Here is a 72,089-nt window from a genome sequence, read left to right as displayed (position 1 = left end):
CAGACACCGGGTAGACATAGAAGCAGGGCAGGAACCAGATCATAAAGAAGGTAGGGACTTGTCAGACTCATGTAGTCCAAACAAGAAGCACACCCAGAAGTACCAGCTGTAACTTTATTGTAAAGTGACAATAATATAATCTTGCAGGTCTGAAAGTGCATCACTCCCCCCCCCTTTTTTTTCTTTACAGTCCAAGAAACTAGAGCAGTGGTGGTGAACCTATGGCACGCATGCCAGAGGCGGCACTCAGAGCCCTTTCTGTTGGCACGCACACTGCCACCACCACCAGCAGGTCCATCAGGCCGCCGCCACCACCCAGAGCAGAAGCCCCACACAGCACAAAGGAAAGGACTAGCAAGCTTGAGTAGAGGTAATAGAGCAGAGGTCACCAACCATTGTCGATTGATGGACTGGAAGAAAAGGGAGGGGGAAGCATTTTACATGCATGCGTGCACGCACAGGGCCACGAGCATGCATGTGCTGCAAATAGGGTGGGGCTAGTGTCTGCATGATACTCACTAGCCCTACCCCATTCTTGCATGGTGCAGTGCCTTGTATCTGTACCCCGCAGCACGGCGGAGGCCGTTTTTGCGCCTTGCAGCATGGTGACCCATTTTTGTGCCCCTGGTTTTTGCATACCAGAGGCAGCATTCAGAGGCTCCTCCCTGCCCCCCCCCAAGGGCACCACAATGCTGATGCACCCCTGGCACTTTGCAATAAATAAGTGGGTTTGGGGTTGCAGTTTGGGCACTGAGTCTCTAAAAGATTCACCATCACTGAACTAGAGAGAGTTCCTTCTGAAACATTTGCCACAGCCGTGTTCCTTTTGTGGATTCAACAGATAACTAAAGTTGATTATCAGCAGACAGTCAGAACTTGCAAAGATGAAGTTAGGAAAGCAAAGGCTTAAAACGAACAAAGACTTGCAACTGAAATCATGGATAATAAAAACAGTTTCTTCCAACATATTAACAGCAAGAAAAAAAGTCAAGGAAACTGTCGGTCCTGGATCATGGACTGCATTTTCTATGCGAAGGACTCTTGGCAAGGGATGGGCTGCACCTCATGAAAACAAGGGAAAATGTACTCAGAAAAAGACTGGCCCGATTCATCGGGAGGGCTTTAAACCAAAATCGAGGGGGAAGGGTGACCAATCTCTAGAATCCCTAGAATCCAAAACTAATCACAAATCCCAAGAAAACAAATCAAACAATAAGGTAGGCAATGATGAGAAAAAAGAAAAACTCAAACAACAATCAGGAGATGCAGGAAACATACCCATGGACAGGCATAACAGTCTTAAATGCTTATATACAAATGCTCAAAGCTTGGGGAACAAACAGGGCAAGCTAGAAGCAATAGTACATGAGGGAGGTTATGACATAGTTGGCATTACAGAAACATGGTGGGACAAAACCCATGAATGGAATGGACTGATGGATGGATACAAATTGTTCAAAAGAAACAGTTCTACAAAAAGAGGAGGGGGAGTTGCACTATATGTAAGAGAACACTACATATCTACAGAAATACACATGATCAAAGATAAGATCTCTCCAGAATGTATATGGGTCAATATAAAAAAGAAAAAAAGTGACATTGCCATAGGGGTATATTACAGGCTACCCAACCAATCCAAAGAAACAGATGAACTCTTTGCCAACCAGATAACAAACATATGTAGGAAGCATACCACAATAGTAATGGGAGACTTCAACTATCCAGATATCAATTGAGAGACAAACTCTGCAGTGAGCAGGAGATCAAACAGATTCTTAACCAACCTAGCTGACAACTTTGTTACTCAAAAGGTGGAGGTGGGAACTAGATGTAAAGCTATACTGGACTCAATCCTTACTAATAGAGAAGAAGGGATAGAGGGCATTGAAACTGAGTGAAAGTGACCATATCATACTGGAATTTAACATAATGCAAACACTAGCAATAGAAAACAATCCAAGCAGTGTCTTAAACTTCAAAGAGCTGACTTTAACAAACTCAGACAGAACCTAGGAAAGATCCCCTAGATGAAAATCCTAAAGGGAAAACAACCCAAGAAGTGTGGGAAACTCTGAAAAATGCGATCATAAAAGCCCAAACCAGCACAATACCACTGAAAAGGAAAAACAAGAAATTCAAGAAGAAACCAGAATGGCTGCACAAAGATCTCTCTGACAAACTGAAAGACAAAAAGGACAAATACAAAAAATGGAAAGAGGGGCACATACCTAAGGCTGATTATCAGCAGACAGCCAGAACATGCAAAGATGAAGTCAGGAAAGCAAAGGTTCAGAATGAACAAAGACTTGCAACAGAAATCAAGGATAATAAAAAAAAAGTTTCTTCCAACACATTAACAACAAGAAAAAAGTCAAGGAAACTGTAGGTCCACTAAAGAGAGAAGATGGCAAGGAAATAACAGACAACAGGGAGAAAGCAGAACTGCTTAACTCATACTTTGCATCAGTCTTCACACAAAAAGAAATTATAGCTCAACATACCAAAAAAATCACTGCAAAAGACAAACTAGAAACAAAAATTAAAATAGGCAAGAAAATGGTAAGAGAACACCTATCTGTCCTTGACGAGTATAAATCATCGGGACCCAACAGATTACATCCCAGAGTTCTGAAGGAACTGGCAGGTGTTATCTCAGAAACATTGCACCACATCTTTCATAAATCCTGGAGCACTGGGGAAGTACCTGAGGATTGGAAAAGGGTTGAGGTGGTTCCCATCTTCAAGAAAGGGGGGGAAATGGACCCAGGAAACTACAGACCAATCAGTTTAACATCAATACCTGGGAAGATCCTAGAAAATATAAACAGAAAAAAAACTGCAAACAACTAGAAGCAAACAAGTTTATAACTAGTAGCCAGCATGGGTTCATTAAAAACAGATCATGCCAAACCAATCTTATTTCATTTTTCGATAAAGTGACTAAACTAATAGACCAACGAAATGCTGTGGACGTAGTATACTTAGATTTCAGTAAAGCATTTGATAAAGTAGACCACAACCTACTCCTTGGTAAGCTAGAAAAAGGTGAAATAGACATCACCACCAGATGGATCTGTAACTGGCTGGCAAACTGAACTCAACAAGTAGTCCTCAATGGCACCATATCCACATGGAGAAAAGTAAGCAGTGGGGTACCACAAGGTTCTGTCCTAGGCCCAGTGCTCTTCAATATCTTCATAAATGACTTAGATGAAGGAATTGAAGGGGAACTCATCAAATTTGCAGATGACACCAAACTGACAGGAGTAGCCAACATCTCAGAAGACAAACTCAGGATCCAAAAAGAACTTGACAAACTTGAACAATGGGCCCTATCCAACAAAATGAGTTTCAGTGTGGAGAAAAGCAATTTAGGCAGGAAAAATCAAAGGTACAAGTACAGGTTGGGCGAGACTTGGCTCAAAAACAGTAATTGTGAGAGGGACCTTGGAGTCCTAGTGGACGATCAGTTGACTATGAGCCAGCAATGTGCAGCAGCAACCAAAAAAGCTAATACAATCCTGGGTTGTATAAACAGAGGCATAGAATCACACAAAGTATTAGTATCGCTTTATAAAACCCTAGTAAGACCACACCTGGAATACTGCAGCCAATTTTGGTCACCATATCACAAAAAAGATGTTGAGAGTTTGGAAAAAATTCAGAGAAGAGCAACTAAGATTATCAAAGGCCTGGACACTAAAACATACAAAGAACGGCTGCAGGACTTGGGTTTGGCTAGTCTAAAGAAAAGAAGAAATAGGGGAGACATGACAGCAGTATTCCAGTATTTGAGGGGCTGCCACAAAGAAGAGGGGGCCACATTAGTCACCAAAGCACCAGAGGCCAGGACAAGAAACAATGGTTGAAAACTGATCAAAGAGAGAAGCAACCTGGAATTAAGGAGAAACTTCCTGACAGTGAGGACAATTAACCAGTGGAATAGCTTGCTCCCAGAAATCATGGGTGCTCCATCACTGGAGATTTTTTAAAAGAAGCTAGACAGTCACTTGTCTGAGATGGTATAGGTTCTCCTGCTTGAGTAGGGGGTTGTACTAGAAGGCCTCCAAGGTCTCTTCCAGCTATATTCTATGCAACTGACACTTGTCTGCCTATTGCCTAGTCTGAGGCTGCTCTTCCTGTCTCCCAAGATCATTCTCACATACCATTACAGGATGAATTGCTGAATGGTGTAGGAAAAACATTGACTCTAGAGATAAAAGGATGGTCTTCCATTTCTTTCCAGGCAAAATATGAAGTGTTGGTTACTTCTTTTAACACCCCTAACATACTACTACGTCATGCTACTGGGGAGAGTAGCTTCTTCCATCATATTCTCACTTACCACATCCTCCTCAGGTCCTTGTCAAGAGGCCTAATGGAAGTTTAGGAACAAGCCATTTCTGAAGCCACCCTGAGCATCTGGAAGAGGTGAGGAAATGGAGATAATTATTGATATGTAAAAGGCCATGAAGAATATTTTTTAAATTAGGGTTTTATTATTGTTTTATGTTAACTTTAATTTGAATAGTTGCCCTGCACTAATAAATCCTGGTCAGAGTTATTTTGTTTATATCTTAAATAACCTTTTAAAATGGAACATTTACATTCCCATTTTCCAGTTATGAAAGTGAACAAACCAGCTGGTGAATATCCAAATTCCACCTCTACCAGTTTCTTTTAACTGAGTTTGAATCTGAATCCTACAGGCACACATTGGCTCTCTTCCCGTGATCATCAAACTTGCATGAAAAGGAAGATGCTATGCTGTGCCATGTTGCCTTCATGCCTGAATGGACCACTAGCATCTACAGAGGCAGATATCAAAGGCAAGATGGCAGAAGTGAGAGGCTCTCTCCTTTTGTGCATGCCTACAATACAGGTACAAAAGTAATGGGGCTTGCATCACAAGACTGCTCCTTGCCTTTTTGGATCCCCATTTGGATTCCCCCCAGGGCCATAATGGCTTCTCCCCATTTGAGATCCCTGAAAACAACCCAAGGCAGGGAAGACCTCTTTTCTCCAAACAGCTGTTGATGAACACAACCCCTTCTCCCCCCCCCCTTTAGGAAGAACTGAAACACCATCCAGAGAACAAACTTATATTGGGACAAAAGAAAGCCTCGGCTTCTAAGTCATAATTGGCCCCCAGATTATACTTTCTCCATGCCTGCCTTACCAAATAGTTTTAAAGTAGTTGGAACAACATACCACAAAAAGTCTAAGGTAATTTCCTAATAAACAATTAGGGCTTTTCTCTTTTCTATAATTTCATTTCGGCAAATATTTGCTGAAAAATGTATTTGGCATCTTATATGTTTCTTGTGAAACTTGCTTTGAAATACTCTAGCAGAAGTTCTACTTAGTCTAGATTCTAGACTCTAGAAAGAAACTCGTAGCCATGGTCATTAACACGCTCATACCTATGAATGAGAAGTAACTGAACAGATGTGAACATGACACATCTGTAATTTGTTGCTGGGCTGTAGGCTAACATTTAAACCCTGATTTTATATATGCATCAGCCTGTGAGAGAGGGAGACCATCAAATGTTTAATCATATGTCTGCAATCTGAAATAGAGCACTTCACCAGAAAGATCACATCAGTCTTTGCTGGTTTAATTCAAGTTATGTCTTCTTACAAATGATACTCTTTTAAGAGAATAACAAAACAACAGAGTTGTTCTGGAAGGGAACTTAGAGGTCTTCTAGTCCAACCCCTGCTCATGCAGGAAACCCTATACCATTTCAGACAAGTGGTTGTCCAATCTCTTCTTTAAGTTGGAGCATTCACAGCTTCTGGAGGCAGGTTGTTCCACTGATTAATTGTTCTAACTGTCAGGACATTTCTCCTTAGTTCTAGGTTCTTCTCTTCTTGATTAGTTTCCATCTATTGCTTCTTGTCCTGCCTTCAGGTGCTTTGGAGAATAAGTTGACACATACACCCATTGTCTTTGTGGCAGCCCCTTAAATATTGGAGCACTGCTATATTTATCCCATATCCCTACCTTTCTCCTGGTCTCTTTTCCCTTCCCCCAACCCAGTTTCTTCCAAGAACATACCATGTTTTCAAATTAGTCATTATATTTGTAAAGGAACAGGTTCCATCCAGCTGAAGCTGGTTAAAGAACAACTTTTCAATCAGAGCCATCAGACTTCTGCAGGTTAAGCTGGAAGGAAATGATCCTTGAAAAAAATCATTCTGGGTAAGCTATGAAAACTATGTAGTGCTTTCCAGTTCTCTAAAGAGTGACAATAAGTAGAAATTACTTCTAAATAACCTTGTTCTCCATCTTCAAATGTTCCTACAGAGTGAATTGTTTGCTATGTTTGGACCATACTATCTCCATACACTAAAGTAGCATGAGCCCTTCCATGAAATACCAGTCAATGTGTTAAAACATAATAATTGCTAAGCTTCATTTACTTTTATGACAAGAGATAAAAATTAATTGCTGGGGCTTCCACAGCTGCTGAAATAAAAAGGTGAGTGGAAAGATAGGATTTAACATGGGAAACCTCTGTACATCAAAGCTTGGTGTTCCCGTTGATTTAAATTAGGACCATTTTAAATTGAAGAAGTTACAGGTTGATGTAATTGACATGGCTGAGGAATTCTGGGAGTTGAAGTCCACAAGTCATAAAAGGGCCAAGTGTGAAGACTCCTGATCTAATGGAACAATGTCTAATTGAATAAGGATTAGATTGGAAAGCCTTGGTATGAAATAAGCTGAAGACGAATAGGGAGAGAAATACCAATGGTATATGGGGGAAAAGACTGAGCAGCAAGGAGCTATTTTCAAGCAGGAATAGATTATTTCAGAGTGTGGACAGACAAGCCTATCACATCTGCCAGCATCTCTTTAAACCAAATACTTCTTTTCCTGGATTGTGCAACATCAGCCATGCAAACCCAAGAAAAGATACAGCTTCTGATTTGCTCCTGACCACAAAATGAATATCCCCAGGCTTTTGGGGTCATGGTTTCCACTTCAAATCCAGATTGAATAGGGTATAACCCTATTATAATTGCCAGGGATGGGGGGGTTGTTTCTGTTTTTTTTCTTGTAATGACTATAATACAAATATATGCATAATAGTAATACAAACAGAAGAGAATCCATGAACCTGCTTCAGGTGAGGAGACTTAAATGCAGCAACTATAATAGGATATGGGGAAGTATCAAAAAAGTGAATCCTGAGAAGAATTTAAGACTAGGATTAAAAATAGCCCAGGAAAAGCAGTGTTAGAGAGGGAAGTATACAAAGAAAAAAAATATAGCACCAACAGTAGACAGGTACAAAGTGAAACTGTGATGAGCAAAATGTGCAAAATCTCAGTGCAAATGTATGACTTTTATCAAGCAACAAAAGGCAACCTAAAAAAAAAAATCACCCTCTAACCAAGATATGTCAAAGAACTAGGCAACAAGATAAAAAGTAGCAGCAGTTAGATGTTTCAGAATCATGCTGAAACACTATAAGCCTAAACCTGAGTTCCGGGCCAAAGAAACGAAACACTCAATAGTAGTAACTGTGAGAGGGATCTCGGAGTCCTAGTGGACAATCATTTAAATATGAGCCAGCAGTGTGCTGCAGCTGCCAAAAAGGCCAACACAGTGCTGGGCTGCATTAACAGAGGGATAGAATCAAGATCACGTGAAGTATTAATACCACTTTACAATGCCTTGGTAAGGCCACACTTGGAATACTCCATCCAGTTTTGGCCACCACGATGTAAAAAAAAAGTTGAGATTCTAGAAATTGTACAGAGAAGAGCAACAAAGATAATTAGGGGTCTGGAGGCTAAAGCATATAAGGAAAGGCTGCTGGAATTGGGTATGTCCAGTTTAATAAAGAGAAGGGTGAGGGGGGACATGATAGCAGTGTTCCAATATCTGAAGGGCTGCCACAAAGTAGAGGGAGTCAAGCTATTTACCAAGGTGCCTGAAGGCAGAATAAGAAGCTACGGATGGAAACTAATCAAGGAGAGAAGCAACCAAGAACTAAGGGGAAACTTCCTGACAGAACAATTAACCAGTGGAACAACCTGCCTCCAGAAGTGGTGAATGTTCCAACACTGGAAGTTTTTAAGAAGAGACCGGACAGCCATTTGTCCAAAATGGTATAGGGTTTCCTGCCTGAGAAGGAGGTTGGACTAGATGACCTCCAACTCCCTTCCAACTTTATTATTATTATTATTATTATTATTATCAATCATCGCACAGTCAGCCAGATGTTCAGACTGGATTTGGCATTTTGTCTACCTATCAAATCCTTACCCAGGACCTGGGATAGGCAGATGTGGATGTTTGATGGTATTACAGATATCGTCGCAGGATGGAAGCAGTTCCTAGTAAGGCCGCCTTTTGCAATTGACTAATAGCGAATTTGTCAATGCCAATTGTGTTCAAGTGGTGCTCCAGTTGTTTTGGGATTGCACCCAAGGAGCCTATGACTATTGGTACTACCCTTGCTTGCTTTTGCCACAGTCTTTCTATTTCTATTTGTAGGTCTTTGTATTTTGTTATCTTCTCCAGTTCTTTCTCTTCTATTCTGCTATCTCCAGGCACTGCCACGTCCACTATCCAGACTTTTTTGTCTTTCTTATCGACAATTGTTAAGTCTGGGGGTGTTATGTTGCAGGTGCTTGTCTGTTTGAATTCTGAAGTCCCAGAGCAGTTTAATTTTATCATTTTCTATGACTGTCTCTATTTTATGATCCCACCAGTTTTTGCTTACAGGCAAATGATATTTTTTGCAGATCTTCCAATGCACATTGTTGCTACTTTGTCATGCCGCTGCTTGTAATCAGTCTGTGCAATCTTCTTGCAACAGCTTACCAGGTGGTCCACTGTTTCTTCAGCTTCTTTGCATAGGCGGCACTTACTGTCTGTTGCTGTCTTCTCAATTTTGACTTTATATGCATTTGTCCTTAAGGCTTGGTCTTGTGCAGCCAGGATTAGTCCCTCGGTCTCTTTCTTCAATTTTCCTGCTCTTAGCCATTGCCAGGTCTTGTTATTATCTGCTTTCCCAGCTATTTTTTTAATGTATTGGCCATGTAGTGCTTTGTCTTCCCATGCCTCTATTCTGTTCTTCATTTGGTCTTTCTTGTAGGCCAGTTTGGTCTCTCCAGTAGTCAGTAAGCCTTCCTGATATACTAATTTCAGTGCATCTTCATCATTGTTCTTCAGATATTCCTCCAAAGCCATTTTTTCTTCTTCAACCATCTGATGTACTTGTAGCATTCCACGCCCACCTATTTGCCTTGGTAGATAAAGTCTATCAATGTCACTGCGTGGATGAAGGGCATGATTCATTGTCATTATTTTTCTGGTCTGCCTATCCATTGCTTTTAGTTCTGCTTGAGTCCAGTCCACTATTCCAGCTGTGTACCTAATGACTGGGATTGCCCAGGTGTTGATTGCCTTTATGGTATTTCCTCCATTGAGTTTGGACTTTAAGATCTTCTTCACTCTCTTGATGTATTCACCTCTAATCTTTTTCTTGACTTCAGTGTGCTTGATGTTGTCAGCTTGAAGGATACCCAAGTATTTGTAGTACTCTTCCTCATCCAGACTCTTAATGTTATTTTCGTGGGGCATCTTGATTCCTTCAGTTTTCATTATTTTTCCTTGTTTGATAGTAAGTGTGGCACATTTGTCCAAGCCAAACTCCATTACAATATCTTGGCTATATATATGGACAGTGTTGAGCAGCGATTCTATTTCAGATGATGTTTTTCCATACAGCTTCAGATCATCCATATAAAGGAGGTGGGATAGTCTGGCAGATGTTTTTGATGTTTGATAGCCATGTCCTGAGTTATTCAGTATTGTTGACAGAGGAAACAGTGCAATAACAAATAGTAATGGTGATAATGAATCTCCTTGAAATATTCTTCTCTTGATATTAACCTCTCCCAGCCTCTCACCATTGATCTGCAACTGTGTCTTCCATTGTGCCATCGATCTTTGCACAAATTTTCTGATGTTTCTACTGACTCCTGTTATTTCTAGGCACTTGATTATCCAATCATGTGGCAGAGAGTCAAATGCCTTTTTGTAGTCAATCCATGCCACATTCAGGTTGGTCTTCCTTCTCTTGCAGTTTTCCAAGATCATTTTGTCTATTAGGAGTTGATCTTTTGTTCCTCTGCTATTGGGGCGGTTTCCTTTCTGCTCAGGTGGAAAGAGATTGTTTTCAACTAGATGCTGTTGTACTGCATCAGCTATCACACCAGTTAGTAATTTGAAAGTTGTTGGTAAGCAGGTGATTGGCCTGTAGTTACCTGGTGTTGCCCCTTTTGCTGGATTTTTCATTATTAGGTAGGTTTTCCCAGTTGTTAGCCACTTTTCAATTTCTCCTCCTTGTGGTATGTTGTTGAACTGTTTGGCAATGAGTGGGTATATAACAGTTAGATGTTTCAACCAAAACCCATGCAGTTCATCTTGTCACCTGGTGCTGACCAATTTTTGATTTTCTTTGCTCTTTTTTCTACCATTTTTGTTGTTATTACTAGTTCTTTCATTTCAACTTCTGTTTTATTTGCATCCACCTCTTTTAACCAAGCTGCATCCTTGTTGTATTTCTTTGGGTTCTCCCATATCTGCTTCCAGAATTGCACTGTTTCTTCCTTGTCAGGTACTGACTGATTCCTTGCAGTTTCTCCATTGATGGATTGGTAGAAACGTTTCTGATTGGATTGAAATTGGAAGTTCTGCCTATAGTTTGCAATTCGAGCTTCATATCTACTGATTTTCCTGGCTATAGCTGTTATTTGTTGCTTTATTATTTCCAGTGCTTCCTTGATCTTCCTTGTTTCTAAGTGGTATTTCTTGATTAGGTATTCTTTGGTCTTCTTGTTCTTCAGCTTCTTTTCTTTCATCTGTTCTAGCTTGCTTGCATGTGATCTTAACTTGCTGATCTTATTTTCTAGTCTAACCTTCCATTTTTCTGGTGCACTGTTTGTTTGTTTTTCTTCTTTGTTGATTTTGCATCCCAGGTATTCTGTTATAACTGCAGCTGTGCTGTACATTAGTTGGTTTGTTTCTTGCAGTGAATTGGTGCTTATACTTGATATTGCAGTATTTGCATCTTTTAATGCTTGTGCTAGCTGTTTCTTTGGAACAAGCTTCAATGCAGGTAGCCTTATTCTGTTGTTTTTGTGCTGTTCTAGATGCTCAGTTATTCTTTGTTTCAATTCTTTTATTTCTTTAGTCAGAGGGTTTTGTTCTTCCTGAGATAGAGGTGCCTGGTTTCCAAATGAGAACAGTTGTATATCTCTGCTAGATTCCTTCACTGCCAACTCCCCCTGGTTTGCCTCTACATTCTGAATTACTTCTGGTAAGGCTTTGATTTCTTTGCCCTGGGTAAACCTTTGCAGTTCGTCCAATTCTGTTTCTGTGAATATTTTATTTCGTGTTATAAATCGGCGTTGATCTGCTAGTCTCTGTTCTGTTATTTCTGATTCTGGATGTTGTTCTTTCCAGAACTTGGTGCATTCGTTTTAGATATCCTCTTCTTGTTGGACTTGATCTGTAGTAACAGATCATTATTTCTTTGTTTTCAATCACTGTGTATCTGCGACGGGTAAACATCTTTTCTTCCAGTAGTTCTGCAGCTGCTGGCCCTGGTTGCTCAGCCAACAGTCCTGAGTCCTGTAACCCATTTTTCACCAGATATCCAGGAACTCCGATATCTAGCGCGGACCTTGTTAACCCGGGCGACGTCCAAGCCGGTATGACATTCTGCAATTTACATCTCACCATATTTTTTATGGGGGAGACACTCTTTGTCTGACTCCTCTGATGAGACCTGTCCGGTATGGTGGTGGTGGTTATTATTATTATTATTATTATTATTATTATTATTATTATTATTACTTCCCTAGCAAGAGTTCTGTAAACCTGTCCCTGAGCCAAGAAAGCATATGTTGCCCCAATTCATTTAATTTCTCCTAAAAAGTCTTTGTGGCTCATAATCTGAAGGCTCAGAGCATCCTTCCTACCAAGAATGATGTCTAGATCTATGTCTGTCTGTCTATCTGTCTCTATGAAGTTTAGAACTGATAGCTCTGAGGACCATATTGATCCCTAACAGCTCAATCACTTTAGTATTCATACATGACTTCTTTTTGAGAATGAACAAATGATCACCAGGAATGCAAAGAAATTGAACTACTATATTCTTTGCAGTGCAGAAAATCCTGCACATTTTTTGGGGGGGAGGGGGCAGTTAAGCTTCAAAGTTGCCATTTGCATTTTGGAGAAAGACCGCTCACTTTTCTAGACTGTCAAGTCTCTTTATCTCACCCATAAGCTTGATTCCATCACATGTCTAAAATTGGCATGTAGCTCATGGATGATTAGTGATGCAAGGAATGCAAGCCTAAAGGCTGAAAAAGGATCCCCCCCCCCGCTTCATAACCTTCACAAGCCAGAAGGAGTTTCTAAGGCCTCCTTTACAATCCTCATACCACATCGTTGCTAGAAAAACCTGGCGTCTTGTGCACTTTCCAACAACTGACCAACAATCCACCCCCAGCTCAACCCTCTTGTCTTCTCTCATCTTTGCCTACCCTTCCCAGCTCATAGAGCAAAAGAATCATCCTAGCACTGGGCTACCATCTCAAGTGTCCACAGCACCTGGACACCTCTCATTGTGTTATTGAAGTAAGATTCATCTGCCAGGCTAAAAAGGCTTCTGTCCATTACATTGTGGGGAATTCTTCATCTCAGTTACCAAAATACATTGGGTCTCCCCAGCTTATTCTTCTGATGTGTACTATAGCAGCAGCACATCATGTCCGCTAAATCCAGGTAAATTGCTTTCCCAGTATCTTGTCCTGGTTTCAGTATCTCAATACCTGGCTGGACTTGACTAACTAGAATCCAAGCAGGGTAGAATCTGGCTAGCTTTTTGGGGGGGGGGACAGCTGTTAGCCAGAATGGGAAATTTAAAAAAAATCCCAAAATGTGGCCATTGTAAATCACTTTATAACTCTGCCAAGAAATTGGCATGATTAGTCAACAGGAATTGGGAAAAACCTGAGGGTGCCTTTTACCTACTTAGACCTTGTCCTGAAGGGATCTGTTGAAGGAGTACTATATATTAAGATTCCAATAAAGCTATGAAACAATTCTCCACATGTTGACCTTCTTAAATGAATGTTCTTGCTAAACCCATTGTCAGTGATCATGAAGGAACTATAGCAATAAATGATTTGTCTGGCCCAGCTGGCGGATAGCACTTTCTTGTAGGCAGGCGTGCTTGCTTTTGGACGTTCTTCAGCATCTGATAAGCTAACATTGCAAGTTGCCAAAATATAGTAAAGGGAACACACTTGGAGCCTGGCATCTAGACAAACAACTCATTTCATAACCAGGAAATTATTATAGTTATAGCAGAAAGATAAAACTATTCCTTCTGACTAGCTTGCCTTTCTTGGTTTAGCTGGGACCTGATTTTCTTTATTCAGCCAGTGGGAAGATTTATCAGGTGCCAGGAAAAAAAGAACAATTTATCAATGAAACATTTTAGCCTAGTTGGAATTTTCATATAGCAGGAGCCTGCTTTCACTTTTTTTTTTCAAACGCATTATGCTCTGATGGAGCAAATATAAATATATACTGAAACCAACTATAAAGAAAATCAATTTAGCTGAACAACAAAAATGCCAGGCTTTATATCAGAGACTTAAAAGTATCAATAACTATATCTCTCTAAAAAGTTGAATTATAAATATCCACAATTTCCTATCTAGTGTAAACATTTTATTAATCCAGGGGTGTCAAACTCAATTTCATTGAGGGCCACATCAGCATTGCAGTTGTCCTCAGGGGGCCGGGTAGGTGTGGCCAGGGTGGGTGTGGCCTACTGGGTGGGCATGGCTGGAGTGGGTGTGGCCTACTGGGTGGGCATGGCCAGTTCTACATCGTTCACATCAAGGGTGCCTGTGGGGGTCTGAGCAGGAGTGGGACAGATCTGAGGGTCTCTGGCAGAAGGGGGTGGGACCAGGGCAAACGCCAAGGCATGGTCCACTGGAAGAGCCTGCTGAAACCCCTCTCCCCTGGGGTTATGTGAAGTAGGCGAGGGCCATTTGCTGGCCACTTCCAAGCGATGGTGCATTTCTTCATTCCTCACAAAGGGTGACACCTCCCCAGTGCGCACCCAGGGGGCGGGGCCAATGTGGCAGGGGCTGGTCCCTTGCTGTTTCCAGACGGCCTTGTGGAGCTAAGACTGAATGTATTTCAGCATAGATGGCCACCATAAAATTGTACATTGGCTCCCAGGCGGCCAGAGCCGGGGCCAAGGCAGTGGGGGCCATTACCTCACTGTTTCCAGGATAGCTTCGTGGGCCACATGAAACCACGTCGCGGGCCACATCCGGCCCCCGGGCCTTGTGTTTGACATGTCTGTATTAATCAAACTTCCTTTCTCCTTGTCATTATCTTCCTTCCTTCCTCTTTCCCTCCCCAGAAATCCTGCTGGCTTCCCCATTTACTTTCCTTCTGGGAAGCTTTCAGGGAGAAAGACAATGGGAAAGCTAGCAAGAAGCTACAAACCAAGGCCAGCACTCAGGTAAGTAGCTCCTGCTGGATAGGGTGGAAGGAAGGGGAAGGAAGGGTGTGGATCAGAAGGGTATGTGGAGGGTGGAAGGAGGGGGAAGGAAGGGTGTGGATCAGAAGGGTATGTGGAGATGTGTGAGAGGTGCATCAGAAGTGAGGAGGGGGGAGTGGGTGTGCACAAGAGATGCCATGTAGGTCAGGGAAGGCATGTGAGTGGGTGGCATTGGTTAAGAAGGGTGCATGGAGTGGACGAGAAGTGATGTGAGGGTTGAGTAGGGCAGACAGGGAGGTAGCATAGGTGGTGAGGCCAGTGAGATCATGAGGATATGCAAGAGGTGCCACATGGGTCAGGGAGAACATGCAGGAGGTGACATAGGTTGGGAAGGGTGCCTGGATGTGCTTGAGAGTGTGTGAGAAGCCAGGAATTTCATTCCCTTGAGAGTCATGGATCCTGGATTTTGGATGCACTCTATAAGTTAGCCCATTTGAGGTACCTTGGTTCAAAATTTCTTGCCCTATGATGCACCAGTTCATCCAATTAAAGGTCATGACAACAAGAGTTTTAGTAGTATATAGATTAAGAAGGATTACAAAACATAATATTTTCTAAATCCAAGCATAGTATATCCATGTAGCAGAAAGCCACTCTCTTGGTTATGTATGTCAACACAAGATAGGTTTTTTGTTGGTCTAGGGATCAAATAGGGCAATTCCATGCTGGAAGTGGCCACTGGATTGATCGCAGACTCCACCTTCCCCCCCCCCACTCTTTGTTCTCTGCTCTCCACCCATCCATCTTTTAGGTTATCATATTGATGTATTCTCATTGTGTTCTTTTTCTTTTATTTATTGTTCTATTATTTTACTTCTGTTCTGTGTACTCCCTTTTCATTTCTTCCTTTTTATTGTCATAAGCTACCTAAAGTAGCCCCATGGTGAGATAGGTGGCAAATAAGTTTAACAAACAAACAAACCAACAAACAAATCCTAGTTTAAGCACACTTTGGGATACGACTGGAAGAACTACTGATTTAATTCACCAACTGTATCTTTTAACAAGGTTGGTGCCCCTATGTACCAAAAAGCAGATTTAGTTTTTACATAACTAGCACCTATAACATGACTGTTAATTTATTTTCCACACTGACAATATTCCGATTTTTTGATGATGTTAATATTTGGCTTAATTTAGTACAAAACTCGAATATGTGTTTTGACTGTTTTATTTTTTGTAACTTTAAAACAAATTATTGGATTATGAATACTTGGATAAAGATTTAAAACAATCTAAAGATTAAAAAAAAAAGAACTGAATTGGAGATAACAAATCACTTATAAATACACAGCTCCAAATGTTATAGGCAAGTATAAGGCTGTTTCCCTGAAACACAGTGCAGGAAGTAAAACTTTTCACAAAGATTGCAACTTTGCTTTTCTTGCTCTGCCCCCAATCTTGCTCTGGTGATTCAAGAAAGTTGAGTTTCATGTGACTAAGCACACGACTACCTTGCATCAGAAGCTAGATAATAAAGTTTCCATTAACAGACTTATCTGATCTAATCATGATTTATCATAGACTAACTCTGAAATTGGGTTACTTCCTTTCTAATTTAGCCCAAGACTTGTTCACCTGGCACAATTTACTTTATTTTTTAATACAGTGATGGCAGGATTTTGCCACCTTTCTCATATGGATGAGGGAAGGCAATCCAGCTGTGTTTTTCCAATGTTAGCCATCTCTAAATCCTGACATGCTTAAACAAGAGTCTAAGCCTATCTTAGAACCCAATTCTAAGAAAAAGCTAGAGCAATTTGAATATTATTTCATTTATGTGATATATTTTATAACTTAGCATGTATGCCACTGTCTCCACCTATTTTTCCCCTCAACAAAGACTGAGGGAATGGCTGGCCCAAAATCACCCAGTGCATTTCCATGGTTGACAATGGACTAGGAAACTGGATATCCCTGCTGCCAGTCCAACATCTTAACCTGTACCTGTTTTTTCCTACATAGAAAGAGACACACGTAGGATCATCTCAGAACCACTGTTGTGCACATATTGTACATATTACATCATAGTTGATATCAGTTCTTTTTATCGTTTTCATTAAATACTGTAACTTTTTTAAAAAAAAGATGTAATTTTTTTCTTCCATTTAATCGTATCTGATTCTCAAAGACTTTTTGGACAAGTCCCTGTAGTCTTCTTGGCAAGATTTTTCAGAAGTGGTTTTCCACTGCCTTCTTCCTAGGGCTGAGAAGAAGTGACTGGCCCAAGGTGACCTAGCTGGTTTCCTGCCCAATGCAGGACTGGAACTCACATCCTCCTAATTTTTAACCCAATCCCTTAACCACTATACCGAACTGGCTCTTCTAACTGCATTAAATTTAGTTATTTGTCAGTGCAACATGAGTAAATGGTTGTGAGGCTAGTCACATTGACAACAGGACATGAATGTTCAAGCCTTAATAAACAAATGGCTAAGTTCATCCAACCATAGAGTTGTTTTGCTCTACTTTCTGGTATGGGAAGGCTCTATAGTGATTGGACTATCCCTTCCCCCCAGAGATCATCTACCCTGTTCAATTATTTCAAATTTATTTCTTCTCCCTCACAAAGAATGCCACACTTCCACTCTTGCCTCCCTTCAGATCTGAAAAGAAGAATGGTGTGGAAAACTAAGAATAGTGGAAGGAAATGGTAGCCAGTGTTTCTGACCTACTTTAAAATTCCATGACTGAGCACATCTGCTATACAATAAAGCAGTCATCTGTTCTTTTTCATGGCTTTTGCGCCACTAATGGCATTTATGATCAAAGAATTAAACAATTACAGTTTTCTTTATGTAGGATATATAATAGTTAAACTATCACCTTCTGAATTTAGGCAAGTCAAGCTATTATCACAACTACAATTATAGAGTCAGTAGAAAGGGCTCTGCCCCACTTCACACAAAAAAGTCATGCATTAGATTTTATATATATATATATATATATATATATATATATATATATATATATATATATATATATATATATATGTAACTTTATATGTTTATCAGCAAAGCAGTTAGCAAGCAAATGGAAATAATTTCATGAATACCAATGGTGCTTCCTACAAAGGGCTATGCAAAACTTCCTAAAGTCAGCACAAATTATGTGGTGGGGTGGCTATGTTTCAGGAATCCCTAGGGATTCATGTCACAAAAAATGTCTTCATTGCCATGTCCAAAAATATCCCTTTTCAAACATGAGCTTGTAAAACTAGTAAAAAGAATATGCCAGGCACTCGCCAGGTCAAGACTTGAGGTCAGCTGCATTTAAGAAAGACAGAAAGACAGCTGACATTTTGAGACTGTGGGAACGAAATGTACAGATTAAATAACTTAGTAAGCCAAAAAAAATGTACCTTAGGCAACTTGTGTTCTGTCCTGCTCCACTATCTCAGGTGAACAGTGAATTAAATCAGGCCTTGCTTGCCAAGAAAACAAATGTCTAGTACTGTACATTGTAATTTCCCACTAAGGAGCAGGGCAGAAAGAAGAATGGGAAATTCGTTATATTTCAAGTGGGAACAATTAAAGGGAAAACTTAGATAAAGGAAACTCTTTCAGTGATCTTTCAAATTAGAAGCTACAGAAGATTTGTTTAGAAACAAGTTTTCTGAAAACATTTAGGATATCATTTAAAATAAGGTTATTCATTATTTTACAATTAAGGCACTATGGTCACTGTGCAGTGATGAGAAGTCTTCCATCTGCCTCAATCTATAATAATTGATGCAAATCATTTGTAGAATTTTACTTTTCCCTATCACTTTCATTCTTTTGGGAATGAAAACAGGATAAAGATATATATGGATCTGAAAGAAAGTAAATCAAACATGGAAAATGCAAGTGAGTATATATCTCAGCTATTAAAACTATGGTCCCAAGGATATCTAGGAAGACAGAAAATTATTGTACTAATTGACCTTAAAAAATGTCAATACACGTTTCAGTTACAGCCCTATTGAAATCACTAATTCATATGATTCTGGATTTTGTTTCTAGCACTTAATTTCTTTAGGGCAGAGACCAATTGTGGCTTTGTAGACACAGGCAGTCCTTGATTTACGACCCCGACCAAGCCCAAAGTTTCTGTTACTAAGTGAGATATTTGTTGTGAGTTTTGCCCCATTTTAAGACCTTTCTTGCCATAGTTGTTAAGTCAGTGGTTCTCAACCTTTTTAATGCCGCGACCCCCAATCGGTTGTAAGTCGAGGACTGCTCAACCGGTCGTAAGTCGAGGACTACTCAACTGGTGCAGCACCGTTTGCAGAATGGGACTTTTGGCGGGCTCAGCAGGGCAGAGACAGCCTGGACAATTCCTATTGGCTTTTGAAAGCCAATAGAATTAGACTCTATTCAAGAGAGTCTATTCTATTGGCTTTCAAAAGCCAATAGAATAAAAGGGAGTAGCACAGCTAAGGAAAAGGGGGAAAAATGGCAGACTGCGTTGTTTGGCGACCCCCGTGAAATGGTCGTTCGACCCCAAATGGGGTCCCGACCCACAGGTTGAGAACCACTGTGTTAAGTGAATCACTGCTGTTGATAAGTTAGTAACCCGGTTGTTAAGTGAAATTGGCTTCCCCGTTGACTTGGCTTGACAGAGGGACGCAAAAGTTGATGACATAGCCTCAGGACATTGCAACCATCATAAGTATGCACCAGTTGCCAAGCATTTGAATTTTGATCACCTGACCATGGGGTGTTGCAATGGTCATAAGTGTGAAAAATGGTCATAAGTCACTTTTTTCAGTGCTATTTTTATGGTCACTAAATGAACTGTTGTGAGTTGAGGACTTATCTGCATTGATAAATTACCATTCCCAACATCCTGGAAGTATGGCCTGTGGTGAGGCAGGCTTAGAATATAGTCCAGAAATAACTAAGATGTGATCATTAGCCTATTTCTGACCTAGTGACTACAGATAGCAGAAAACCCAGGCATTCTGTAATCAAGGTGAACTTTGTAAGCTCCCAGAGACCGGTGAGGTCCCATAGATTGGGCCTCCTTCAGGTCCCGTCGGCCAGACAATGTCGGCTGGCGGGCCCTCGGGGAAGGGCCTTTTCTGTGGTGGCTCCGACCTGGTGAATCAACTTCCCCCCGAGGTTCGAACTACTCCCACCCTGCCGGCCTTTAAGAAGGCCGTTAAAACTCTCCTGTTCCGGCAGGCCTGGGGCTGATGTCCCCAGGGGGCCGGGATATGATCGGACTCGCGGTATGACTGTTTTATTTTATTGTTTTATCATTGTTTTAACTTTGTACGCCGCCCTGAGTCCTTTGGGATTGGGCGGCATATAAATATTTGTAAATAAATAAATAAATAAATAATAAAATGCCATCTCAATGATCCGATTAGCATTTTTCAACTTTGATCCCTTCCACATGCGTGGACTGGAATTCCCATAATTCTTAGTTATGGCCATACTGAGTGTGGAATTCCAGAATTTAAAATCCACACATGGATTGCTAAGATTGCCAATTGTTCAAGACTGGAAAATGTGGACTTAGAAAACTGAATTCACCAAATTCTAGAAGTACCATAGTAAATAATAGAGTTTTTCTTAGTTTATCTAATCACTTTCTTTTAAAAGATAGTAGGTCAGGCACCCTTTGGGATGGCATTTTTTTCCAATTATTGTTGCAGTATCACTTTCTTGTTAAGCTACCAAAGGTATATTATAAGGAGACTGAAAGTTCACCAATGATATATTTTCTATAAGATCAAGCGGTTGCAATCATACATACTTTCAGCACAGATATTCTATTTTGCTAAAAGTTTTGTGCTACTTGGTCAATGGTTTCTTGCAAATAAGGACAGCAACATTTTTCTAGAAGGCCACAATTGCTATTAGTAATTCCCTTTCTTTTTTCAGTCTAATGCATCTGTTGTTCATTACATTCTTCTTAAAACAGGCATGTCAAACTCGCAACGTCACGTGACGTCACGCCATTGCCAGCAATGGGGTGGGCGCGGCTCCGATATGATGAAACCGGCCTGCGGGCCGGCAGTTTGACACCTCTGTCTCAAAAGATCCACAGAGAATTCATCAAACAAAACCAAATATTTTTGGTATAATTTCTAAGAGAGTAACATCTTGAAGATAGTTTACTTCAAAAATATTTGTAATTCAAGAACTTGTTTAATTCATTTTATAGCATCCCAGTTCTTTAAAGACCTTCCAATGGTGTCTTGTTCTTTTCTTTATTGAACTTCATCTTAACCCAGGAAGAACTATCACAGCCTCAAGCCATACCATTCATTGTGCTGACATGCAGAAGTTCAGCAGCTGAAATCTATCCACTGTAATTCTGTCAAGAAAAGTTTAGCAATTAAATTTATGTTTCTCAGGTTGTTTTGAAAGCACAGGATTAAATAAATTATGAACCTGATAGATTGAGAGTTCTTTTCATTCCACTTTTGGTTTTCTAATTTATAAATATAATCCACGAATCCATGAGATTAAATTTGAGATTTTTAATACTATGTCCCATCAATTTTCATGAAAACTGAATGTGGGTAAGATGGGTACATCAGAAGAATAAAATTCAATCACCCCCTAAGTAGGGTATTCTCATCATGCTGGTATATATTTGTCCTCAGGCCTCCTCTTTTCTCAGACTGTGGCCATTGCTTAATACTTATCAGGAATTTCTTTAGCCTGACCTGAATTTGACTCTTGTGTGAAACTGAAGAGAGCCAGGAAAAGGGTGAAGGGTTGTGCAAACTCCATCAGACGCTCCACTTCAGGATATTTCATCAGTCCTACTTATTTATTTCCAAAGCATAATTTAAGAGGTCCTGCCATCTATACCTTACATGTAAGCATCCTCTTGTTTTGCATCAGAACTTATTTTTAGCTAGTTGTTTTTCTTAAACGGAGATTGCATGAACTTTTGCCCTTGGTATTGTGAATTATACTGATGCTGCTTGGGTAATACTGAAGAGTAGACAGTGCCTCTCACACACACTCTTTAGCTATGAATAGAAAAGTGGAAGGGAGTAAGTTAGAAAATCACTAGAAGGTGAAGCTTATGGTAGACATTTATTTATTTATAAAAAATATTGACCACCTCAACCTTGAGTGACCATGATAAGCATTCAGGGGAAACAGTAGCTAAAAATTGCTTGTCTGGTGAACTTTAACCTCAAAAACATGAAATATTTTTTGTGATCATTAATGATAAGGTTAAAAGAGCAGTAGTGGTAAATAAGCTATCTTTGCTATCAAGGTTTTCCTCCATTCAAGAATCTTCCTTCATTTCTGAAACGCCTCAATATTTTCAAAACACTATTTTGGTAAACAAAACACAATGTTTTGAGAGGCAGTATAAAAGCATGTAGGTTGTTATGCTGCAGGGGGGAGGAAGAGGACAAGGTATAGGAAGCAGAGTTGTGATAAACTCTTTATATTGTGGTTTAACTGGTGATTTTCTCTCCATATTGAACTCCAAAAAAGTCAGTTACACATATCCACAGAAAAACCCAGCTGTGATTTCTCTCTCCTCCCCCCCCCCACTGAATTTAACAGGAATTCCTAGGTAACCCAGGAGTAGGGTGACTTGGGTAACAGCATACATATGGCAAGAACAAATGTATTGTAATAGGCCTTGTCAAAGTGGAGAATGTTGGACTTGCCTAGACAGCAGGAGTGGGAAATGGATAATCTTAAATGCAATGAGTTCAGCCACTGATACAAAATAAAGGAATGACTGCAAACATAAAGTGGCCCACAAGCCAGCATAATAATATAAACCTTCTTGATAAGATTGTTGTTGTTGTTAATTGCGAAGTCGTGTCTGACCCATCGCGACTCCATGGACAACGTTCCTCCAGGTCTTCCTGTCCTCTACCATCTTCTGGAGTCCATTTAAGTTCACACCTACTGCTTCAGTGACTCCATCCAGCCATCTCATTCTCTGTCGTCCCCTTCTTCTATTGCCCTCAATCTTTCCCAGCATTAGGCCCTTCTCCAGTGAGTCCTTCCTTCTCATTAGGTGGCCAAAGTATTTGAGTTTCAACTTCAGGATCTGGCCTTCTAAAGAGCAGTCGGGGTTGATCTAGGACTGACCGGTTTGAACGCCTTGCAGTCCAAGGGACTCGCAGGAGTCTTCTCCAGCACCATAGTTCAAAGGCCTCAATTCTTTGCCGCTCAGCCTTTCTTATGGTCCAACTTTCACCGCTGTACATTGCAACTGGGAAAACCATGGCCTGGACTATGCGCACTTTTGTTGGCAGGGTGATGTCTCTGCTTTTTAGTATGCTGTCTAGATTTGCCATAGCTTTCCTCCCCAGGAGCAAGCGTCTTTTAATTTCTTGGCTGCAGTCCCCATCTGAGGTGATCTTGGAGCCCAGAAAAATAAAATCTGTCACTACCTCCATTTCTTCCCCATCTATTTGCCAGGAATTGAGAGGGCCGGATGCCATAATTTTGATAAGATACATTTTAAATTTTATGCTGCTAATATTATGCAGTATTGAAATATGTTTGTTCAAATGTTGAAAAACAATTAACAAGTTCTTGACTTCTTTGGTCTTTTGTATGCTTCGATTAGCCCCACTACCACATGCTAGCAATTACTTTTGCTTTTTAAAACATTGTTGCATTGTTCATTCTAGGTTAAAAGCTTTGTTGTTTTATGAAGAAGCAGAAAATCAATTTTCTTTTAAAACATTTTACTTCCTGCAAAGCTTAAAGGCTGATTAACAGAAAATGTTGACCAAGTTGTTATTATTATTTTTTTAAGGAGGAAGAGAAGTACTAGTATTAGTAGTAATTCCATCAGCTAGTGGTAATTTAGTCAGTTTCTGGCTTCTGGTAGTTCTGCAATCTACAAACATGGACATCAAATTTACCTGCTACATCTTACTAGAAATAGAAGGAAAAACGTATTAATTTTCCGGCAAAACACTGGGTTTCAGAACCTATTAGAGCCATTTCTACCCAGTACTAAATAAACAGTGAGACTATTAACAATTAGGGGTTAGCCTTCTTTTTTATTAGAGTAAGAAAATACATTATATACATAGTTTTCTTAATGTAACTTTTTGTCTCAAGAATTAGTTCTCTCCCTTTATCTTTCTTAGAGTGCTCGGATAGGAGACCACCTCGCAGCCCATCCAAACGTTGCTCAACATCGGACCCTGACATCCAACAATTAAACTTCCTCATGCATTTCACATCACATACACAATATTCTTAGCAACCAGCATCATGAGAATCATGCCCAAGCCTAGCACTGAAAATGGGTTTCTAATTATAGAAGAATTTCAGAAATGGGGCAATTCACAATTTGTATATGACAAAACAATTCAACGGGGAAGACACGAGGCATCTCAATTCCCCAGTAGTTGCTGGATCATAATTTCAAGAGATGCAGGGAAGGAACATTTTCCTAATATCTCATAAATCTTAGAGCATTGCCCTTGCTTCTTGGAAAAATATTAAGGGAGGCATATAATCATTGATAGCAAGTTCGTTGTGAAGTGCTTAAGATATCAGGGTTGAAACCAGGAGACCGTGAATTTTAGTCCTGCCTTAGGAACGGAATCAGCTAGGTGACCTTGGGCTACTTTCTCTCAGTCCTAGGAAGGAAGCAATGGCAAACCACTTCTGAAAACCCTTGCCAAGAAAACTGCATGGAGTCTGAATAATTTCAGATCCACACTCCAATTTCCTCAGTTTAGTTAACTCTCCCTGTAAGACTAGGTCAAGTACAATATGATTGCACTTATGCTGGATATCAAAAACCTCTGTTCACAATAGACTGTATTATCAATTTTACTAAAAGTCATGAGTGCCATTTAGCCGCCCCGCTGTTCTTTAATTCATGATCACATAAAATAATTTCATTTTGCTTTGCTGTTTTTGCATTTTTCTTCAGTTGTTCCACAGTAGCAGAATCTGGGAGGACAACAAATTAAGCCACCTCAACAGAACTGTCAGTAGAAATCTACTTGTAATTTATTTTCTCTAGAGTCTCTTGACTGGGAAAGTAATAATTTAAGTGGCAAAAAGTCAGTCTTAAGACACTGAATGTAATGAAATTAAGCAGAAGGAATTAAAATGATAAAAAATACCTGAAGTACATAATATATAAACTTCAAAACCAGAATTGTTTTTTTTACAAACAAGTTTATTTATAGTTTTACCAGGGCACAAAGTTGAATGACAGCAAATATTTTTTTCTGTACAACAGTAGAATGGCCAGTGCAAAATATGTATTTTTAAAAATCTATAAACAAACATTCTGACACTTTCACTCAGAAATGTTATTCTGGGCCTCCATTCTCCCTTCATTTAAATCACAATTAAAATTGTTCTTGTGTTACACAGTAAAAACAAGAAAACTCCCATACCTCTTCTGAAAGACACAAATACCTACTCCAATCATCTGAAGATATTAAATATTTAGCGAGATTAAGATCAACCAGGCTTCACAATAAGACAGAAAATAGGGATAAAACAAAACGCATAAGCACAAATATTCAGCATTCATTTTTTAAAAGTCAAGCATTGATTTAAAGCTGCTTTTCCTGAGAGACTAGCACTATTAAAAGGTATCATGACCACTAACATCCTTTTGGTCACCAAACATTTTCATTACCCAAACATTTTCTCTCAAATCTCAGGGTCAGTACAAGAGAAAAAGGATAAGTAAGGTCTCATAGCTGTTGATACAGCAAGATAATATAATTTTCTGGCAGTAACTTCTCATAATCCTATCCCTTGGTCCCTATCATACCAAAATTTGTTTACAGATTTACATTTTAAATGGAAAGTTGGCATGCTGCTTACCATTTCCAGCAGTTTCTTTATTTCCACAACAAAGTGTATCCAGACCACACAACAGTGGGCATACTGATCACAACAGGTATATATTTGTGAATGGGAGCCTAACACGTTTATTTGTTGAAGGGCTCTCAATCTTCGAAATAGGCCCTCATCTCAGAAAGACATGTCCCCTTTTTGTAGAGCAGGGGTCCCCAATCCCCGGTGCATGGACCGGTACCGGGCCACAGCATGCCAGCAACCAGTCTGCACAAACAAGTAAAGCCCCATCTGTGGGATGCAGGCAGCACACAAAACCACGCACTCTCCCGTCTGTGGAAAAACCTTTCTCCACAGAACCGGTCCCTGGTGCCTGAAAAGCTGGGGACCTCTGTGGTAGAGGTATTTTGAAGCAGTCAGGAATCAGCACTATTTTATAAATCTCAGTCAGCTTCCTTATTGGCTTACAAGAATTAAAACGCAGCACTTAAGGCAGAAAATCATGTTGCTACTGACTCAAATGGTTTACACTTTTTAACCTAAAATAACAAGCTTTCTCCAGACTTTTTTTTTTTAAAAAAAAACAACAACATTTAGCTATAATCTGTTATGAAGGCTGTTCATTTCAGGAAGTAAAAAAGACAATTATCAAGAGCACAGAATTTATAGTACTTCTAGGAAGTGCAACACGCAGTTGACTGTGCTAAAGGCAATTTTGAACCAAAATTGTATTGTGCCATGATATATTTCCATCAAAACTGTTTGGGGAGTATAATAGTTCAATATTTTGCTTTATTTCAAGAGCTTGATGAAAGCAAAACATATATAAATCAAAATTCTGGCCTAAGACGTTATCTCTACATATGAGGATTCTGGCCCTGAGCACTTAACAGATGCCAATCAAATGCCACATGATGCAGCTGCATATAATCTGCCATCTCAACCAATGTTGTCTATCTTTGTGTGCACAATTCCAATCCGGGGTCTATCACACAATCATGGGAGATAGACGTACATTAGCTTTCTTTATATATGTTTCTAATTCAACAGGGATTTTTTGTACAGAAGCTACTTTTGCACACCCACCCATTCAATTTATCAGGGTGCAAGTATCTGTCTTAAATGCATATAAAATGTAATATTAGACATGTTTCCATCCAATTTAATGTGATTTCTATGCAATTCTTTGCAATGTCGAAGAGAAGTGAGAGCAATGTAAGATTTGCCTCTCCCCACTCCAAAGGTTAGAGATGTGAAAGTCCACACTCCTTGTGGAAGGAACTTTAACATATAAAGCATGTACATTCCTGCAGGTTACATTTTCAGATTAGAAAGCATGAAAAAACAGAAGTGGCATATCCACCCATTTTCCTTCTTTAGCAGCAACGTTCTCTTTAAAGCTTTGAGACGAAGGCATGGAATTACCATCAGAGCTATGGAATAACCACAGAAATAAGAGCGTTTTTTCACACGTATTATAAGTCCAAGACACAAAAGCCAGATATTCCTGATTATGCTTATAGCTTTCTACCTATGTAGTGAATTGAGCCATTTTACTTTATTTGAAAAAAAAATGCTTTGTTCTTGAACATATCACTGGCTTAAATGTAAAGCTTAATGTCCAGCCTTGAGTGCGGCTAGGTTTTTGTTTAACAACTATGTACACATGCATTTTTATTGTCTTTCAGAGTCAAATCTCACCCAGTTCCATGAGGGGTATTGTAGTTCTCTTAGCTATAATGGTGGGAAAGCAATCTCCCATTTCCCCACTCAAAAATCAGCCCCTTTTCATGTATGCAATAAACCTGAAGGAAAGTCAAGTTGTATAATGTAAATAAGCCAGCTACTAGTGGCATCATTCAGTTGTAAGTAAGATCTGACCCTATTTGTCCTAGTTTTAGTTTGAACTCTGAAGCTCGTAAAAAGAAATGAATTAAAAGTTTAAAAATGGAAACTGGAGGTATAAAAGATCAGGAAATAAAGGAAAAAGAAAACCTTTGTTAATATGAACAGAGTGCAGAAACTTTTTCTCATGATGAGTTTAGAAGATAGTTTCTTTGCTCTGAAGTAGTGTTATCAACTTTGGCAATTTGAAGGCATGGGAAATTCTGACAGCTGAAGTCCGCACATCTTCAAGTTGCCAAAGCAGTATTAAAAAAATACTGCTTTAAGGGGAAAAGCAGTACAAATCAGTTATAAAAGCCTGCAATTAACTTCCTATAACTGTCTGGAAAGAGAGGAGACAATAAAATAAGCCCAGTTAATTTCAAATTCACATCCAAGATGAATTCCAAAAGTTGGTGGTTTATTGCATCAGCTTATTTCATCTGCTCATTTCAAGACTTTCTTAACAAAGCCCTTGAATCAAACTATCACTAGATCAGTAACAAAGCAAAGACATTATGTGGTCCTCAAGTCTCCAAACACCACACACTTTAATCTCCTTGTTTGGGCATTTGGTTAATAACAGTACTTTATCCAATGGATTTTCTATCTTTATAGACTGAGTTACAGGAAGGAGAATGAGACATCGTGCTGTAAAGCTGTTCCAAGTCCAAATATACAGAGGAGTGGGTCATTTCAGAATAATATGGTAGCCATCGTTACTTTCAGCTGTAAGAAAAGGGTGAAAAAAATCTGTCAGGAACTCATTGCAATATTTATGTTTTTAGTCCTATAAATTTCTACAATTCTGTGGACTGTACTTTCCTCAGATTCTGGTTGTACAATAAGAGACTATAAAAATGCCATTCTGAAAAATCATTTTGAATGTATTAGGAAGGCATATCAGTGTTAAATTATGGAACATTTTTTGCTAGAAAATATAAACGTTTTCAGCGGGAGGCAAAATAACATACAGGTAGGTAGAAGGTGACCTATCTTTTCTCTCATCCAGAGTATCAGTCTTAAAAAAATAAAAGAAAGATCAGCTTAATTTCAAAGGAGACTTCTGCAGTTTCCCTCCCAAAACACCTACCCAATGGTAAGCAGACTTTTTACTGATTTGGGTCCTGGGGTTGCATTTTATCAGATTCCCATTCCAAATCTTCTAACAATTGCCAAGAGGACCTTTTGACCTACTTTAGAGAAGCAACTGGAATAAGGTAATTATTGTTTTTAGAAGAGGGCTCCATAGGTGCCATCTGGCTATCTCTTCATATTTATAGTTGAATGTTAACCAAAGAACTTTTGAAAAATGCTTATAGGTTGCTTCTTGCATCTCTCAGTGTGAGACCCGGAAAAGCTATTACATTATGTCAGGAAATGTATGCAGATATACCTTTCAGTGTAGAGATGATGAAACAAGATTCATCTTGAAAGTTTTGTACCATCTAGATAAAGAGAAAAATGGAAGATGTTTTTATTTCTTTCATGATACATTTTTCTATTAAGCTTTATTAACAAGAAAACACTGATCAGGCATGAGCTACAAACTCCCAATGATCTCTGGATGGCAAAAAGGAGTATATTTTTTATACTACCCAACGTTTTTCCAGATGTCGGTAGCTCTAAATAAGATGCTGTTATTTTTAAAAGAAAATCATGTAGATACTGTCTGTTAGTATTAGCAAATCCAGCTATTAAAGAAGGAGGATTCCCATTCTAATTTGAGAAAAAAGGAGCTAGTTCTAATATATTTGCCAGTAGGTTTCAGAAACAATGGATTTGTGCATTACTTCTGGGGCAAAACCTGAACTTAAATTTAGCAATGTATTTAAATGGAGGAGCCTTATTCTAGATGATATACACATGAAATATTTAAAAATAAATGACTGTGCAAAGTATTCAGAAAAAGTGCTTTGTAGGTCCTGTTAGCGTGAAGAGCATTAGCATGCCTTCAAAGCATTAAAACCATCATGTCTTTTGCAAGGCTGTGCAAGTTCTTCCAAAACTGACTTGGCATGTATTTGTACAGCCACTTTGTTTCTTTCATAGTCTGGGCAAAAATGTCTCTCTATGTATCCACATGGTTATCTTTGCTATAACCCCAGTCGTCTTTAATGCTTTGGAGATGTTTTGTACTACTAATGCACTTTGCAAAGCATCTCTTTTGAATATCAGGCACAACCTTACAAAATAGTTCACCCAACGGACAAGGCTAGAAAGTAGAAATTTCTCAGATTCAATGCATACTTTGAAACCCGTTATTATTTCAGCAATACAGAGTTAGTTACAAGTAGTAGATGGCAATTATTTGGTTTTCCCAGGAAGGTCAACTCTGAGAAGAATTTTCCAATGGGAAATAGCCTCACTTAGGATTCTAGGAGATTTTTCTGGCACAGTTTCCATTATTTGTGAATATTGAGGCTTTGCCTATTTGTCTTTGGTTTCCCCCCACCATTCCTTTTATCATACAAGAAAGTATCCCATGTAGGAGAAAACAAGTTGCCATTTTCATGGTAGGAATCTTTGGGCGCTAAAAACCACATAACATTACTACTACTATTATTACTACTATTTCTGTTACTACCACTATGCATATATACACCCAAACACTATTTTGGAGATACAAAAGGAAGCATATCTGTTTTAGATCTTGAAAGCAAGTGAGGAAAAAAGCTTTCCAATTCAATACACTAACATTGTTTAATGACAGGTGCTCAAGTACTGAAATGCACAAGTTGATTGTAAATGTTTACAGATATCAATACATTTAGCACTTAACCTTTCTAAACATTTGTTCAGATTGATATAATGGGTGACACTAGGATCCATCTCCCTGTTATAATTCTTACATGCATTTAAGGTTTCTTCTCTCCCACTCATTGTCCAAATGTAGAAATATTCACCAAAACTAAAGTCAAGGCTACTCGCAACATGCACAAATCAAGCATGAGGTAGGTACAGCCAACTGCTCCCTTTCCTTTACATCCCTGCTACTGCCCTACCATTAGAACACAAAAATAAGGCAATAGCAGTTGTTAATCAGTAACCTAAATATTTAATGGAAGTCTTTCTACACCAAAGTTAGTCAAGGCCATTCCACTTTCCAAATGCTGCCTTAAAGCATTTCATGACTATTCAAACGTTACAAGTTTCTGAATCATCGGGGTGAAACAGTCGAGCAACTTTCAGAACAAACATTACAGGCTTGATCCATAACCATATGGGAATTTTGTGCTTTGCTATAACTCCAGTCCAGAGGTCAAATACAATGAAACGTCTTAAGTGATTCTGAAGCATGCAGAAGGCTACTCAGAAAAAGCTGTAATATTTGGCAGGTAAATACAGGGTATAATTAAGTGAGATATATTTAGAAGTAGTTAGAAGAAAGATGGTAAATTTCCTCCCCATTTGCCCCAAAGCAAGAAACTTCATAGTTATTAGGGGTGATATCAGTTCCCTTTACCAAAATATCTTCCATTTTTATATATTTCAGTCTTCATATAGTGCTATCTAGGAACATCTGTATCTTTTCCTTTACTCTCTGCCTATCAGAAGACTAATCAAAATGACACAAAGCCATAGATTTTGCAGTTGAAATCACTTTCTAAAATGTAAATTGAGATTGTCTGACTTCCCTCATTTTTACTCAAAACTAACTATATTTAAACCTATTTAGGTAATCCATTCCTGTTTATCTCAAACTTTCATCAGTTAACTGGAGATGGAGGGAGGGGTGACCATCTGCTATTACTCTTAAACAATTGAAAGTCAAAATTTCTTACTAGATAACTACAAATCTTCCCAACTGTTGCTATATTTCTCCATCCATGCCTTAATTATCTTTCAATACTAGCCTTTTGTAGACAAGAGAAAAATTAGGCAATGTTTCAGAATATTGTTTTGTCTGTCTATTTAGTCTGTCTGATCTACCATCTCTGAGTAGTGTACGTCTTCTCCAAGTCTGTAAGCAGGGTTGAAAACAGGTAATATGATAAAAAAAACAGATTGGGAAATAAAAACTAAAATATTAAATAAAGCAAATTACAAAATTATAAAGAAAAAACTAACTGATCTTTCATCTGTTGATTCTATTCCCTTTGGTACCATATAAATTCTACCAGAAATTTCTGATTTTAAATATTTCAAGGATCAAGGCACCTTAAGTTGATGAACATTTTTAAAAAGTAGTAAAGAGTGATTAAGACATTTTAATGTTTTGAAGCTAAGTAATTTGAAAGGAACCTAGTTAGAATGAACAAATAAGTTAATGTTATGCCTTGAACATCAAAATCTAGCATCAGGTGCAAAATATTCTAGTGAAAACTCTTACCTCGTTGCTCACTAACACATGGATCCCTGTAGGTCCCTGCCGATAGATCCGGTTTATCTGCTGTGGGGAAATACTGTACAAGTTTGCAATCTTCTCCATCAACTCCAGGGTTGTTAACTCTTCTAAGAAGATAGCATGGTATACTGCAACAGTATTGGAGAAAGAGCAACTTTCAGGAGTGAACATACTGGCAAGTTGCAGGTGACATGTGATTATGTGAGACCCTCTTTTGTGTTAGTCACTCTCTTTCAGCCCAACCCACCTCACAAGGTTGCTGTTGTAAGGAAAATAAGAGAAGTACTAGGTATGTTCCCCAGCTTGAGTTATTTATAAAAATAATAAAGATAGGATAAAAATAAAAAAAAATAAAAAAAATAATCCTAGCTAATGCAGTTAACTGCTGCAGGCCAACACGTTATTTGCACAAGATCATGCTTTTTGCCTTTCATATTTGCCTTTCAAATTCTGATAAAGCTACTCACTTTAGAACCTAAAGCAATCATTTAAAAATTATGATTCCCATCATTCCATCTTGAAATTTTCCTTATTCAAGAGCTTCTATCTAGGTTATATTTTTTATAAAAGGATTGTATCTGTGCTATGGAATCACATGATTTCAGGAGGGTTCCAGTTCTACATTTGATCCATTCTGGAGAAACTCCACATACGTCCTGAATCTTCTAGAATGCATCCAACAGGATTACTCTGAATCTAATCCATATGCTAGATTTACATGTCTAATAAAACCATTTTAATGATTTCTTAAATTTTGTGAAATGAATAATAAAAGTTTTCAAACTGCTACAGGCCAATACATTATTTGCACAAGATCAGCCTATAAATTATTTATTGTGTCTTGAGGGATATGCTTTTTGCCTTTCATATGATACAAAGCATCTTTCTATATTTCATTCATCCAAAACTTGAGAAAGAGTGTTGAAAAGTTGGTTGACCCACAACTTTTCAAAGGTTTTGCAGGGGGCAGATAAGAACTCTTGTGATGCTGTATGTCTTCCAGGGATAGCTAAAATCCTCTTTTAAAAGTAAGTTTTCCAAGACTACTATGTGATTCAAAAGGTAATTGCAGGGTTACAAATCCATGTCTAACCCTCGGAAAGAGATCCTGTAGATAGGGTCAATTACTGATTCCATTTTCAATTTTGCACCTAAACCATTAGATGCAGTAACTGTTTGCCCTTTGAGTTGAATGTTTAAACCTTAAAACCAACTCATCTACTTTGCAAGGAGACTGGGCCATGAGAAGAATCCTTCTGTTATCAGGAGAAGGAGGGGCCACTGTGGAGACTTATTGTTGTTATAATAGGGGTATAGGAATAGCGGTAAAATCAACCACAATACTTAGTTCAGATCTCATTTTGGTGATTTGCTACATATCGCTTTGGAGGCCATTTAATTCATTTCAGAACTGAATTAACATTATAGACAGAGTTCTCCTAATGAAGACATGAAACCCGCCTGACAAATTTCACATCACTAGGGACCAGTTAGATGTGCTTAGAATTTTTCAGACACTATAGGAACAATGGATCAAAGATGGGGGGGGAAATCCTTTCATTTCTTTTTTTTTTCTTTACAGAATTTGGTCATGGAAAGTGCAATAGGGCACGTGAAGCAAATAGTTAATAAATGAATAATAAAAGTCCTGAAACTGCTCAGATTCTGCCCAAGTGACACTTACTACAAAGATTACCATCTCCATTCTCTCGTTTTTGATGAAGATGAAACCGATTTTGCTCAGGTTCTTGACAGACATAAATGGTCATCTTAGGCCTTACATTCCTAAAGACAAAACAAAATTTTCTTTTCAGTTTTGGCATTGTAAGCAAACGTACAGTTCTCTAACCTTAATCAACAGCTTTAACATGACTATCCAAGGATATGATCAGTATGACTTCTGCTTAAGTAAGGGGTTGGACTAGAAAATCTCCAATGTCCCTTCCAACTCTGTTATTCTGTATTCTGTATCAATAAATCTGTTTCTATATACTGTAATTGAACCGTAAGGTGTTAGCAGAGTCACGAATGAAGGCAAATCTACACATCCCAGGATGATGTTGCAGGATCCAATCTGGGCCAGTCACTGGAAGACCAGAGTTTCTGTCTTCCGAGCTTTCAGATTCATGCTGGAGCCCATCTTCAGGGAACTAGGCTAGAGAGAAGTTCCCTGAAGATGGGCTCCAACAGAAGTCCAAAAGCTTGGAAAACAAAATTTCTGGTCCTGGTGACCAACCCAGATTGGATCTGAGGACATCTGCGATTTTTACAAGCAGCAGTAATAATGACTAATGATGCAGAGTTACAGTATTAAATTTGGGCCTCTGTCTTCCACAATATTCACATATCTCAACTCACTATGACTGGTATAAGAACAAGGATTATAACAAACCTTCCTTTAATGGCATTAAAAAGTCGAATGCCATCAGCTGGGCCACAAATCTGAACAAAGTCTTCTTTGGACATCTTCAGTAAGTCGGCACCTATACATTTCAAGCACAGATGATTTTCTTTTTCCTTCCAAGAACATATATCCAAGAATACAGACCCACCTTTCACAGATGTTTTATGACAGATGCTTGCTGACCATACATGCTAATTAGAAAACAGGGAAGGCAGGGATAGAAAAGGAGGCGTGTTGCACGTAGTCATCAGAAAGCCATTGTATACAAATATGCCTAGTTAAACTATCCTGCAGAAATGTCAACACACGGCCTATGCAAAGTAGAGGTGTACCCCTTTTAAGCATACATTAAATACACATACCTGAGAAACTTGAAAATAGTCTACAGAACTGAGAAAACCTATTTCGATGAAGCCACTGCTGAGCATCTTGAATAGAAGCAGAGGGAAGGAGATGCTACATTGCAAAAAGAATAAGAGGGTCTTGAAATGAACTGTTCATCAGTGTCCTAAAAAAGAAAAGCACCACATTAACACGATCCCAAATACTTACATCATTGCTGGAAGGCAGGACCTCCACCTGATGAGTTGGAGAACTGTTGCTAAAAAAATGTATAGAGTTGAGAAAAAAGAAAGCATTTTTTAAATCTCTCATTTAATAAAGTTGGCCAGTCCCCACCACCCCTTCCACCCTACAGTCTGGTTGATACATTAAAACATTTAAAATGAATCTTATTATTTTTTTCCCCTAAATTTGGGCCATGTATAAATGCAAAGACGCCTGCTCCTTGTTTGAACAAGAGCTGCTCGAGTCTTCTCAAGCATCTTTGCTGGTTAATGACTACAATACAGTTTTAAAATAAAATATCAAACATCTAAACTGTGTCTTGATTTTTAAAAAGAAATTGGCATTACTTGGAGCTAAATCTCATTCAAGTAGTAGAAAAAGCTTTGGCATGAGCTAGGTCTCTTCCCTCAAAGTTTGTCATGTAGCTGGTCCTACAAAGCATAGAACCTTTTTCATAGCAGCCCCTACTCTGTGGAACACCTTTCCCTTGGGATCTGGCAGACTTTCGGGTTTTTTTCCCCACAAACAGCTGGTTCTTCTACAAGCATGGAGATAGGAGGAGATGGGTGTTCATGGTCCATAATTGGTGATATGTCAGAGAATGTCAGGTTTTGTTACTGTTTCTGGGGTTTTAGTATTGTTGAGAGCAATTGCTTATAAGATGGGTGGTCATATTTTAAAAATAAATATATAAATAAAATCATTATTATTGTAGAACACTATTCTAGCAAGGTTTGAAGTGAATCATATTTATTTATGATGACAGGATCTTGAGATCCAGAGGTGGTTTATAATCAGACTGAGGGAAGTCATGTCCAGTTCTTCACTTAGCCTTAAAAATTACTACAGAACTAAGCAAACCAACATCCCTTAGCCCAGAGGTCCCCAACCTTTTGGGCACCAGGGACCGGTTATGTGGAGAGAGGTTTTTCCATGGACCAGAGGGTGCATGGTTTTGTGTGCTGCCTGCACCCCACAGATGGGGCTTTGCTTGTTTGTGCAGCCCAGTTGCTGGCATGCCGCAGCCTGGTACTGATCCACCACGGACTGGGGGTTGGGGACCCCTGCCTTAGCCCAACGCATTTTTTTGTTACCGAGCTAAAATGGAGGGAATAGGTTGCATATTGTATCTTAAGGTCCTTGAAGAAGGAATAGACAGAACAGACAATTAAGACATTATCTTTTCTCCTAGCTAATAGTAGGGAAAAAATTGTCTAAAAACTCTCTTGCGTATATTCTCTTATGTAAATAGCTTTCAAATAAGACAAAGTTGTGCAAGAGTTCAGCTGTAGAGGAATGGATCTTACAATCTCAGTCCATCAACATTAAGCTGGGCCTGAAAGCCAGGTTAAGCTTCCTAATCTTTTACATTCGGAAGTGTTTAGAACACACAATCATAAAATCTCAAAACTGGGATGCCTCTGTCAGCAGAAAAGACAAAAATATTTATCACGTACCCATCTCCAAGGCTGAAACTGTTTGGAGAGCTGTTGTAATTTGGAGATGGAGCGTTGTTCACTTGATAAGGCACATCTGGCCATGGGGAACACTGTGCAAACAAAACCAATGTGTTGAGAAAGAGAATCCAAAAATACAATCTCATTCTAGAGAAAAGAGTAAAGGAAGTAGGAAGGTTGGAGGAGAAGAGGAGAAGTGGGGAGAAAGGGGAGGAGAGTGGTGAAGGAAAGAGAAGAGGAGAGGAAGAAGAGGGAAGTAGGGAAGAGAAGAAAGGGAGAAAGAAGGTAGAGAAGGAGTGTGGGTACAGTGAAAGGGGAAATGGGCGAGCAACACCAAAAGTCATGTGTATGTATTTATTTCATTTTATTAAAAGTATCTTATATATGAATGTTAAAAGAATGTATGTTAACCTCTGATAAATATCACAGTATATGTATGGGGCAGAGTTTGGAAAAATAAAAAATTATTTAAAAAACAAAACAAAAATACAATCTCATTCTATTTTAAAACTAGCTTTTGTTGGATCAATAGCAAAAATATATTTATTATCACCAACATGCATATTCCCAACATCATATATGATCATGTATGCACTACTCAAAAGAATAAGCAGGGAATTAGCCTACAGTTAATTTCCTAGCACTGTAAATTTGTACCTGATGGAACAAATTAAAAGCCCTACTTCAACTGTATATTCAATGGGGAAAAGGGCTGCCAATTTATAAATATAGAATGTAATACATTTCAAGCCCTCTTTACTACATATAACCATGTTATACTTAATATATGCAGAATGGGTCTTACAAGAAAGCTATTACAAGTCTATCCACTCCTTTTTTACACCGAAATAATTCTAAACCTATGCTAAATTATTATATACTGTTGTATAATTGAATTCTTAGCAGAATCTAGTGTTCTAAGAGTAAATGTTTGTGCAGCTGGATGTTCCCTCTTTCTCCTCCAACCCCAATTCCCTACAGCTGTGCTTCTGAAATATGCTTAAGAAATTCCCATATTATCCCTTATCCATACTGTGGACTTGCTAGTAGCTGTAAGGGGTGCCACAGCTGGGACAGTTAAAAGGATTTCACCATTCATTTTCAGTGATACAACAGGCAACCTATGCATTAACTTAAGTTTTCTCTTTACAGTAAATACAAACATTAGTAAATATTTAACTTTTTTGGAACAAGGACTGTATGGCTTCCTACTTTAAGATGCTAAAGGTTATCCTCATCAACAGCAGGCCACCTTAATCTGATAGTCCTTTAAAACTAGGTCACTTTCCATGCAGAGGTCTCATTGTCCTCAACTATTGGGACACATAATGTGCTGGCTAAATGACACAGACAGATATAAAAGGTTCTATGAATGAAACAGCACATTTGTTTCAGCTCTTTTTTAAACATTAACTTTGCCCTACTTTCTCAATATTTGTTTAATCTGGGTCTTGCAGCAGTGTGAACTTTAAGACTAAAATGTCAACATCCAATTAATTCTCAACAGAAGAATGAGACCAAAACTTCCCTGCAGACCGAGAAAATATCTGCATATTGATCTGATTATTATTTTTGTTTGTTTAAATTGCCCAATAATGAAATGAAATGACCTGCACAAATAAAACACAAAATCTAAAATGAATTAGAAGAATTGAAGGAAAAAAATATCTTGAAGGTAGAAGTAAGCAGAGGATAACATAATAAGATCAAAAAAATCATTTTTAAAAATTTAAAAAACTGAGATCATCAGAAGACCTTCACTCTGGACTGAAAGAATATATACATCTGTAAACCTCTCTAGGGAAGTCAGTCTATAATCTGGATGCCCCATTGTTAAGGCTCTGTTTCTACGAGCAATCCCTCTCATTCAGTGGAGGTACTCGTCAAGAGGATTGTGGTTCTTTCTCACATGTTATTTCCCCAGCACAACAGCACAACCATTCTCCTTCTGTACACCCAGCCTGGCATATTGTGAGTATCATTCTGAGGAGGTCTGCAGAATTATACATTTTGAGATTACAATATAATTTTACATGCAGCCTGAGATGCAAAAGAAGTGGTTATTATTTATTATTCCAGTGGCAGGGAATGGGGGTGGGAGTTTGACCTCAATTCATTGCCAAAAGTGGCTTCTTCACTGCATCTAATGATAGGCCAAGCCTGTGGATTTTGGAAAATTACCTCAGTATCCAAGTGGGGACACTTTAAGTAACCTCATTCCAATTGGCTTAGAAAGTTATTATTGGCTACCCTGGTATTTCAGAATCCAGCAGAACATCCTTTTCAGCTCTTTGGAACTTTAGAAAGCATCAATTTTAGGATATATTAGTTTTGAATACAGGTCAAGCAGGTCATACTGAGCACCACCAAATCTAAAAATGCAACAGTGTCCTGTTTTAGACTTTACCCAATGTATCATTTTACTTCAAAATTGAACACTCCACAATATTGCCTTCTATACATATAAAATATGCAGTCTTTTGCAAGTAATAACCATAAAACACTGCAACTCTAGGACAGTGGTACCTCAGTGAGAATGGTTGTATCATAGGAAGGCTGATATTTCTCCCTTTCTTGAGTGGTTTTCTTCTCCATTTTTTCTCTGTCTGTTTTCTGTTTCCTATCTGCTCCTTTAGGCTATAAAAGCACATACAAATTTAGTTTGTCTTAAGCAAAGGACTGTTAAACAGAAAGTGCAGAAGGTTTTATTGATAGATGAAAAAAATGACATTGAGGCATAATTTAATGGACATTCTTCCCTTGCCATGGGGTATAGGATAGAAAATTATTTTTGTAAAACTGGCTTGGGGGATCTGTTCCAGATGTTGTTGAACTCTAAATCTTGCCCAATATGGCTTTGGAGAGAAATGCTGGTAGTACAACAATATATAGAGGGTGCTGCAGTTTTCCCAGCCTTCCTGAAGGATATTTTGCATTAGCAATGGCATCAGAGGATATGACCATGGTGAGCAGGACAAATCCTGCTTTTCTTCTGCAAACCTTAGAGTTTAGCTACTCAACAAACTTAGAAGGCTCACAGACACTAGAAGTATTAAAGTGATTATTCATCAAGTGAATTTCATGGCAGAGAGGATTTTTATTGCAGAACTTCCTTTTATAATTTTAACTTTATTGCATATAAAACAATATCCCAATAAAGTATCAGTATCACACTCTCCATTCCAAAAGTCAAACATATATACGTGTATACAGAGACATACCCGCCTTCATTCAGAGGGATATAATCTATTCTATTAATCATCACTGGCTAATATTCCAATTTGCTTAGTGATAGCTAGAATTCAGTTTTGTTTCTAGTTTTTATTTATTTGTTTTTTATCGAACCTTTATTTTAGCATATGATATTCCGGAAATTGATCCGAAGTGGAATGCAGGAAGGAATAGGCCAAGTCACATGAATCAACAATCTTTATATAAATGCACAAATTATAGTAAATGAACAGAAAGAACAAGGAGTCTAAATGCAAACATGATATAGTCAACATTACAAAATCTGGTAGGATGAAACTCATGAGTGGATTCAGTGATATAACTACTCAAAAGTAATATGCCAGACAAAAGGGGAGGAAGAGTAGCCTCATACATGGGAAGTGCACACATGTGCTGATAGACAGGAATTTTAGCATCAGTCTATTTGGAAGTACTTTGTAAGAATACAAGGAAGGGAAAATAATGAAAATAGTATTATGGTGGTGTGCTATAGACTACCAAGCCAGACAGAAGTGGATAATCATTCTTAGATATCTTACAGAAATTGCAGAGAAAAGAAACATGATAATAATAGAAGACTTTAACCATCTGGAACATCAATGGAAACAAAGAAAGTCAGCACTGCAAGATCTTCAGAGCTGGGTTTGCTGACTTCCATTTTCCAGACAAGGAAAAAAAGAGACGAGCTTTCCTAGATCTCATCCTAAACATTTGAGAGTGTTTCCCGAAAAAGTAAAAGAAATAAGAAAGTGGCCATGCTCAATTTATATAAAAACAGAAACTGAAGCAGTCATTCATTCACCCTAGAGTTCAGGAGAGCCAATTTCCCCAGAATTTGAAAAGTATTAGGTAGGATCCCATGAATAGAGATCCTTATGTCAAATGAAGTGCAAGTTGGGAATAAGATATTGGAAGTACAAATGTACCCCATTCTAATGAGAAAAAAAAAAGGAAAGAGATTAGGAATCAGTTCTGGATGCACAAGGAGCTTTTCAGTGAACTAAGACCTGAAGGGGCCATATAGAGGAAATTGAATAACTGACAAAAGCGGGTTAATGATCACCAAGAGATGTCAAAAATTAATGAAAAATCCAAAATATATGTGGTTATCTGTAATTTTCACAGACCAATCTCTCCCCACCCACAATTGTGCCAATTTAAACTTCATACACCCTTCTTTTTCTGAGAGCCTACAGATCCCCTCATATCTGTCCAACCATCCTCTTTTCAAGAATAATGAAGGGGGGGGGGAGAAGAAATGTTATTTGTAGCATCTCCTTATGGCACCAAATTAATAGAAGAAATTAGCCACATACCTTAAATACTTTGATCTGGCAGCTTGCAGAATGCAAGTGTTCTGTATACTCTCCGTTTTCATTCTGTTTAAATGTATCCATTTGTACTCGGAATGGTACCCCTTTCTCCCCTCCATGTTTCCTTGGAGTAAATTCCGTACTAATACAGTGTACCTAGCCAAAAGAGATGTGCTTAGCGCTCAAGTCCAAATCATGCTGTTTGAAATTTGGGGTGTTTTGTTTTTAATAGAGGTATTTGACAGGTCCCATGTGGGGAACTAATAATGTGATCTACTGGGAAAGGAATCAGTATTACCTAAATGGAGGTACCCACTGAATCCTCGTGGCACAGTGGTTAGAATGCAGTATTGCAGGCAAACTCTGCCCACACCCTGGAGTTTGATCCTGATGGGGCTCAAGGTTGGCTCAGCCTTCCATCCTTCCAATGTCGGTAAAATGAGATCCAGATGGGAGCAATATGCAAATAATACTTTGACATTGTAAACCACCCATTGAGCTGTAAAGCTCAATAGGCAGTATAGAGATGCTAATGCTATTACCCAAATTGCATTCTTCTTTTCATCAGCTCTTCCCTAAAGCAGCTATTTTCTTCCACCAAACATTAAATAATGGAAAAGATAACATTTGTCCTATATTATCTGCCTTTTAATGATTAAAAGTTCACTGGTAGTTTGGACCATACTTCAGTATGGTTAACTGAAGCAGATACTGTTGTGCTCAGATGGTGAAGCCACTTTTAATATTCAGAGATACCTTTAACCCTCAATATTTTTTGTTAAAAAAAAATTTACTCCTCTTCTTGGAGAAAAATGAAAATTATGTAATCTTCAATAATTGGAATATAAAGTGCATAATATTGAACTGATATATATATATATATATATATATATATATATATATATATATATATATATATATATATACACATACACACATATTTTGGATAAAATTAGTGTTATATATATAAACTATGACTGAATGTTGAGATATATTGTTCCAGGCCATTCTCTTGTAGTCTTGTTTCTTTCTTGCCTTATAAAACATTAAAAGTGAAAACAAAATTCAGTTGACTTAATTATGGCACATATGTAGCACATGCTCCTGAGGTTAGGAAGACAGTACATGTAGTCCTCAGCTTACAACAGTTCAGGTAGTGACCTTTCAAAGTTACAGCGGCACTGAAAAAACTGACATGACCATTTTTCATCACATCCCCCGCTCATGTGATCAAAATTCGAACGGTTGATAAGTGACATGTACTTATGATGGCTGCAGTGTCCCAGGGTCATGGGATCACCTTTTGAAAATTAATTTTTAAACATAAGTTAAGGTGATCTGTCCTGCCCATTTAGTAAACATTCTTGTCTTTAAAAGTGTTATTTTATGATCAATTTCATATTTATAGCAGCCATTCTTCAAATTCCAAAATGTGCATACCCTAGAGGTTGAATGTCATTGTTAAATGCACTGTATAATCCTATTTTTACTGTCTTCTCACAATTTATTATCAACATATAAGATTCCAATATCATTTTAAATTATATTATTTCTTTTGCTTTGGTATGATTTCTGGGCAATATAGAAAGGAATACCAATTAAAGTTAAAGGGAGGCTGAAATAAAATTCTCAGATTCTTAATCCCATATATTCTCAACCAAATATATCCCAGAGAACATGAAAGAATAGTACCCCCTAATGATCTGAGGTAAAACATATTCCACTTAGGGGTTATTTTCTTTCCTTACCTGAATAAACGCAGTTGCTCTCTTAGATGGATCCCACAGAAATTCAACTGTATTCAGCTGGGTGGGACTTGCTCTGGGATCTAAGATACCAACTGACAGTGGGATATCTGTAGAAGAAAACCCCTAAAATATTAAAAAAATTAAAAATTGAAGAGAAGAAACATTGCAGTGTAAACACCAGATGCATTTGAAAGACCAGCCTGACACAACTAGTTGCAGAGTAAGAAACCTGGTCTTAGCTTTTCCATCTGAAAGGATTCTTGGAGTTGTAAATTCTGGGAAACTAAAGTTATCCTACCCTATTTAATACCTCTTCTGGCTTTCATAGGTAAAGAGTTTGTTTATATTATCAGCAAAAATAGATATGGTTATGTAAAAGCCACTTTTCTAACAGCTTTTACCTAAAAGGTGAGAAATAAATATATTAATACAAACATACACACACACACACACACACACACACTTCATTGATGTTGGAATGAAATCTAACAAAAGCAAAAGCTTGTTGTTTATTTCAAGACACCAACTATTTTCCAGTTTGTAAATATTGCAACAGGTATAAAGAAGAACCAACTGTTTTCCAAATTCATAAATATTACAACAGGTATATTTGTAATATTTGTTGTGTTTTACAGGCAAATCATACATCCAAGAAAGAAGCAATGGATACCGTAATTAACAGTTCTCACCTATGTCAAGGATGCGGTCTCCAGGGCGACTCCATCTCCAGCCTTCTAGCTGTTGGTGCTCGGTATATTGCAAACGCCGATCATGAAAAACTACCCGAATAATGCTCTATGGAGAGAAAAGTGGATGAAATAATACAAGAAGTTAGATGCATGTATTTTTAAAAAATTACACTTTCCACTTCTAGGACAAAGCTGACAGAAGACTTGCAATGTGTCTTATATTTAAGTGGATGTGCAGAAATCATCCAGCATCATAAAAAAGAATATTTTAATTAAATAAAATTGCTATTCAGAATATACTGACCAGACATCTGCAATCTGGAAAATTGTATTATTTAGTACTATAGTATCTTGTCATGTGATATCCACTGCAAATAGCTAGATATGTCCCACTTTGCAAATCGTATCTACGATCACTACTTGTTTTTAACAAATCCTTGAAGGAACTAAACATCAAGAAAGTGAAATATTTGGAGAAAGACTGAGTAATAGAAAAGAACAATTTTCTGAAATCTCTAGGAACTGACAAAAGATAAAAGTGAGTAGCCTTTATAATATAGGATATTAATTATTTGTCTTTATTTAATCAGCCCATTTATTGAGGGAGAAGATCTTAAAAGTTTTATATCCAAATGAAAAGTCCGAGAGAGATCCAAAATGATCTGTGTTTATATATTGATTTCCATGTTATGAACTGTAGGCTTGCATGTATGTTTTGAACTAGATGCATTGAGAATCCAATGGCATTTTATAGGATGTGCCTCTGATTGCAAAGTGGCCTGTTAAAATTCACTAAGTTTATGAACATTTCTTTGGCCAGGATAGAAATATGCAGTCATTTTATTACACAATGTTTTGTTTTGTTTTTATTCTAAAACACAATATATAAACAAACATTGAATTCTTAAGTGATAGCAAAACTCCAAATTATAGTCATACATTCTCAAGTCATTTATTGATCTGCTATGCTGACCAAGTAATGGACAAATATCTGTTATCATACACTGGGGCGAATGTGGAAAACTCTGGATGCTGTCAAAAACTACCCTTTATAGATCAATATTATGAATGACAGCAGCGGTGCAAAGGTAGTCTTACCTAGTCATACCTGCAATTAAAAAAAATCAGTAACCCTCGATTTGATATTTAATAGATGTTGCACTATTGCAAATAAGGATGCAGTCAAGAAATGTAAATGCTATTTCAGTCCAAAATATGTCTAACTTTGTGACCAGAAAATCAAAGGTCTACATCAGTAGTTCTCAAACAGTATTCATTCTTTGAGAGTCCTCAAATATTGGGGATTTCTTAAAAAGGACTATGGGTATTCAAGTTCCCTTTAAAATGAGTTATGCATCATGAATAATAATGTAAAATACAAAAGAATCCTGGATTCATTCAGATTCCACACTTGGCAGACAATGTACAACGTACAAAAACTACATTCTAAAATTCTGCTATGGAATATTCTAACATGCAAAGCGAATCTGAAAGAAAGGCACAGATTAAATACAGATAATTTATGAAGAAAATGTTCATAGTAGTCAAGGAATTTAGAAAATCTCTAATGTACACAAAACCCTGGAATTCCAGTTATTTCTACGTAAATTAGGAAACAGAACAACCACTATGGCTCATGTACCATTAAAGTGTTAAAATATTTTCCAGCAACATAATCTATATCCAGTAGCTCTTATGTGTGGCAGCAGGAAAAAAATATCCTTACCTTCACATATTTTGTGTTTAAATCTTGGAACTCTCCCAATTTCCTATTCTCAAGTAGGCGGATTTCATATGACTGACCTAGGAGTTCAAGGAAACATTTCCAAGTTGTTTAAGCATGTTGCAGCAAGAATAGCAAGAGACAGTTGCACCGGCATCAATCATGTTTGGGAGAGATGCTTTGGGGCTGTTGTTTTTTTGACAATTTTCTCCTAATAAATGGTCAGACATTATTGCAACTTATACTTAATTTAAATATTGTATTTTTGTTATATCAATGATGTGGATATTCCAAGAATTTAGAACTTTCTAATTCCTTCCAAGACAACTTGAAACATATTACATGGTCTAATTGCATGTAATCATCTGGAAGATGTCTTCTTAAACAGCTACATCTTTCAAACCAGCTGCAGCTCTAAGAATACACAAGTATTCTTGAATATTTTCTATAATTATTTCAGCAATATGTGTGTTTTTTATTGTGTTGTACCATCAGAGTGAGATATTCTACCATTTAAATCCACAGAATTTGACTAATGGATCTTTGCTTCAGGAATTATCAGGAGAGGTTACTACTATAGCCACTGAGTCTAATCCTAAAATAAGTGAATTAGCCCCAGTGGGCACTTTTGAGTAGTCGTGCATAAATTTGCACTATTAATATTTTTCAAAAGCTAACTGCAAATAGATGAATGGTAAATACTGAGGACTCCAGAGAATTCAAACAATGACCTAAAACTGGTCTTCATACAATTACTTTAATTAAAGAGCCGATATAATGATGGAATTAGTCTGTTTCTTCCCTTTTTGGGCTATTTGCTAGCTTCCAGAGGATCACATGGATGAGAACCCAGTGACAAGATCAGCTCTTTAAATGGCTCCTAATAATATTACTGTGTATCACACAGAAACCCTCAGCATGAAATGAGCAGGTGTGTTTTTAGTAAATAGCAATGACTTTTCATTTATTTTAGAAACAGCTTTGAACATTTGTTTTGTATTAAGCTTGTCACATGTTGCTATTAGAAACACAGTTGAATCTGGTCAATAGTCTTTCAAAATGGTACAAAACTATACAATTAACTGTAAGAGTTTAGTGCAATACAGGAACTCATGGGAATTAAATCTGTTCTTCTATTATCAAGGTAAGAATTTGGCCTGTATTTCCATATATATAAGCCTAATCAGAAATATAAACGTATTTATTTTGGATATAATACTGTTTGTTTGGTAACCAAATGTTGAGAACAAGATCAAAATTATAAATATGATAAAACAAGAAGCAGACATGGAGAAACAGGCTTTTCAAGTTCTTCTAATCACTTCCCCTCCTTGTACAAGAATGTAGTTCAGTGTATAACAAGGCAATCTAAAACGATAATCAGTATGACTTCTGGTTTGACTAGTGAAATTTATTTTTTTTAAAATATATATCTTTTCCTTATGCAGAGAAAAGAAAAATGTTACATTTCTGGAATTTTGTCCGGAAATAATAGTGTTTTTTTTGTTATCCAAATACTTTAAATACTTTGTGCCAAAATTCTATGGATATGGACCCTGAGAATTATGGAATTAGCTATTGCTGAATAAGAGCTCAAGAATAAGACAAAACTCTCTGAAAAAAGCAAAAAAATAGTAACCATTACTATAGCTCTTCTGGAAACAAAGGAAACAAATAGAGCAAAACAAAAAGAAAACAAAAAACCAGCTCTTCCACATAAAGCCGTGTTTAGATTAAAATTATCAAGAATAACAAGAGATTCCTTCCAGAACATTTTAGCCATGGTAACGGAAGACTTGGCCTTATCCCATAGTGCTGGATTAGGATAAGCTGACAGCTTGGCTTGGCACCAGTTCTTTTTTGTTGTTGTTTTTAATGTTTATGGTTTTAATATAGCTTTAATAGTTTTTTATATAATTTTAATTCTTGATTGGGAGCTGCCCAGAGTTTGGTAAAAGACGGGAGGCTATAAAATGTTAAATAAATAAAATGTCATTAAATGAGGCAGTCACTAAACAAAGACTACCTGTATGTATAATCCATCTTTTCTTACTATGGTTTTCCACAAGCTGAACCAATCAAAAGTAAAACAGCCTGCTATTAGGCCATTTCCAAAACAAAGTAAACATGGATATTGCATTACCCGTTCACAAGAGAATAGCTTTATGTAGAATGGGTGGGAGAAAGGCACAAGGAACTGAATATTGACTGTAGTATCAATAGAACTTGCATTTGATGCACTGCAATCACTAGACTTCTTTTGTAATGGGTCAAAGGCTTGCCACAATAAATCTGCTTTATCGGTGCCTTTGTGCCCTGGGAAATATATGTTTGCAATATTTTGTCTTGTCAGCTGAGAAAGGCCTGACAGCAGGTCAAGACATATCAGAGCCAAAGAGGTTTGTTTATATGGTTCTACTAAGCTGGCTATAGTACATACATATTCAGTGTGGTTCCACAATAATAAAAAAAGTAATAAAATCGACTAGGTTCACAATGTTCCTGAATTGTATTATATGCCACAATTCCACCCCTCTTCAAAAGAATTTTTATGAGCTTTCTGCATCAACTAACACCATTTTTGCCTGCAATTAAAAACATCATAAATAAAAGAGCAGTATGCTTGGGCACTTAAGGCAAAAGATCTGCCTACTATCAATATAAAATAAAAATAAAACGTTTGAAGGTGATGTTCTGACAGCAACAAAAAACAACAGCCCCATAGGCTTTTCTTTTTTTTCTTGTTTGGCAAATTCACTGCCAAGTATGACAGAACTTTAAATTCCCTCATAAACTTGGAATTATGGGATTGGGGAGGGGGAATAGCTTAATGAATGAGCGTCCAATCTTCCCTTACTTCCAATTTCCAAGGCTCAGAGGAAAGCTAATGACTGTTTTGCTAATGAGAGCATCTTGGATGCAGAAAGGCAGAAAAAGATATTTATTTTTTGCCTCTTCCGGATAAACTTTCTGCCCAAAACAACTCCTTCAAACTAATATGAATTAGAAATAAAAGCACTGAGACCTGGATTTGTCTGAATTATAATATACTGAATCAACCAGAAACAAAGCAAAAAAGAAAAAGACATGTTTTTCTATTCATGATTTGTTTGTTGACTTTTTTTAACCACTCTGATCTTACAGTAGACTATTTGGAGGCTTAGACAGGTCCTAAAATGCTAGAAAACCACAAACTATACATCTTTGTATAAACATCATATTGGGCTACAATTACAGTCAATAAGCAAGTAACCAATTATGGTTTAAAATGAGGAATGACCCCATCAGCTAAACAAATTGCATGAAATCTTAATATAAAGTGTAAACCAAATGTTCTGGTATGGCTTTAATAGTCAATAAATTATCAGTGGGTATCAGATTGCATTTATGCTTTCTTGTATTCTACAATAACTCTGTTTATGTCTGATGCGATTAGGAATGCTCGTTCTGTGGGACTGCTCTTGATAATTAACATACATATGCTAAAATTGCTCCAGTGGCATCTTTCTCCTAGGATTCAGCCAGTTTGCACCAGTTCGGCAGAACCTGTAGTTAATTTTTTGCTGCCCAGGCCCAGAATGGACTTCCGGAAATGGCATCCACACAGAAAATCGGTTGTTCACGTATTTGAATCCCACCACTGAGTGGTGTGTATGCTGACTTGCATGCCTACAAGACAAAAGGCAACCAATGCAGAAATGTGTGCATGTTGACTTTCGTATAAGTCTTATATACTTGAGGAAGTGCATCTCCTTCAAAATGTCTGAAAATTGCAGTGGAGAAATGTTAGTGAGGGAATGTGGGTTATTTCAATTTTGTAACAGATGAACAGGGATAAAGCCCTCAAGCCAGGGAGTATTTTTAAATTCTTATATCACAAATGGATTGGTGATTAAAGGGCCTAATTAGTTAACTTTGATAACAATTTGTGTGAATCTTTGGTTATTTCAGAATAGGAAACTAATCAGAATATTTGATGTGATAATTGAAAGCTAACAACTGGTTAATCACCCCACTCTTTTTCCAGCTGAAACTCTGGATACTTCCATGAACAGAACAACTTTCCCATCCTGGTGTCTCAAGGTCTGTTGGATGTCATGTCCCTTGACCAGACTGGCTGAAAATTTTGGAAGCAGCCTGTACTATATTAGCATAACCTCACATGCTGCACTGGCATATTATGCTTCAGTTGTATCTTATGTTCTTCAATCAGAATTTCTGTCAGCAGGTCGTGTAATGATAGCACAAGCAAATAACAGAATAACAGAATTAGAAGAGACCTTAGAGGTCTTCTAGTCCAACCCGCTGCTCAAGCAGGAGATCTTATACCATTTCAGGCAAATTGTTGTCCAATCTCTTTTTAAAAACCTCCAACTTCTGAAGGCAAGCCACTCCACTGATTAATTGTTCTAACTCTCAGGAAACTTCTCCTTATTTTCAGGTTGGTTCTCACCTTAATTAGTTTCCTTCTGTTGCTTCTTGTCCTGCCTTCAAGTGCTTTGGAGATAGGTTCACCCACCCACCCCTCTTCTTTGTGGCAGCCCCTTAGATATTGGAACACTGCTATCATGTCATCCCTAGTCATACCAAATAAGTCTGTTGAGATCATTTTATATCTTGAGCCTATATTCTGGAGTGTTGGCCATTCCCACCAGCTTGGTGTAATCTGCAAATTTGTGATTTGATTCTGCAAATTATGTGACATATACCATCATGGAATGGCCTTCAAATCCAATATTCTCAGATCCCAATTATTCCTCCAGGTGCTAACCTATAGTTTTATTATGTACATAATTTTAATCAAATTATGGTTCCTTTTATTTACTATACATTCTTAAGTACTATTAGTAAAGACTGTATCCATAACAAACAGACACTTAAACTTTTTGTACTTGAATCCATGTAAGTTGCTATAAGTCATTTTATATTTGCGTGAATCTATATTAAAAATCAAAATTTCCTCCTTTTTCAACCTTTTTCTATATATATATATTTCCTATACCTTTTTAAAATATGAATTTCATTTTTCCTTCCCAAAATTTGAGTTGTTTGGGGGGGGGGAATCATTCATTTGCTTCACACTGGTTCCTTTATCTATTTGTATAGCATATAGTATAGAAGAGAATTTTTCCAAGAATCTACAAATATCAAGAACTAGCAGAACTGCTCATCTTCATAGAAGCAAAGTGAAGAAAAACCAGTTCCAGGAGATTAAGTTGACATATCTAAGCCATATCTATTTAATAAGGTCTGGTTAATAATCAGCTGGACTCTCACATAACACTAAGGGAGAAAAAAAGCGTATTTCTCAGATCACGAAAGTTCAGTCCCTACATTCCACCCATGTGAAAGAAGAAAACACAGTCCAGCATGAAACATAGTCCAATGGAAATCTTGTTCATCTGCAGTCAAAATATATTGTGTTCCTGCCCACCTGACTAAAAAACTAAGAACTCCCAAATTTTTAGGTTCGTTTTCACTGAACTTCTCTGAATAACACATATAACAAGAGTACCACCAGCGGGAAATTAAAAACGCTTTACTTTTTCTGAAAATCCCACACATATTTCATCCTTGGTATTCAATGCAAAAATGGAAGCTATAGTTAAACAACTACTCAGAAACAGGATAAATAGTTTTTCTTCAGATTATATAAACCTTTTTACCTTATAGAAATAGATTATTTTACAGCCAGAAGATACATGACTGTAACTATAGCCTCCATTTTTCTGCATAAACATTGGGAAAAGCGTAAATGTTTTAAGAAAACTTCTCCTTGTAGAACTCTTTTTTTTAATCTACGGAGGTCCCCTAACATTGTATGAAATGTTATATTATTTAATGATAATAATTTTCCTGCAATTTCATTGAAAAGCTCATTTTAAGACAATCTGTTTCTTTTGAAAAATGTCTAAGTTATGCTGTATGCATTAACCATGTCAAAGAAATAACTGTTTGAGAGTTCCTAGAACAAATGATCCTTTGAATTGAATGAAAAGGTCTTCAGCTTTAAAGAGCACACGTGTTGGTTAACATATGTTAACATAACATATGGCAAAGCCTTCCTTCAATAAGGATGATTTATGATTATAACATCTGCCTCCTTTTGATCACAATGCAGGCATTCATACAGACAGTACACTGAACAGCACAAAGTTATTATGAAGCCTACAATTTTCTTGGAAGTGTATAGATCCGTGGTGGCGAACCTATGGCACATGTGCCACAGGCGGCACGCAGAGCCATCCCTGTGGGCACGCGCACCATTGCCACAGACAGAGGGATGCAGGGCTGGACTCCTCCCCTCCCCCTCTCCATGCATGCAGAGTCCAGGAACAGCTGCAAAAGCTGGGCAGGGTGAAGGAACCTATAAAAGGAGAAGTTTTGGCGGGAGACTGAGTGAGGGGCCTTTGGAAGCGACCAGTGGTGGATTTCAAATCATTTAACAACTGGTTCTCTGCCTCGCCTTCGCTCCATCTTGGTTGGGCTGGGCTGCTCGGGAGGTCGGTGGGGTAGGAGCAGGAGGGTGGGGTCATCAAGTCCCAGCTGGGGAAAGGTGAGGGGGTCTGGCTAGGGGGTGTGGGAGGGCCGGGATGCCTCCATGGAAAAAAGCTGCCCCCTGCCGGCCGAGCCTCTCATCCACACTCTGTCACGTAGGATTGCATAAAAGGGGCAGGGGGCTGGGGGGTGGCTGGCAGGGGGGAATCAGAGCCGCCATCTCCCTTCCACAGTGCAGCCCCATCAGCATGGGCAGAGATGGCCCCTGGACAGCCGGAAAGGAGCCCTCACCTGGTGCAGGCCCTGTCTACATGGTGGCTCTGACAGAGGTGGCAGCTGCTGCTCCTCCTGCTGCTCCAAGGCCCCCGACCGGCCAACCACATAGGGAAGTAGGAGGCAGTGGCGGTGATCCCTTCATCACTAATCCTGGCCGGCAGCAGATCTGGAAGCGAAGCTGTGCTGCCCATCCTCGTGCTAGTGGATGCAGCGGCAGGGGAAGGTGAGATGTGGTGCACACCCATCCCCTCCCCGCTGCCACACCACATCATCCTGCACGCATGGCCTGGAGGCGCACACGGGACGATGTGGGGCAGCAGCGGCAAAAGGTGGGCACATGCCAGATCCCGCCTTCCCCCGCTGCCCCACCCCCACCCCCACCAGCACAAGGATGGTCGGCACAGCTTCGCTTCCAGATCTGCTGCCAGCTGGGCTTGGCAATGCAGGGATCGCCACCTCCTCTTCCTAGTTCCCTGTGTGGTTTTGGCATGGTGGTTGGCTGTGTGGTGTGTTGTGCTTTGGATGTTATATGTGGGAATATGAAGTTTTTTGGACTATCTCTGTCATAAACTAAGCCTACCATACACAAAAGGGGTGTGGGAAATGACAGCCAGAATTCTCCAACCCCTAGGAATAGCAATAGCCCACAAACCCACAGCCACACTTTGCCAGGAATTATACAGAACCAAAGACAAGATACAGAAGGATGAAAGAAACAGTGTAATCTACAAGATCAAGTGTAACCATTGCAACCAATTTTACTGGGACAAACATCACGTCAATTCAAAACCAGGATCCACGAACACCAGCTGGCAGTCAAACCCCACAATTCCAAATCCTTTTAATTTCTACCCACACTCACACCAACCAACATCAATTTAATTGGAGCAACACAAAAATCATTGGCCACGCTACCACCCACCACACCCGTGAGTTCATCAAAGCCTGGCTCTGCATGAGCAATTCCATCAACAGACACATCGACCTACAACTGGCCTACAAACTCTTCAGAATCCAAATCAATCACACAGCCAACCAGACGTAGCACTGACCTTCAACCAACCATGCAAGCCCCCCGCCCCCAGCAGCCCTGACCTGATATAACCTCCCCATCACAAGTCCCATCACAAGATTCACTGATGACTCACACTTGACCCATCACAAGACCCATCACAAACCCTCACTTGACACACATACACCTATGAATAGAAGAACACTGACATTGACATCCCCTAAACTCTGCTGAAGATGTCACGGAGCCTGGTAATAAAGCATTCAGAAACCAACCCACAAGCTCAGATAACAAACCTTCACCCTCATCCTACATCCGAGCTACATATACTCACCACTGCTGCAAACCATATGGAACTGTTAATTACTATAATGCATGCCTATGGTAGTGTCAGTTTTCATTACATAAGAGCTTTGTAAATATGTAGTAATATTGGGAGGGTTTGGGACATATAGTTATCTCTAGTTATATATATTTCCAAAAACAATTCCAACTGCTGTTGTTAAAAAACTGATTCCTGTTAAATAGAATATATTTCATCACACTAAATAGTAATTATAAGATTGACCCATAGGTGACCAATCTGAGTGTTTGTCCCCAGTATCAAATCAAAAAGAGTGCAGACTCGATTTTGGCATTTGTGTATTGCTAGATGAGCTAAGATAAAAATGCTATTTGAAAGGTTATAGCCCTTAACTGGATTTAAGACCTACTGAATCCAACAGACTTAATTTTGAAAGAACATATAGAGCATTAAACTCTAAGTGTCTTGAATCCCTGAGGTTCTGTTTGAATATTACTACTAAAATTAATTTATTTTCAGTAATAAAAATTAATGTGTTTCAATATCCAACTGAAGTTTATTCTACAGTTGACATGGTGTTATACTGAACTGATATTACCAAGATCAAAGCACAAATATAACTAACTTTAAGGACAAGGTGGAAGAGACAAGATCAGAAAAAGGAAAGGAGGTGAAGTTGTCGTGTAGGAATACAAGCTAATTTGAGGGCTAATCCACATGGAGCTCCATTTCCATCTGTCCTGTTTGCCATCGTTTGCTCCCTAGAGACTAAAATGGAAGATCTGTAACTTGAGCTGGCCACGAACAAGGAGTGTATATCAGAGGTGGTGACCCTTTGAGAGCTGTATGCAACAAAATCTCATTTTGATGTATGCTGATTGGTGTACTTTCAAAGTGACAATAAAGTTATTATTATGGTTCTTCGCACAGTCAGCCAGATGTTCAGACTGGATTTTTTTATTATTACTATTATGGATCATCGCACAGTCAGCCAGATGTTCAGACTGGATTTGGCATTTTGTCTACCTATCGAATCCTTACCCAGGACCTGGGATAGGCAGATGTGGATGTTTGATGGTATTACAGGTATCGTCACAGGATGGAAGCAGTTCCTAGTAAGGCCGCCTTTTGCAATTGACTAATAGCAAATTTGTCAATGCCAATGGTGTTCAAGTGGTGCTCCAGTTGTTTTGGGATTCCACCCAAGGAGCCTATTACCATTGGTACTACCCTTGCTTGCTTTTGCCACAGTCTTTCTATTTCTATTTGTAGGTCTTTGTATTTTGTTATCTTCTCCAGTTCTTTCTCGTCTATTCTGCTGTCTACAGGCACTGCCACGTCCATTATCCAGACTTTTTTGTCTTTCTTATCGACAATTGTTAAGTCTGGGGTGTTATGTTGCAGGTGCTTGTCTGTTTGAATTCTGAAGTCCCAGAGCAGTTTCATTTTATCATTTTCTATGACTTTCTCTATTTTCTGATCCCACCAGTTTTTGCTTACAGGCAAATGATATTTTTTGCAGATCTTCCAATGCACCATTGTTGCTATTTTGTCATGCCGCTGCTTGTAGTCAGTCTGTGCAATCTTCTTGCAACAGCTTACCAGGTTGTCCACTGTTTCTTCAGCTTCTTTGCATAGGCAGCACTTACTGTCTGTTGCTGTATTCTCAATTTTGACTTTATATGCATTTGTCCTTAAGGCTTGGTCTTGTGCAGCCAGAATTAGTCCCTCGGTCTCTTTCTTCAATTTTCCTGCTCTTAGCCATTGCCAGGTTTTATTATTATCTGCTTTCCCAGCTATTTTTTTCATGTATTGGCCATGTAGTGCTTTGTCTTCCCATGCCTCTATTCTGTTCTTCATTTTGTCTTTCTTGTAGGACAGTTTGGTCTCTCCAGTAGTTAGTAAGCCTTCCTGATATACTAATTTCAGTGCATCTTCATCATTGTTCTTCAGATATTCTTCCAAAGCCATTTTTTCTTCTTCAACCATCTGATGTACTTGTAGCATTCCACGCCCACCTATTTGCCTTGGTAGATAAAGTCTGTCAATGTTACTGCGTGGATGAAGGGCATGATTCATTGTCATTATTTTTCTGGTCTTCCCATCAATTGCTTTTAGTTCTGCTTGAGTCCAGTCCACTATTCCAGCTGTGTACCTAATGACTGGAATTGCCCAGGTGTTGATTGCCTTTATGGTATTTCCTCCATTGAGTTTGGACTTTAAGATCTTCTTCACTCTCTTGATGTATTCACCTCTAATCTTTTTCTTGACTTCAGTGTGCTTGATGTTGTCAGCTTGAAGGATACCCAATTATTTGTAGTACTCTTCCTCATCCAGACTCTTAATGTTATTTTCGTGGGGCATCTTGATTCCTTCAGTTTTCACTACTTTTCCTTGTTTGATAGTAAGTGTGGCACATTTGTCCAAGCCAAACTCCATAACAATATCTTGGCTATATAGACGGACAGTGTTGAGCAGCGATTCTATTTCAGATGATGTTTTTCTATACAGCTTCAGATCATCCATGTAAAGGAGATGAGATAGTCTGGCAGATGTTTTTGATGTTTGATAGCCATGTCCTGAGTTATTCAGTATTGCTGACAGAGGAAACAGTGCAATAACAAATAGTAATGGTGATTGCACTGTTTTTTTATTATTATTATTACTACTACTATTATTATTATTATTATTATTATTATTCAATATTTTAAAAGCAATAACAGATCACCTTGAAAACAGAATATTTTTATTTACAAATAATTTTTTTGCCCCCAAGCAAGCTTACTGAAGTATTACTATTAATATTAATAAAAGAGTATTGAAAATTATATTTTTATTCTATTAATTAATAAAACTGTTCCTGTTTTGCAAGAAATGTTGTAATTTCAACAAGGTGAATGTGAATAAATACAATTCATCAGTTGTTCCTGATTCAGGAAAATTGTGTAAAGGATTAAAGAATATACTTGTCTGCACTGAATGTCTTAGGCCACCTACGCCAATGAAGCAATCACTTGCTGACTTTACTGGGAGAAGCATGGAAACCATTACTTGGGAATGGCTGCTTCACCAAGGAATAGAATTCTTTCTGTAACCCACTCACCAATTTTGTAAACCTAAGGAGAGCTGGGCCTGAATAGTCCTTGGATAAGAGGACACCATAGAACACAAAACATTTAGGTTTAATTGGATAGTAGGAAAGTCTTTCCAGGAAAAATGGCAACTGTTTCCATACCTTTGGTAAGAAAACTATATGAACATTTCCAGGAATCAAGATTCCTTTGGAAATGTCTTCTTTATTCCTGTAACACCAAAACAAGATTCCTTCCATGACCAATTACTTCCTCTCCTCTTTTCATCCCTGTCCAGCTATGTTCTTTCCTTTCTTTTTCCTTCCCTTCCCAGTGCAGTGCCTTCCACCCATCTCTAACCTGTTTTTCTTCCTTTCTTTTTGCTATTTGTAGTAGAAGAAGGAAAGGGAAAATATATTTCTGTGTTCACTACAGAGTAAATTATTGGTATTGATTTTAGAAATAGCAATAGCACTTAGACTTATATACTGCTTTGTGGTGCTTTACAGCCCTCTCTGAGTCAGCATATTGCCCCCCCCCCAACAATCTGGATCCTCATTTTACCTACCTTGGAAGGATGGGAGACTGGATCAACCTTGAGCTGGTCAGGATCAAACTCCTAGCAGTGAGCAGTGAGTTAGCCTGCAGTACTGCATTCTAACCTCTGCACCATCATGGCTCGTTGCAAAATGAGGTATCTTTTTTTAAATTTTGTCACCTTAGTTTTTGTGAAGCATGGCTTCTAGCAAATATATAATGCAGATATATATATACAAATATATGAGAAATATCCCCACATTTATTAAGGAAAGAGAAACCTGTAGAAATAGTTTAAAGCACACCTAACTGGGTGCATGCAATAAACTATCAACAACATGCAAGTTCAACCTAACAACTGTGGGTTGTACAAATGCACTTTTCCCACAAACCAATCACTATTCAAGCCTCAATATTCATTATTGTGTTCCATCTTTTATCTATGAAGCCCAGAACTAGCTGGGAAAAACTGGTATATACTCTTCAGCATTTTGTAGCAGAATCTTCATACACATCATAGTGTACATTTTTTCTATTGCACTTTGATTCCTACCAGATAGTATTGTCTTAAGCAGAAACAAAGCAAAATCTACAATCTCTCACCATTCAGTAAAGTTCTGTTTTTCTCCCTCAGTAGAAGAATTAATGTTAAATAAGTATAACATTGCAATGAGTACAACATTGCAACTGGCAATCACAATATTTTCCATTTGTCAAATATGTCTCTAACACAAAATCACTGAAAATATAATCTTCCTAAATATACATAATTCTACTCCACGGTGGCACATTTCAGACACAGTACCTTAAACGATGTCTCCCAGACATGCACAAACAGTCTTCAGACTAAATTAGGGTCTGCTATGTTTAGTCTTCAAACCACCAAAGATCAATTCAAACAACCAGAATCCATTCAATTTTGCTTTGGTCCTACCTTGGTTGAGATAAGTCAGAGTCTCTTCATGAAGTTTTATGGCAGGAGATGTCGCTGCACACAGCACATATTGAAATGGAGGGAGTTTTGTATCATTCTCGGGGGAAAGTTGAGGCTCTTCTTGTTTAAAGAATGGCAGTGCAAGCACATCACTGAAAAAATAAAATGAAATAAAACTTAGCAATGGGTTTGCTTTTTTTTTTAACTATACAACTACAATGGAGTTAAAGGCAGAATCCTCTGAATCCATACTACATGAGTATTTTTTCTGTGAACATATTCCTTTAATAAGTTAACCTATCAAAAACCAAAACAGTTATCAATTTCAATACATTTCAATACGACCAAGTTTATATGATGAAAACTGACATAATAAACTCAATATGATACACAAAGAAAAAGATACAAAAATATATGCTGTGATGATACTGTTTTTCAAGTAATCTTATTTAATGCAGTATCATATATTCTGTCACATTCATAGATGCAGATTGAACTACTTTTAAAGAAAGAGTCATGTTAGTCTCTAGGACCAGGAACAGCAAGGTGCTGTGTGTCATATTAAAATTTAAGAAGTTTGCCATTCCATATGTTTTTATGGACTCTAATCCACTTCATTGGATGTATTGAATCTAGTGCTGAAAAAAGAGTGGGGAAAAACAGAAAGATAATGTATGTACTCCAACTATTGATACTCCAACTATTGATGTGGATAAGGGGAGGTAGCCCCACAGGTTCTTTTTTCAAAAGTTAATGGACTTTGTTTTTCTTTGAAGACATTTTGCATCTCATCCAAGAATCTTCTTCGGTTCTTCTTCAGAACTGAAGAAGCTTCTTGGATAAAAAGCAAAAGAACTTCAAGGAAAAACGAAGTCCAGTTGCCTTTTTGAAAAAAGCACCTTTGGGACAACCATGACCTGGATGGATGAGAATCTCCATAGACAAAATGGGAGGTAGCAATACGAAAGAAAATATGAAATATATAATTGTTTTTTTGCCATAAACAAAATACCATTGAAATATTCCATGAGGAAGAAGAGAATTAAAGCATTCAAGCCAGATTATCTTTATAATAAAGATATGCAGATCATGTTAGAAAATAGTTCTTTTTAAAAATAAAAATAAAGGACTTGGTAAATAGGAGGCAGATTTTTCCAAATATATTTCAGTTTATGCAGTTGTTGTTGGTAAGACAAGACACTCCAAGACACTCCAACACTTCAGCACTGCAACCTCCTCATATCCAACCCCTCCCATCAAGAACAAGAAAACATCTTATCTCAGTCTATCCTCCCAGAAACTACCATTCCTAGAAACTATTTCCCAGGCTCAAAAGTGATTCAGTCACCCCCCTTTATTAAAAAAAACAAATTACAAAGACATGTGTGCATGTGTAATAGATTCCAGACATGAATCTCATACTCAGTTAATGGTACCTGAAAATATATAGCCTGGTAACTGCAGGAGAAATCTATCACCTGTTCATACTCTGGTGTACTCCAGAAAAGTTAGAACTACAGTCTTGCTCAACTTCTGGTGACTTCCCTGACCATTCATGTAGTTTTTTTTCAATAGTGGTATGGAAATGGTTGCCATGAAAACACCCCGTGCTTTCTTCCACGGAATGTTTTTTTCACCCTATGTTTACCTATGGGTATTTCCCAGTGTCTGCCATCCAAATATGAATCATATCTGCCCAGACTTAGCATTTCTAAGATAAAGTAAGGTATACTAGATGTGCCTCCACGTGGGGTATGTTGGGATTATAGCTCCAAATTTCCAGTCATGTGTCTTTTAAAGACCACTCTTCTTGATTATAGATAAGTTTATGTTTAGTATTTCCAAACAAGCTGGGCCACATTCTAAAACTGTTTAACTAGTCATAAGATCAGGAACATACATGCCAAAAGTTAAAAAGACTCAGTATATATAATGGAAAGTCCAGTTATATTTCAGGAAGATAAATGTAACATGAGGTTTTAGGAAATTAATATTTTACTGTATTAAAATTAATTATGGTGCATCCATAGATGGTTCTAGTCTATAAAATGAATGAACAAAGTATAAATTGAACAAAGTCTATAAAATGAATGAACAAAGCCTTTTTCTAAGCAGAAGCAATCAAAATATTTACTTATTTTCTAATGAATCAAATTCATTTAACTTAATGGGCTTAATTTTTTATTTTGGTTCTAAATATTCAAGAAATGAAACATTAGGTCAACTGTCTTCCACAAATATTTGTGTGCATATGAAAAAGACTACATTTTCTAGATGCCACCACATCTATAATTAGCAAGGCAATCCATCCACATCAATTGAAAATTAGAGCAAGAAGGTGTTTCTCTTGTACCTACACAGATTAATAATTCATTTTGCACCAGCAGGAAGATTTTAAAAAATGGTGAATCCATTATTCAAACTGTTTGATAATAAACATGATAAAAGTTCTTAACTGAAAGAGAATGTGATTGCATTTTATGGAGAAGTAAAGTTAAAAAGCATGTGAACTGCAAAGTTAAACATGAATATTTAGACAGCTTTTCTGATAACTGACAATAGCTTGACAATATTATTTCTTTATTTTATAGTTTCCTGAAATAATTGTTTCAAACATAGCAAAGTAATACATTTTAAATGCAATATAGAATTTAGGTTAGCAAGAATCTAAACCAGCAAAATATATTCTGTACATTTCCTCTCAGGTCCACTATATCCGAGGTCCCCAACCTTTTGGGACCAGGGACCGGTTCCATAGAGAGAGGTTTTTCCATGGACCGGAGTGCGTGGTTTTGTGTGCTGCCTGCATCTCGCGGATGGGGCTCCGCTTGTTTGTGTGGACTGGTTGCTGGCATGCTGTGGCCCGGTACTGGTCCACGGACTGGGGGTTGGGTACCCCGTACTATATAAAGACTTTACATCATCTCAACATAGAGAGCTACCATAATGATAATGATAGTCTTGTAAAAAGAGTGGTTGTTATGAGCACACAATCTCCTTCTTTTGCTAAATCAAAAAACCAGGGTGAAGTATTGGCTAAATGAGTATTCACCAATCTAGTGCCGTCCAAATATATTGAGTCTTGTGATATGGATGTTGTTTGTTTTAAAAGAATAATAAAAACAATTTCAAATAGATTTATAGCCTATGTACAGTTAGTCCTTGACTTACAGCCATTTATTTAGTAACTGTTCAAAGTTACAACAGCACTGAAAAAGTACCTTATGATAAGGTGACCAACCGTCCTCCTTTAGGGAGGACAGCCCTCCTTTTGTAAGTTCTGTCCTCCCTCAAAAAGTGTCCTCCTACATGTCCTCCTTTCGATATTTGAAGACTAAACTGCAGGGCCTTTTTTTTTTCTCATAGAACGCTCAGAACGACGTTCCGGCACCTTTTTTTGATGTTTTTTTTTTCAACTTTTGCATGAGCTGTGCTACTCCCCCTATTGGCTTTCGAAAGCCAATAGGAATTGCTGCTGAGTGCGCCAAAACACCCGGCCAGCAAACTTTGCATGTGCAAATTGTCTGCAGCGAAGGTGAATTGGCAGGAACTTAGCACCCCTCCAGTGCTACTCAATTACACCATCTCCTAGTTAGTTCCGAAGATACCTGGAGGAGACTGGAGCGGTACGTTTCTCTTGATCTTCGGCTCTGCTAGGGCAATAATGGCTGCGGGCACAAGAGGCAGGGTGACGGGGATGCTGCGGGTGGGGTGTGAGGGGTGGCAGTGGCCGGCTGCCCCCCGTGCTGTGGGAGCCGCAGGGCCCTTTCTACATGGGGCTGCGCAGGGTGGGCGGTGGTGGTGGCACAGCAGCTGCAGGTGAGGTGTGTTGATGGCGGGCTGCCCCCCAGGGCCAGAGCCAGCACAGCTGGTGCTTTGGGAGCTGCGGGGCCCGCTCTTCATGGCGGGGCAGCGGTGCTGGCGGGGGCGCGGCGGGCGGTTGACCTTCCATGGGCCGAGCCAGCTTTTACGATATTTTTTTCTTCAATTTATTTGTGTCCTCCTTTTCATTGTAAAAAAGTTGGTCACCTTACTTATGACCAGTTTTCACACTTATGACCAGTGCAGCATCCCTATGGTCATGTGATCAAAATTCAGGTGTTTGGCAACTGGCATATATTTATGACTGTTGCACTGTCCCAGGGTCATGTGATTACCACTTGTAACCTTCCTAACTGGCTTATGACAAGCAAAGTCAATGGGAGAAGCCAGATTCATTTAACAACTTCAATGATTCGCTTAACAACTGTGGCATAAAAGGTCATAAAATCACTTAACAACCATCTTGCTTAACCACAGAAAATTTGGACTGAGTTGTGGTCATAAGTCAAGGACTACCTGCATATATTCTCACAAGAAAGTCTACATTCAGTTCAGAACAGATTGAAGGATAAAGTAAATTGGAGATATGCTTAAATTAGAAAAATGTCATATTTTGGCATTCCAAGTTGCCCAAAACCATGTTCTCTCCTTTGGGGAAAAAAAGGGGGGGGGTTAGTTTTTGAACTCTCTAAAAAAAATTTTTTTAAGGAAAATAGTAGATGATATTTCCCTATTATCTGCTGATGTGCACATTGGAAAATCATTACCATGTCTTTAATACATTCCTCAATGTAACACTCATCGTTATATACCTTAGTGCTAAATTTATATGGCTGTTCCAGGGCTGGAAAACTTTCCAGATGGTGTGACCTCTCTCTCCCCCACCCCCAGCCATTTTATACAGCATATTTGCATTTCTTTTATGAAAAATCCCTTGCAGTAAACTATATCCATTGTTTTTGAAAGATTTAGATTTATAGGCTTGACCCATCCCAAGGGCTGGGCTGGTAGCAGAATTGCACAAGGTGATATCACATCGTTCTCCCTCCCAGAAGTCTTGCTGTTTTCAGTATTACAAAACTAGGTGAAAAAAAAAAGATGAGAAAAGGTAAATGAATACACAAGCCCTACCCCTTTCCAGAACCATCCCACACTCCAATTCTTACACTTCGGTTCTTCCCAGAAATCTAAATCTAGATGGGGGTCTCCACAGACTCAGGTTATCTCCCTCATACTCCAATTCCCACACATCCATCTATTTTACCTGATTCCCATGAGAATATGCTTAGTTCAATGCCAGTGGGAAAAGGCTAATTTTAAAACATCCAGTGAAGTTAAGGAAGTAGATGAACAATGGGGTAATAAATGTCCCTCATTTAAATTGAATGTTCAGTTTCACATTCAAGAATCCATTTAAAATTATGCAATCCTCTTGATCAGAAAACTTAATAGCCAAGGATTAGGAAGAAAAAGTTTTTATTATATCACCGGCAATATTATTTAGGTGGTAGAAATACAGGAAATAAATGTCATAAAGCTGCATTTAATTTTAGTCTGCTACTGATTTGAACAAGGACTAGAGAGCATTATTAGCCTTAGATCAGAGAATCCAGGCTAGGGAACATTTCTTTGAAAAACAAAATAACATGCCCTATATGCAGGGCTTTTTTGGCATAGAACGCCCAGAACAGAGTTCTGGCACCTTTTTTGGATGGAACCCTGTAGGATAGGCAAGGCAGGTTGTATGACGAGTGTGAGTTCTGGCACTTTTTTTTTTTTTTTTTACAAAAAAAGCACTGCCTATATGTACATAGATAACCAAATGAAGAATGCTTACTCTTCAGATTCATTGCTTCCATAACTAACACACAAGATATAGTACAGCTAGTCCTCGACTTATGACAACAATTGAGTCCACAATTTCTTTTGCTAATTTTGCCCCATTTTACAACTTTTCCTAACATAGCTTACCAAAGTTTGTTAAGTGAATCACTGCAGTTGTTAAGTTAATAATGAGTTTGTTAAGCGAATCTGGCTTCTCCATTGATTTTGCTTGTCAGAAGGTAGCAAAAGAGGATCATGGGATCCTGGGACATTGCAACCGTCATAAATATGAGTCAGTTGCCAAGTATTTAAATTTTTATCATGTGACCATGGGGATACTGCTAAGGGTCGTAAGTGTGAAACGCAGTCATAAGTCACTTTTTTCCGTGCTGTTGTAACTTTGGTCATTAAATGAATTGTTGTAAGTCAAGGACTACCTATATTTCATATATTAGAATCAGAGGGAAAAAATACAGCATATAATCATGTTCATCACTGAATTGTATTCCATATAATCCTGTATATCCTTGCCTACTTTATTTAGTAAGAACTTTTCTATTTCTTTAAACATTAATTTTAAAACATCTAAGAAATCCGGTCACCCTCTCCCATTTCTTGTGGTTTCTTTTTAGAGTCAACACTTGAAAAACTTAGGAATTTTCTCTCCCTACTTTCCTTCTTTTTTTCTGCAAAATGTTAAAGTTAGGTAATAAGAATATAATTCTGTGTACAATTAAAAGTACAACCAGAAGTAAGCACTTGGGATTGGGTTCACACATTCTGGAAAGCCACTATGTAGTCTGTTTGGTTTGATTCAGTGCTGTGTAAACTCTGTCATTGTGGTTTATGTAACAATGCACGGCTGTGAAGTTACTTAAAGACACTTAATCTGTACTGGGATTTTCTGTAAACCAAGGACAAATCAGATTCCTGTGAATTTAAGCTCCAAATTAAAAGAAACTATATTGTCTTTTTTGAGGAAATCTATCTTGGTCAGAAATAATACAGCTAAGCCTTCTCTACACCAATGATCACTTTATAAACTTATAATAACAGAAGGCTGGATGATACGAAAATAGTAGAGACAAAAATACCAAATATTGTTACATTTAATTCTACCAACATCATTAAAAAAACTGACTCAGCATTAGCCTCAAAGGACTCTGTCCTTCACACAAAGAGATTTAAAAACAACATAAGCAGTACCTGGGAAATCACATGTGGATGAAACTTGACTGTATAATGAATATAGGCTTCCACCAAGCCTGCTATCAATTCACCTTGGTGACAAGACAACTGTTTAACCAACTTGCTCATCCATACTTAAATGAATGAATTTGCTTCAATTTATGGATCTATACTACATTTGTGCATCAATTATTTACTTACTGCAGACTAGCACCTTTCAGATTTATGTAATGTAATGTAGGTAGGTAAGTGAGAATGACAACTCCCAGTCTTTTTAATCAGCAGGATGTGCTGCTGGCTGGGGAAATCTGTAAATTGAAATGTGCCCCATTTGAAAGACAAGTGGGGAAAAGGTGTACTAGTTGATAAGGTTTAAGAAGACTGGCTCCTGACCTAGGCAAATTCTCACATGCTTTTAACTAGAGTCAGCAAAGTGCTATGCAACAGGTCTCAGGCTTCACTTAAGAGCAGCATATATTATAGTCTTCTGTAAAATTTCCTTCAAGTCATATTCAGCTCCTGGTGACTGCATGGTCAGAAATATGAGGTTTCGTTGGTGCATCACTACTTTTCTCTGGGATGTTTTCTAATTAGCATTACCTATTGCAGGGGTCAGCAACCTGCAACAGTGAAAGAGCCACTTGGATCCATTTCCCTCACAAAAAAAAAATCCTGGGAGCCGCAAAATGTGCGCGCGCACGCGCATGCGCACAGAACACAGGGCTTGATTAAAGAGAGGAGCTTAAGGCGAAACGTGCGCCTGCCCTGCCCCCCATCCAGCTCTGGTATGAACGGCTCTGCAGTCCTGGCTTCTCTTCCCTTCGGAAAAGACTGCTCTCCCCTCACCCCGCGCTCTCCCTCTCTGGGACTTTCTTCTTGCTGCCTTTTGGCGCGAAGGTTCCCAGGGAGCGGAGGAGGAAGCCGACGGAGAGAAAGAGCTGCTGCAGTGAATGTTCTGAGGCAGCAGAAGACGGTCGCTCGGGCTCGCCTATCTCAGCCTGCTGCAGGAGGCTGGAGTTGAGGCTTCTGGTTTGCTCTGGGAGGGGTGCTTGGAAAAGGGAGGATGGGAAGCGGAAAGTGGGAGAAAGGACGCCTTCCAGCTCTCTGGGGTTCTTTCGCTGGGAGGTGAGGAAGCAGCAGTTCTGCTCCGTGGGAGGTGGGAGCAGGCAGCCTCTCCTTCAAACTTTGCCAAGTGACTCCAGGAGCGAAGCGAGCTACGAGTCCTAGGAATGTCAACTTTGCGAAAGAGGGAGGCGATGGTGGGATTAAAATAAAACGGGGGGGGGGGAGGTTGAGGAAACCCAGCAGATGCTTACATCAGAGGGCCAGCAAGAAAGGCAGGGAGAGGAAGAAAGCTTTCGGGGCTTGTGCACAGACATAGCGGACTCTTTCTCGTCTCCTGCCCTTGCTGCATCTCCTGTGGAGATCATTTGCAGCTCTCTGTGTCTCTGCAGCTTGCTTCTTGAAGCGATTTCAATCAGCCCCATTCATTGCCAAGAATCCCCATGGAAGTCAATGGAGGTCTGCGGCGAATCAAAAAGCCAGCTGCAGTACCTCCACGTCCGTTGATTTGACCGGCTCAGCGGCCCGGGGACGAGCAGGAACCGATGCCCCCACTGCCCGCCGGGCTTGCTGCCTGGCCTGGGGAAACACAAGGCAGGCTCAGCGCCCCGGGGACGGCCAAAACCCAATGCCCCTGTCGGCCGCACTGCCGCCCAGCCCGGGGAGACGCGAGGCAGGCTCAGCGCCCCGGGGACGGCTACAAACAAATGTCCCCGCCACTTGCTGCCTGGCCCGGGAAAAAACAAGGCTGGCTCAGCGGCCCGAGGACAGCTACAAACCAATGCCCCTGCCGCCTGCCGCACGGCCCGGGAAGATGCAAGGCTGGCTCAGTGGCCCGGGGACAGCCAAAACCCAATGCCCCTGCCGGCCGCCACTGCCGCCCAGCCCGGGAAGATGCGAGGCTTGCTCAGCGGCCTGGGGATGGCTACAAACCAATGCCCCCGCCGCCTGCCGCACGGCCGGGGAAGATGCGAGGCTGGCTCAGCGCCCTGGGGACGGCCAAAAACCAATGCCCCTGCCGGCCGCCACTGCCGCCCAGCCCGGGGAGACGCGAGGCAGGCTCAGCGCCCCGGGGACGGCTACAAACAAATGTCCCCGCCACTTGCTGCCTGGCCCGGGAAAAAACAAGGCTGGCTCAGCGGCCCGGGGACGGCTACAAACCAATGCCCCCGCCGCCTGCCGCACGGCCCGGGAAGATGCAAGGCTGGCTCAGTGGCCCGGGGACGGCCAAAACCCAATGCCCCTGCCGGCCGCCACTGCCGCCCAGCCCGGGAAGATGCGAGGCTTGCTCAGCGGCCTGGGGATGGCTACAAACCAATGCCCCCGCCGCCTGCCGCACGGCCGGGGAAGATGCGAGGCTGGCTCAGCGCCCCGGGGACGGCCAAAAACCAATGCCCCTGCCGGCCGCCACTGCCGCCCAGCCCGGGGAGGCGCGAGGCAGGCTCAGCGCCCCGGGGACGGCCAGAAACCAATATCCCCGCCATCTGCCGCCCGGGGAGACACGAGGCCGGCTCAGCGGCCCGGGGACGGCTACAAACCAATGCCCCTGCCGCCCAGCTCGGGAAGATGCGAAGTCAGCTCAGCGGCCCGGGGACGGCCAAAAACCAATGCCTCTGCCGCCCGCCACTGCCGCCTAGCCCGGGAAGACGCGAGGCTGGCCCAGCGGCCCGGGGAGGGGCAGGAACCGATGCCCCCGCCGGCTGCTGCCCCCGCTGGGCCTACCGCCTGGCCCGGGGAAGGGCAGGAACCAATGCCCCTGCCGGCCGCTGGCCCCGCCAGGCCTGCTGCCCAGCCCAGGGAGACACGAGGCCGGCTCGGCTGCCCCTCCGCCTGGTGCAGGTAAGCCCCCTCCCTCCTCCCCACTCACCCTCCATCTCCGGGTCTGCTCCTGCTTGGCCCACTAGGGCCGCAGCTTGCGGGAGGGCTGGCCCTTTCAACGGAGGCTCTGCTGGGCCGCTCCCAGCATCGATCCTGGGGCTTCCCCGCGCGGCTCTCTGGCCACATGCACCTCGGACTGGGCCAGCCCCGGAAAGGCCCTTCCTGGCCACCAGGGGGCAGGGCATCTGGCTGCAGGGCCAATCGGGAGCAAGGGGCAAATCTGCATGTGTGTGAGAGAGAGAGAGATAGAGAGAAGGGAAGCACAAGTGCCTCTCTGTCTCTGTCTGTCTCTCTCTCTATGAAAATGGCGGAGAAGGCTCCGGAGCCGCAGGAGGTGGCTCAAAGAGCCGCATGCGGCTCCGGAGCCGCGGGTTGCCGACCCGTGACCTATTGGTATTCCTTGTAATTTTTTTTTATCCAAATAGTAAACTAAGAACAGATTGAGTAGGTGCTGCCACCTTTTGAGACACACTCTAATCCAATGGTTCTCAACCTGTGGGTCGGGACCCCATTTGGGGTCGAACGACCATTTCACGGGGGTCGCCAAACAACGCAGTCCACCATTTTTCCCCCCTTTTCCTTAGCTGTGCTACTCCCTTTTATTCTATTGGCTTTTGAAAGCCAATAGAATAGACTATCTTGAATAGAGATTAATTCTATTGGGTTTCAAAAGCCAATAGGAATTGTCCAGGCTGTCTCTGCCCTGCTGAGCCCGCCAAAAGTCCCTTTCTGCAAACGGTGCTGCACCAGTTGAGTAGTCCTTGACTTACGACTGGTGGAGTAGTCCTCGACTTATGACCGGTTGGGGGGTCGCGGCATTAAAAAGGTTGAGAACCACTGCTCTAATCCTTAGATAATGACATTAAATTTTTTAAGTAAGACTTTAGTGAGTGGCATCTCAGGCACAATGACAAAATTAACAGAGAAACAAAAGCAAGCCAAACATTAATATGATTTATGAATCTGATTTTACTCAATCAATTCCGCTTTTCTTATACTCAGTCCTATCCAATCTGATGAAGACTTCTGTGAAATCTGAAAAATTATTTATTATGGCATTTTAGCTTAAAAAAGATATTGCCAAACAATGTATTTTAAGCAACATGAACAATTATGCATTTTTAAAAAATTATTCCCTAAACACACACATAAAATCATATTAAAATAAAGGAGTCCTCCATTTATGGTTTGCTGCTTAGAGGGCTCAATGAAGACCTTCCATTTGTTCTTTCCCTGTTCGCTGCTCTTTTTTGCTTACATAAAACATGATTAACACAGAAATAAAGCAGGAAAAAACTGGATTCATCAAGTCCAGTAAGTAAAATGAATTAAAGGAACTACTCATCATGTATAGATGGGTGGGGGCAGAACGGGCAGGGTTGAGGCCACAGATTTAAAGAACCGTTAGACAGTCTTTCCAATCTACAAGTGCTTGGCACTTCTGAAAGAACACTTTGTGTCTTCCAAATGTGTTCATTAAAGGGATTTACTTCAGGCAACCTCATCTGAGCATCTTTACTCAATATAACCAATAGAATTTTTTTTCTTTTAAAAAAACCATCTACATCTAGTTAAGAAGGACTGGTCTGGGGAACATGTTTGGTTTTTTTTTCTGCAACAGACTAAGCATCTTTTATTATATAAAAGTTTAGTTGATTACGGTCTATTTAACAAAGAGCTTCCACATATCTGATGGTGTGGACCATATCCCCAAAACATTTATGCTATAATAAATTAGTTATTTTTCTTTGCTTTGAAATGTCACAAGATCTTTTGTTTCTTAAACAGCAGTGTGTCTTAGATACTCCAGAGAGATGGCTGAAGCAAAGATGACTTGGGGGGGGGGAGGGATAGAATGGTTTAATGAATACTTTTGTGGAATGTTGATTCAGTTACATTTCCTTTTCTTTTCTCTTATCTCCTGCTTTCCTTTTCTTTTACTTCTTGGGGGGGGGGTTCTGTGCTTTGCATTAGCATTACATATTCTCTGAGAAGGATTTGCAAAAGGAACTTTTGGAACCTTAGAAACTAAGACAAATAGATATACACTATATAGCCACAATGCTTGCCTTATTTTTAAATATTTCTGCTCTTGTCCCCCACTTTTTGGTACTACATCTTTCAAGAAATTGAAAATTCCTTTGGGTTCATTGATCATTGTGTTCTAATAAAGATATGATGGACTAAAATCCATACATTTGTAAGTACAAACATATAAAGTTGTAGAGATCTATATGGAGAGCTAGTTTGGTGTAGTGATTAAGGCATCAGGTTACAAAAAAAGGAGATAGCAAGTTTTAGTCCTACCTTAGGCAGGACACCACCTGGGTGATCTGGGGCCAATCACTATCTCAGCCCTATAAAGAAGATAATGGCAAATCACTTTGGAAAATCATTGCCGAGAAAACTGCAGGGACTTGTCTAGGTAATTATCAGGAGTCAAACACTGTAGTATATACACAAAAAAAGAGACTCATAGGTTACTGAAGGGTATATCTGCCAACTTAGAATTATGGTAGTAAATGTATTAAATGTAGTATGATGGTAAATGTATTAATCCTTTAACAAGATAGCATATTACAACATTTCAACATTGACTACCATACTGATCCTCCCACAACAGGCAGCGAGGGGAAAAAAGTATGAGTTAGCAATTGCTTACATTTTAAAAACCATAATTGACAGACTCAAATGGGGGAACCACACAATGCCAGGCTGCTGCCTATTTAGTCCAAATTATATTGTGTACCATCTTCCCATCTTCAGACCCCACCATAAATCAGTTTCCCTAAGTCACACATTTTTAACTAATCTGATTAGTCTGATTTGAAATACCGTAGTTAACCCATACACTGATGTGAAATAGGAGTTGTAATCGGCAGAGGTTTTCTGTAATTTTTACTTCTTTAAATATACCTCAGATATCCACTATGAGGATGGTCATTAGGTACCCCAATATGTTCCACTACACAGAGAACAGCCAACAGCGGTTCACAGAGTGTGTAACAGCCTAGATACATCCCTCTCTCCAGGTTTGTAAAGTAACCGCAATGCAAACGGGCTCCCAGGATGGAATCAACCGCTTCAAAACATTCTAACTTCCAGGAAGTCATCCCCAAATAAAGACGCTCAAGCCAAGTTCGTGTATAGTATAACTTGGATCTTACACTCATATTGCTCTGGGGAAAGGGGCGAGATGCTTGTTAGCAAACCTATTTACAGAACCGGTCCTCAGATATGTTTTGTCTTTCCGTTCTTTTGGGTTTCCCCACTGTTCATTTGGTATGATGTAAAATCTTTTAGAGGAGTTTACGCCATCAATGCAGCCAATGCCCCGAAACGCCTTCTGGACCGAGAGTGTGATATACATACAGTACAAACCACTCAAAGGTGGTTTGGTCCCCGAGACTTCGTGCAGGTTGGTTCTTCCTAAAGCTGCGTTCTCCGCTTCTCCCGCCGCAGGACGCCGGCAGCTTCGCACCCTCTAACCCAGGGGTAGTCAACCTTGGCTCTTTTATGACTCGTGGACTTCAACTCCCAGAATTCCTGAGCCAGCACAGCTGGCTCAGGAATTCTGGGAATTGAAGTCCACGAGTCATAAAAGAGCCAAGGTTGACTACCCCTGCTCTAACCAAAAGCTCCTGAAGATGACACCGGAATACACGCGCTGGTTCGCCCTTTTAGATGCCCTCAGGTCGCCCCGTGCCCCTCGCTTCAGAAACCTTCCCTAAAGCCCCCCCCCCCCCAAATTCAAACCGAAGCAATCCCCCAAAGCAATGCCGCCTCGCAAAAGGAGCGGGTGGTAGTTTCTCCGCAGCTGTCATTTTCGCTTCTATTGACCAGCGCGCGCGCTTTCTCTTTTCCCCTTCCCTTTCCCCTTGGCTCTTGGGCATCCCAAGTCCTTTCTCGACCCGCCCGCGGTTGCTTGCTCGCCTTTGCCTCAACTCACCGCAAGTAGCTGCCCGTCGAGTGCTGGTTGTAATGCTCCGGCTGCGTGTGCCAAAACAGCATCTTGCCCTTCGCTCGCCAGCCAACCCCGACCCCAAGTCAAGTCCCTCCGGCCGGCCGGGCTGCGGCACCTCGAGGCGCTCAGTCAAGTCAGTCAAGTCAGTCAGGAGCGAGGCAGCGACGGCAACAAGCACTCGACGGCCGGCGCCGCTCGCCGCGCTTTTATTGGTCAGCCGCGTGAGCCCGCTGGGCGGCCGCTCCCAGCGCTGAGGTCAGGCGCGAGTTTCTTGGCTTTCCCGGGGTTTTTTTTTTTTTTTTTTCCTCCGCCCCGTCGCGACTGGGCGCCGGTCCTTGGGTTGTCGCCCGCGGCATCGGTGGAAAAGCTGAGGAGCCACCGAAGCAGATTGGAGTGGGGAGACGAGCACCGCGCAGAAATAGAGCGGGAGGCGGGCGCCTCTTCCCCTGAACACCTCCCCCTCGGTTGGCGCCCCCGTTGCGGGGCTTGACATTCGGTGGCCGACGAGAGGGCGCTGAGAAGCGTTACGGCTTCGTCTCCCTTTGGTGGCACTTTGCAGCCTCCCCGGAGTTGAGCCGAGGGAGGGGGCAGCTCCTCTGTGGGTTCTGAAGGGGTGGTGAGGATTACCTGTGACCCCTGCGGAAGAGGGTCTCCGTGCGAATATGTAATATGGAGTAAGATGACCCTGCCGTGAAAAACGCTCTCTGTGGGCTTTAATTATTCTGGGAAAGGACCTCTTTTTAGTCAGGCGGGGCTAATTTTATGTTCTATGAATTCAGCTTTGAGGGGAACTTAAGGGGCTAAAGCTGTGCCTCAGTTTACCCAATTTCAGTTTGAAGGGCTGCATACTGCATATGTTCCCCCCCCCCCCCAACCACAGGAATACCTCCAATGGCCTGTTAGCTTTCCTGAAGTAAATACAGCTTCAGTGACCAAAGGGACTGCCTTCTTTGCACATTGCAT

The 72,089-nt window shown here is 39.6% G+C and overlaps 1 protein-coding gene across 2 annotated transcripts; it reads right to left on the bottom strand.

Annotated features, from left to right (window-relative positions):
* Positions 1 to 24,739: 24,739 nt before the first annotated feature.
* Positions 24,740 to 71,883, bottom strand: TFCP2L1 (transcription factor CP2 like 1). 2 transcript variants are annotated; one of them, XM_039330128.1, is made up of 15 exons: positions 71,112 to 71,880; positions 57,389 to 57,540; positions 44,760 to 44,836; positions 43,034 to 43,139; positions 42,345 to 42,451; positions 40,600 to 40,752; positions 38,579 to 38,689; positions 36,053 to 36,144; positions 34,581 to 34,629; positions 34,391 to 34,484; positions 34,017 to 34,107; positions 33,309 to 33,409; positions 31,610 to 31,752; positions 28,673 to 28,724; positions 24,740 to 28,005 (listed from the first exon to the last, which is right to left on the bottom strand). In XM_039330128.1, exons 1-15 carry the CDS (start codon positions 71,171 to 71,173, stop codon positions 27,968 to 27,970), a joined length of 1,428 nt encoding a protein of 475 aa, XP_039186062.1. In that variant the 5' UTR covers positions 71,174 to 71,880; the 3' UTR covers positions 24,740 to 27,967. The 2 variants fall into 2 exon arrangements, with proteins under 2 accessions (XP_039186062.1, XP_039186064.1); XM_039330130.1 differs by lacking the exon at positions 38,579 to 38,689 and having other exon boundaries at positions 71,112 to 71,883.
* Positions 71,884 to 72,089: the final 206 nt, after the last annotated feature.

The sequence above is a fragment of the Crotalus tigris genome, unplaced genomic scaffold (genome assembly GCF_016545835.1).
Source record: "Crotalus tigris isolate CLP2741 ecotype Arizona unplaced genomic scaffold, ASM1654583v1 scf7180000024424.1579004, whole genome shotgun sequence".
In the NCBI taxonomy this organism is placed as follows: Eukaryota; Metazoa; Chordata; class Lepidosauria; order Squamata; family Viperidae; genus Crotalus; species Crotalus tigris.
Note: the sequence above shows the minus strand (reverse complement) of the source record. Positions and strands in the feature narration are given on the sequence as shown.

Excerpts from the sequence above, each read along its gene's own strand:
- TFCP2L1 (XM_039330128.1), bottom strand. The coding sequence starts at position 71,173 with ATGCTGTTTTGGCACACGCAGCCGGAGCATTACAACCAGCACTCGACG. Across the intron at positions 34,630-36,052 it reads AGTTTCAGCCTTGGAGATGG|CAACAGTTCTCCAACTCATC; the intron begins GTACGTGATAAA and ends ACATTTTTTTAG. Across the intron at positions 28,725-31,609 it reads ATGTGTTAGTGAGCAACGAG|ATGGTACAAAACTTTCAAGA; the intron begins GTAAGAGTTTTC and ends CTCTTTATCTAG.